We start from the raw sequence: 71656 nt of genomic DNA on the forward strand, positions 1-71656 counted from the left end.
AAATCAGACTACACTTGGTTGTGTTGTATGTTTTTGACTCACTACAAAGAACCAGTTTATTAGAATCTTTTGTTTGCGAACCGGACTCTGACAAAGATGACAATTTGCATTGCTTTTACCAACGAAGCAATCCGTTTTATGCATACATGCACCATGAAAAACAATCAGATAAGCACTTTTATCTATAAAGGTGATAATAGCTTTAACAAAATCCCTCTGCTGTCCTAGATTAAAAACATAGACATATTTACTATCTTCCCTTTATCTCAGTCACCTCACTGTGTCTCATGCCATCAGATTCTTCAGCGTCTCGGCCCCATCAGCTTCCACAGCCAATATTTTACAGCTGCACAAGGGGAAGTGTGGGCCATTGTCCCAAGTCGTTCTATCGCCGATTACTCTTTGCGGTATTGATCGAAATGCTGTCAGGTTGCTTGTCACCTTGGTGATAAATTATAAGTGTGTGTGTATTTGTGCTATGTGTGTATGTGCCCTTTATCTCTCTGAAAATTTGATAAAATGTGATTGATCTCTCTTGAGTCTGCCAGAAGCTAAAGAGGCCCTAGGTGCAATTGTTTTATCATCTTATAATCAGATGATTCCCAAAAAGCAAATCAGGGAATCTTTTATCGCTCAAGTACAAAAGTGGATTAGTTAGGGAGAACAAGAGAGGAAACCCATACATTTAGCAATGTAAGCCAGTCTAAACCAGTGAGCCTCAATGCAGGAAACCTTGACCCAACATACTTCTAAAGGGGCCAAAAGGTAGTTTAAAATGACTGAAAATAAGACAGCTTAAAATAAACTAGAACAGACACAAATCAAGATGTAAGCTGACTTTTTATTTTACTCCATTCTCTTAACAACTGTCATTTTTATTTAAGAACCGCGCTTCTCATGTACACTTTTCAAGTTACGTCAAGCTAAAATATTTTATAAGGTAGAGAATTAGGGCTAAGAAATAATGAAACCATCTTGAGATTCAAGTCTTTATAATACTTAAGATTATAAATTTGTAGCATATTTTACTTAATAAAAATATTGAGAATGAACTCATTGCATTTCTAGAACAGTTGCTGTGTTTCAGGAAAAGCTTATTCAAATTTTTTAGAATAAACTAAAAATTTGTAGAAAAAGTCATGTTTTGAGAAAAAACGTGAACTTTTTCTCATAATTTATTTTCAAATAGAGTTTATTTAGATGTTTTTATCTAAACTTACTGAGTTTAATCTTACATTATAAAGTTTTTAACATTGGGATGGTTTTAATTTGTATTATTGCTTGGAAGTAACATTCTTCAATATATTTGCAAAGTAAATTTAACTGACAAAAAAACCCAAAACAAAAATAAAACACATCAAATAAGCAAATGAACAGCCCATGAAAAAAGTAAATGCTAATTAACTTTTTTCATCAATACAATAGATTTGTCTACCAGCAGAAGTACCAGAAATACAATGAAGCACCATAAACTCAAAAGAATGAGAACCACCGGTCTACACACAATCAAAACGCCATTAAACACCATTATTCATCTGAACTAGCTACAATTAATACTTTGTAACACTGCAGACCATAGGCTACTTTAAACCAGTCAACTAAAACAGATTCAGAGTGGCTCGGTGAGGCTAGAAATCTTCACCGAAACACAAGTCGAGAGAAACTACACAAGTTTGAGGAGATGTCCTGAGCAGAAAACATTTTGTGATGCTTCTTAGACCACTGACTACCAAAAATAAAAATAGAGCCAATTACTGCAACATCCTCTCCGAGGGATGCCATGATAGGTTGTCAATAGGCAGGCTAAGTGAATGAGTTTGCATTGTCAGTGCAATGCATTCTAATTGACTCCATCTCCTCCTAGTGGCAGTCCGATACTGAAGTGGGCAGACTCGAGTTTCTCATTATAGCGCAAGTAATTGTGGTCTGAGTGGGTCTGTGGATTCAGTCCTACAGCAGTCTGACAACCTCTGTGCGCGAGAATAAGTGTGTGCGTGTTTTGTGGGACAGATTGGCTCTTCTGCGACTGATTGTGGAAGTAAATGAGTCTTCATCTACTCGAGAATGTCTGTCCCTCAGCCAGAGTGACAGAGAAACAAGAGTGGTTAACTTTCCTTTCTCCGTCTGTTAACTTTTAGGGCTCTGCAATGCAAATGGAAGCTTAAAATAAGCCACAGGAGATGTGCAGAGCAGTGTAAAAAGTTAACTTTTTCTATATTTTGTCACACTTTCTGTGTTTTAAGGTATAAGCATGCATCTGTGTGACAAACAAGAGCTCAAAATGTTTATAAATGAAGCAGACTTTAACCTAAACTGGCCACACAGCAATATTCCTTCTCCTAAGGAGACAAGACACATTTTTTTACAGTCCTAAATCATAAAAATCCAACTCAAATCCAGCTATATTTCAATAAGCCACAAGCCGGTTTCACAGAAACGCAGAAAAAGCCCTCCCATAAACTCACGGGATATAACAATGAAGAAATAAATCAGGTTCTCTCAAAAAGCGTGCAAATGGCATCACACCACGGCATAACAATAAAGCGTGGGCATAGATGTTGTTCAGATGGGAGATGCTTATGGGGAGCATCTCGCTGCTGCCTTACGGCTGTGACTGTCATTTGGCTATTATTATGAAGAGTGAGTGTAATGCCTGGCTGTATGAATAGGATTGTCGCGCTGATTGTGATGTATAGTTTTTCATTACCATTCCCTGGCCTTTGCCATCCAGCATGTAGGAAATCCTATTTATCCCCTAATTTGTAAGCCCCCCAACCTTGGCTGATAGCAATCAGAGCCTGTAATTGTGTGCGCCGCCGACGGACAACGTAAAGGGTGACAGCGCGAGAAGGCAGGGGAGGGGAGGTGAGAAAGAAATAGAAAAAGTGACAAAGAATGAGAAAAGAGAGGGAAAACATCTGACCTGAAAGCTCTTTTAAAAGAACACAAAACACATCGCACTCTTCAAAACGGGAAAACAGGTCTATTTGTAGCTCCTGCTGTCCACCAGAGAGCTGTTAGATGTGAAAGAAATATGACATCACTTCTGCAAACAAAAAAAAGGAATGTAAGGTTTAGGCATAAAATTAAAATACCGTTATGATTTACTCATTGTCATGTTAAAAACTTGGAACTGTTTTGCAATACACAAAGTCAATGGAGTCAAAAAAAAGAATGCTCTACAAAAAATTATTTATGTTTTGCAGAAGAAATATTGTAATACTGGGTGAGTAAATGATGACAGCGTTTCTATTTTTAGGTGAACTATCCTGAACACCAAGCTTTCGAAACTGTGCATTTAGGCACCTTTTTATTAGTAGCTTTTTAAACATTGCTATCTAGACAAACACTTCATGCAATTCACCCTGCACTTACAGTCTGTCTGTGCCACTAATGAATACATAATTGACTCATTTCTATGCACTGTGCCAAAAGGGATCTTTGCATTAAATGTGTGATTGCGCCCTCTATTAGACATCATTAAACCAATTCCAGATCTGTCTTAATAAGACTTTATGAGCCTTTCTTAAAACCCTAATTTTCTTCTCTGCCCTCATTCAATGCAAGTCAAATATTTAAAAATATGAAAATTGCAAATTATATCCTTATTTTGTGATCATTTTGTAATAGCTTAATAATGGACTGTGAATGGTAAAGTATAAAGATGAAGACTTGCTAATGAGGTTTCTATGGAAGCCCATTTATGCTACATGAAAAAAAAAATCATAAGTCAAAATATGAGACATCTCAAAATTATGACAAACTTAAAATATTAAGATTGACTTAAGATTGGCAAAATTTCCACAAATAAAATATAAACATAAACGCCATAATGTTGCCTTTAATTTAGTTGTTTTTATTTATTTCATAATTATGACTTAATATGCCATAATTCCAGCTCTTTTTAAAGGCATAATTTATGTAAGCATACATTCAGAAAAAAAAACAAAAACATGTATGCTTCGCCTTTTTAACTGTTATAAAGATGCTTTAAACACAACCTTATCCTAAATGAATCCCACCAATCTGGCATGCATTCCCAAAGCATCTCGTCTTTCTACAAGCACCCTGAGCTGTAATTAACCACTCTGCTCAGGATTCCAGCTGAACCTATTGATTTTCTCACATTGGGAAGGACTAAAGATTACACTTTAGTGCCTTTAGAGAATTGATAAGTCTGCCTCGTTCACCCGAGGCCATGTCAACAACAATCTGTTTATAGATAGAAAAGCAATTAATATCACTGGACGCAAAAGCGAAATTCAAACGATGGTTCAGAGATATGACAAAGTCTTAACAAGAGGTACCAAAAGTCTTGCAAATTTTATGGTCAAAGCTTTATTCTTGGGTTTAATCTCTTGCTGAAATTGACAGCAGAGGAAGAGGCCTGTCATCCGTGATAGCTCAACAGCATCTTGGGGTTGAATCCTCTAAATCTGCCACTTTCCCTGGGCTTAGCCCTGCGATAACCTCTCTGAGAGTATACACGCAAAGCCTGTTTCAACCGCCAACTAAATTTCCAAAGGCTTTGATAGCAAACGTAACCCTGGCTTAGGCATTTTGGGGATTTAACATAATGGTTCCTGAAATTAGCAGCCTAGGTTAGCAACTAGCACGAGTCGTTTTTACCTTCACTTCTTCTCACCACACTCCAGTGCTCCTCCACTGTGGCATCAGCTGCTGGAGCTAATGAAACGTCAGTCTGATAATTGAGGCAGTGCTGGTCAAAGGGATGGAGCAGAATAACTACTCTCTGTCTTGCTCACAGCCATCTGGTTCATTGGCTTGGCTGCTAGATAGGACAGAAACAGCTTTCTTTCAGTGCACTAAACAATGTTTTACTTAACAGTGCGAGTAAAAGCTTGTCAGTGTCACTTCAAAAGCATTTCCTGTTAATACTTTCTAAAGGATAAGGATCTTGTTAACATATGAATATTTAATTTTCAAAAACAGATGACTCATTTTTTAACAATTTTCAAAAATCATTTTCATTGTGCATCCCAATTCATCTGAATCAAAATGAAGCTGTTTTTTTATTTTTACAAATACAGCTAACACAAATTATAATGTACTTCATAAAAAACAACCAATTAATATTTTATATAAATAAAATACTGAATATAAATATGTAATAAAGCATGCATCTCTAAAATTCTGCAATATATAGTCATTGATACGTTTGGCATAAGCAAATATTTTTATGTTTTGAAAGGTCTCTGATGTCCAACGATGCTTCATCTATTTGAATTTTGTTGTTTAATATATTTTAAAGTGTAATGTATTCCTGTGATGACAAATTGAGGTATTACTCCAGTCCTGAACGTCACGTGATACTTCAGAAATTATTAATATACAGATTTTGTGTTCAAGAAACATTTATTGGAAACCTTATATAAATTTTATTTATCAATTTAATGCATCATTACTAAATTTAAAAAAGAAGAACCCTTATCATACACGACACTATAATACAATTAAAAAGTCAATAAATTGCATTCAGTAAATCACGAATGTAAATGTTTATGCAGTATATATTCTAGAAAAGTGCATTAATAGTCTGTCCCTAATTATATTTCCCACCTTTTACCAAGGTGTCTTACTGAGTGAACACTGAGTTTTCTCCAGAGAGACACAAAGTGTCCCCATTTAAGAACCTTTCTTAACCATCTTAAGGGCATGGATAACGAAACATTGTCCAAAGCAGTCTGGGGTGGTTAAAACTGGCCGTGAGCATAAGCACAAACGGGTGACTGGGACACTATCCTCATCTAATAGGTAAAAGGAAGTTGAAATGAGCTACACTGACCTTTCCCTGCAGATGTCCACTATTGATTCTCAAATTTGATGTCAGTAAAGTCCACGGTAACTCAAATAAAGAATTTCATTGTCTCTCTTGGACATGAATGAATTCACCTATATTGATATTCCAAAAAAGAAAAAAAAATGTCATCAGACAATAAGGTTTTTCTAGATTTTTAAATGAGTTTCACCCTTTCAGAACATTTACTGTGGAGTTCAATGAAATCTCATTATCATCATCTGACTGTGATGGAGATCTATGCATTTTGATAGAGTGATGAAAACTGTATGAAGCCTCGCTCCGTCGTTGACAGACCTCAAGTCGCTTTTTTCTTGACTAACTCTTCTCCATCACATCCCTACCACATCTGCTTCTAGGCGTGCTCTCAGACAATGACGTATAGCCACAATTAGCCCTGGAAAGACTTCAATTATGATAAAAACCCTTCACCCCTCTTAGGCCATGATTAAAAAGCTCTCCTCCACTCCAGTGCGTCTGATAAAGAGCTCTCGTTTCACACCATCACTTCTTTGTCGGGATAATAAACCACTCCGCCAGGGTTCTGCCCGATGCCTTTTACCTCTCCATCCCCTTACGTCTGGTGTCCCACTGAGGAGGAATGCTCAGCCATTTACATTTTCACATGGGTAGCAATGCAATGACCCTGTTTGGGCTCCCAAAGTCACATTAACATGAATGCAAGCCATTCGCCCTGCATTCGAGACAAAAATAAACAAGAAAAGCAGAGGAAAGACATGAGACTGCTCACATGACCTTCATCCTCATCTGAGAATAGCACAAATGCCCATTCAGAATTTGGCAATGAGATTTGCTTAGTAACATGTTTGATAAATGGATTTGCTGTAATGAGATGGAGCCATCACAAAGTCATGAAAAGAAACATAGAGGAAGAGAGAGAGGGGAAAAGAAGGATCGTCTTTCGGCTGTGTTCTGTCAAGGGAGAAATTACACACTTACTGATTTTTTTTTTTCCCAAGGATGGCCACCATAGATCATACATCGGGATTTACGAGCCAATTTCCAACATGAAATATAGACACCAAGAATCAATTTTACCACTGTTTTTCACTTTCTCTTTTCCCAACAGATCACAGCTGCTGGCTTCCCTCGGGTACCACGGAAGCCGCTTTATTATCTAAAGTCAGACAAGAAAGATAAAGAGGATTAATTATTTTCCAGTGGACACTATGACTTACTTCATATTTAACTCAACGTTAAGGCAGCTTGTAAAATAATCAAAACTTGCTGATAATAGTTACTTACTCTGTTTCTGTGCAATAGCAACCCGCAAAGCCTGATGCTGTGGTTTCTTTAGAAGCCAGTTTCTTCGGTGGAGAAAAATACACGTCTGAATTTTGCCCACGACTTCTTGTGTATAGAATTTACGTATTGAATAAAGCGAACTGCTAATATTGAGTAACAGACATTATAGTTTGTGTGGCACTGGGTAAATTAAACCCACATTTATAAAGTGTGTCTCAGAACAAGAACGTATAACGATAACGATATAGTTCATTTGGAATCACTTCGAGAAAACGATAAAACACTGCCAGCCAATCAGAAACCAGATTTTAAGGCGCCTGAACATTTAAAACGACAGAACTACATTTAACAGAACGTTACAGTCATTTGGTGCTGATGCTAATATTGTTGTCAAAGAGAGCTATGCTTATCATTGTTGGTAAGAAAGGGCCTTCTTAAAGGGAAAATCCAAAATCCATATATTCAATGAATTATAAAAAGCCCTTAAGCCTATTTGTCGTTACAGCGGTGTAAACTTTCAAATATTAAAGCTTCAGTTAGTGCCATCGGTGTTAATTGCCTTAAACTCAAGACATTTAAATAAAATACAATTTTCAACCGCAGAAAAACAAGGTGTTACGTTATAAATTAAAATAAACTCGCAAACATTTAGAAAGGTCTTGTTCTACGCCACTGTCTCAGCCGAGAGGCTCGCTACCGCTCTTTACCGTCTCGAATAAATTTATCACGGGTTATGCGGAGCTGACATGCAAATTATAAATGTTTCCTGTCATGTTCAATACTGTAATGAATTTACTGGCGATGTCTTTATCGCGGCGAATTCATGAAGTGGCGATGACGAGCGGCAGAGCTCGCGCCGTTCACGTTATTGATGCGCGCGCTTGACAGCTAATTTAAAACGCGCAGAGCGCTTCACAAATGCGAAGAGAAATGCACGGATGTCACGAAACAGATCAGCGCATGGGTGTGCTCAGTTAACGCTATCAGCTTCAATATCAAAGGACGGTGAAAATCTTACCTCGGCTTTTAGAGTTTTACACGTTTCTAAATCTAAACCAGAGCGTAACCGAAATAGTAACCATATAATAGCACCGGCTCATGATCACAGGATATTTATATTCATTCATCTCCTAAGTAATAACCAGTTATAGAATATATAGAAGTTAAAGAATAACACGTTATTTTTCCTGGCATTAAACTTAAATGAAAAGTGAAACGCTCTTGAATAAAAAACAAAAAAAAACATTTATTAAACACAAGGACATTTTACAGGTAACGAGTTTCAACGTCTATTTGAGATGGGTGACACTGGCTCTTCTGAGAAAACACAGGATTGCACATGAAAACAGGCAAATCAGAATTTGAAGACACCAGTTAAGGCAGCTAGGGACACCTCCAAAAAAATGAGACATTTTTTCCGGAGCCTGCCGTTTCTAGATGCAGCCAAAAAGCAAACACTTGCAGAAAATTCCCTAACGGGATCCAGACTCACTCATACCATCTGTCCGGCATACGCTCATGTCAGACAGACAAGCAAATCTCTCTTTTTTTCTGTCTACTTGCTTCTGTCTTGTCATGTGCCGATTAGCTCTCTTTGCCAATTTACAGTTCATCTGGGTTTGGGCTGCCCGGGTCGGACAGAAGAGGTGGTATAATGGAATAGGTTGTCAAGGGTGGTCTGTGTCATGGTAGAGGTTTGGTCTGGAGAATGGAGAAAGGAGTGAAGCAGGTGGGATTGAGAGGTGGTGGACAGAGAGGGTAGTCATTGTGTTGAATACATTAACACAGACAGCCACAGAGCGGTCATCACAAGAGATGACCTACAACCACAACCTCACACTCTGACCCTGAATCAGGCAATCACTTAAGAGAGCGCCACAAACCTCTCCATCCTCCTCCAAAAAATGTCCAATTGAGTTTACAAAGTCATTTATGTCACGGTTTCTTCACCTTCTTGATAGATGAGGAACTTGAGGCAGATTCTCTGCGTTTGCGCTGTGAAAAAGAGGAAAACATGTAGAAATAGAATAAGATTTTGGTTTCATTTTAAATCACATTTATTAATTCATCCAAAAAATGAATTTTGAAGAGTATACTTTAAATCAAAACATCAGTAGACAATGTACAATCAAAAACTAATGTGAAAATACATATAAATAATAATAAAACATAAATATAAATACAATTTAATTTGTATCTTAAATATACTTCTAATGCTTAAAAGGAGATCAAATTGCATGATTACGCCTGCTGAGGTCTATCTATATATAATTACAGATACACGTAAAAACCTCTGAAAACTCACAGAATTTGGAGTGAGTGGAGCTCCAACCACATCAATGATCTGCTCTTTGGCTTCGGTTTTGATGTCATCAGCGCTGAGCCAGGATTGACTGTCAGGGACTCCACTGCTCTCGCTCTGTGGTGTGATGGCGCCCCCTGCTTTTAGCAGAGCATCATAGCGGTGCCGCAACATCTGCTGTTCGTACTCACAGTTGCTGTAAGCCTGCTTCAACTCATACACCAGGACCAGGTCACTGCGGAGTTCATTAAACATCTGTACAATCTCCTCAGTGGGCATGGGGTTGAGGTCTGTCAAGGAAAGTACAAGGGGATATGCTAGGAGATGTTTTAAAGCAAATGATGTGCTTTTTTGTTCAAAGAAGTTGATTTTAAAAGGTTTAGATTCACAATACTGATTCAAAAAATTCCATGACCAATCTATTATTTTATTTTACGACAGTGTTTTCTGCACTGTCATATTTTGTGTTTAAAATCTGAACTGAATGTTATGAGATAAAAAGGCAGCATGCTGAATAGTTTAATAAAAATATAAATACAAACCTTTTAAAAATAAATATTTGTACAAACGTATGTTTCTATTGATGTGTTGCATATAGCGTGAGCAAGTAGTCTAAGTCATAAATGATTCTTTTAAACATTTAAGTGAAACAAAGCTCAAACTTTGCAATTAATTTCATGAGTAAATAACTACTATGCACCTTTCCATATAATGTTCATCATTCTTAAAAAAAAAATAAAAAAATTAATAATGCCCATTCAAAATATTCTCAATATCTATACTGTTTAATGTGTATCTTTATGCAATGTTATATTATACAAGAAATCCAGATGCAAGAAAATAAATGTATCACATGCAGGCAAAAATCAATATTTTAATTGAATTTCAATTTAATTATAATTGAAATCATTGAACCTCTTCATTACCGTTCAGGAGAACCATATGATAGTTTGCAAGTCAGAAGGTAGAAGGAAGGCTTAAAAACGCTACTCACCCACTCCTTGCTCCGTCAGAATCTGTTCAATTGCTTTTATTTTCTTCTGACCAACTGAGCTGGGCAACTTCATCTACGCACACAAATTAATGAATTAACAAAATGTACTTATAAACTTTCAGTAAACTTAAGTTGTGCTACTGTATTCATGTTTTAATCCATGAGGTGTTGGAACTCTAGCTGGAACATTAACACCTTTAATCTCACATGGCTACATGGTAGAAAAACGTAGGAGCAATGGAATAAAACTGGGGTCATCTTTCATTCATAATACCCCTGAAATGCACTTCTGAGAGGGCAGATCAAAACATGTTTATGCACCCAAGTCTGACTAACAGATGACCAGACACATCTGAGTCATACACTACCCCGGTACCATCCTTAATGCGTTTTATATAGAGCGCCCTTCCTTCATTACTCTTTAAGAGGAATGCCTTCCTGTGCGTAGATTACTCTACCTATGACCGTGTGAATCAATCAAGTCCTGGCTAATGAGAGAGAAGTTAAACGCCACAGGCCCCTGCAGCCGAGAGGGATGTATCATAATATTCTGAATAGATCGTACATTAAGAAACGGATCAGGGGTCAGTTTTGTCGAAGCGTGTAAGTTGATCTTACTCTCTGACTCCGTAGCGAAACACCAGCAGATTTGAAGTCTGGGAATTTGATGCCTGCGGTTTCAGGAACAGCCTGTCGTTGGACAGATGACAGGGAATTAGAGAAGCAAGTGTTAGAAGGTATTAAAGTTTACAATTTTTTTTTTTTAATTTTGCAAAGAAAAGGGCGAAATTAGAATAATTGCTATTGAATTTTTTTTTTCTCCATCAAACTGCTATTATTAATAAAAGACAAGTTAAAAATTGAATTTAGACAGTTTGAGGTATAAAGAGATAATTACAGGTTTTTCCATCTCTCGTTTCTGCGGCAGCTTCTTTTTGGTGGCTTTGCGTTCAGCTCTGCGCATCTCTGTTGTTGTGTCAGCCGCTGTAATGAGCTTCTGGAGGTCCTGGGCCTTCTTTTCACGCTCCTTCTTACGCGTCTCAATCTTCCTCAGCTCCTGGATCAGGTATTCCTCTTCTGCCACCTACAGGAAGTAAAAGGAAGCACATTGTCTAAATGAAATCAAGCTTGTTGCCCCCTCAGACATGACAAAATCAGTATCTCCACTAATTACAAACATTATTTACAGACATCAAATGCATAATAAATTGTCAAGCGAAGATATAATTTTCCTAATTAAAAGTAAAATAACATTTTATTTACATTTATTTTATTGTATTACAATACTAATATATGTGTTACAGGATAATAATAATAATAATAAAAACATTATTATATTCTAATTGACTGAATTGGTGCACGAGATTGATAACGCATTAATGTTTCATTGTCGAAATAATTGTTACATAGCATGAAAAAGAGCAGGCTTGTTCTAACCTGCTCTGGAGTGCGGTTGAAAAGTCTCTCAAGCTGCTCTTTCCTTCGTCTTTCATGACCAGCATCAAATATGTAGATCTTAGGCTCTGTCCCTGTTCCTGCCCGAACTTTTGTCAGTTTGCCACAAATGCTGTAATAACGCTCCTTAAGATCCTCCACAGAGCGCTTCTGCGATAATATCAATGAAATCAGTGAAAGTTATAACTTTATGCTCGGCACAAATCTGAATCGCGACGAGGAACTTACTCTGTACTGTTGGTGATCATAGCGATCATGTATAACAACAAACCGCAGGTCGAAACGTTTGCACAAGTCGAAGAGGTGATCCGTTTCAGCTTTTGTCCATCCATCATCATGAAGATACATCTGATACTCCTGCTCTGAGTACACAGGCACCTGCACAGTCTTAAAACAGGAATATTTTCAGTAACGTGCAATTAGAGGAATCAACACACAGTGACCCAACACACACTTCATCAATAAGGACGTGTCCAACAGCACAAGGTGTTTTTTTAACTCAGTAACATGCAATTAGATAAATTTTAATTTCAAAACAATAACACACAAATCTCTATTCTCCTTCTGTATTACCTTGTTGAAGCGAGCAAATGGGTAGTCCTTTCCCTCTTCTGCTGCACGTCTCCAGTGATGGAAGATGGCACCATCTTTTCTGGCTGGATTGGAAAAGGGCATCCACTTCCAGGGTCGCACCTTCTTACAGCCCAGTTTTGCTTTCACTGTTCGGTAGCCTTGCGTAGTATCACTTGGTAACAGGGGAGGGGCATCCCGACTGAAAGAAGCAAAAGCATACAGTAGTTGAATGTAACAGTATCAGCGTCAGGGCTCAACAACAGAAGTTTATTTTTTTTATGCTGGATTAGTCAAACCATAAGCTTAAATGTTTACTTCCACATCACCACATATTAACTAGTCACACAACAAAACAAACATCTTTTTTTTTAGCTATTTTTACGTGTAGGTCAATATAATTCAAAACCTTAATGATAGTTTAATGATAAAATGTAGGGTCTGCAAGTATTTTTTAAACAAATTAAAATCATTTGTAAGGATGCATTAAATTGTGACAGCAAATACACTTATGTTAAAAAAATTATATTTTAATCTTCTACTGAATACTGAAGAAATAAATTATTAAACAATAGCTGCTAAAAATGAAAATTTTCCATCACACTAATAACATTTTACATTATATTAGAAATTGAAAAGTTACTTTAAATTATGATAATATTTCACTATATTCCTGTAACGTTTTTTCTGATCAAACAAATGCAGTCTTAGCGAGCAAAACAGTATAACAAGCATAACTTTTGAATAATAGCATATATTAAGTGTATATGTACTTTACAAAAAAAAATTATTTGATTTTTCAGAGCTGAGAATTATACAGCTATAATAAAATCTAATGAGAGCTATGAAATGTTACTCTTTTGTCTAATCATTTTACTAATTTCAAAGAATCAACAAAGAGCAAAATTGCTATTAGTCAGAAGAAACCATTTTTAGAAGGCAACCCAAATGCTATATAATAACAACAAAGCAGTGTGGTAAGTAGGCTGAGCAGAGAAAGGTAACTCACTTTTTGTCTGAATATAGCAAGGCATAAACTTCTCTGTGCATTCCTTCTGGTCTCTTGAAGGTTAAAGTCTCTGTCACTTTCTTGGCTTTTTTCTACAACGAACAAAATGAAAATGGTCTCAATATTACAAACCAAAAACACAGTAAAACATAAAACCCATTTTTAAGCTCAATCTATATGACAGGTTACCTTGTCTGAGTTGATGATGTCCTTCTTGCTGATGGGACCTGAATCATCTCCTCCTGCCAGCTCCAGAATATCCCTCACATCAGCACCGGTCGCCATGGTGAGATACTACGTGTTTAGACAAAGAAGTGCATTATAATATATACTTACACAATTAATTGTTTGATTTGCTTTTGAAAAAAACTGTTGTTTAAACTGTTTGCTGAAAAACATCTGACGGTCGTTACCCCCCTAACACAGACAATGCTGAGTCTGTTTGATCAAATACAAGACACAAACATAAACTATAGCTAAAAAACGAAGCGCTAATGAACTCGAATGTCGGAATCAATGGCCTTTCATGCTACCTGACAGGCGGGAACCGTATTGACCGTATATCGTATTTCTAGATCTACATTTGTGAACTGTAAGGGTATTAAAAGTAACGTTTGATCTTACCTGAGCAAAAATACGGACAACTTGTGTATCTAAAATATATGCGCTTGTCTTTATTTACGGAACAGCGTTAGCTGAAATGCTATATTCAACGGCGGATGCAGGTCTCCTCTTCGACGGCCGGCTCTTCTGTGCACGTCGACGCGCTTGTACAAACGATCGCCGCCTGCCGGACAGGAGGAAGCGCATCTATCATACTGTCCGCAGCCAGCGTTCATAGAATGCCTTAATTTGGGATTTGTTATTTTAAAATAACATCAGTCACTGAATAGAGTACAAAACAACACGTTTTACTGTGTAATAATACATTTATTGTAAGTGCAGGTGGCAATTTGCAAACAAAAACATGCATGCACTGTCAAAACTATTATCGTCACAGCAGAGGCAACAGCAACCCATAAATTGACCTTACCACTCTTATAAAATCTACAATCCGAAACCAAAAAAAATCCGAAAAAATCCTTATACATTATTTAAGATACAATGAGAAAAATATAATTGATGAATAAAATACTGCATTTAACCATATCATGTAAATTATACAATAAAATTGTCCCTGATAGAGCAGTGCCACGTAAGTTTAACAACACAGGGCAAAATATAATTCAGCGATAACCTGTTCTATAGTGATACCGGTGAAAAGGAATAACCTCTTCTACATCTTACATTCACATAGATAGATAGATAGATAGATAGATAGATAGATAGATAGATAGATAGATAGATAGATAGATAGATAGATAGATAGATAGATAGATAGATAGATAATCATTCTTTGAATTATTACAAAGCAGTAACTGAAGCCATGTCATGCAGATTGCCTGATTACATGAGTTGAAACATCTAAAGAAATATATAATTGATTATCACTGCAGTTAAAGCTTTTCATTATAATCTAATTCCTCGTGGGAGAGCAGCACAGCTTTTTAAAAAGCTTTAAAAAAACTACAAAAAGCATTTCACAGTTTCACACATCACTTTCAGCCTCCAAATATTTACTGTCCTTCGATTTATGGGAAGGGCAGATTAACTTTTGTGCGGACGTGGTCTCGTTTGACCTCTCTTTCCCTGAGATAGGCCTGCAGCTTATCTGTTGAGAAGTAGACCACAGAGTCAGTTTGTTTAGAGGGAGGACGGTCTCCTTGTATCCAAGGGTTTTGGAGGCACTCTGCAGCTGTCGGTCTTGCCCTGGTGAAACATGAAGCCCAATCAAATACTGTCTACGTCCAATTATTAACCGATTCAGTCAACACATTAAGTTTAGAAGCAGCATTTGACTGTTGGTTTTCTTGGGACTTGATTGAATGACATTAATTTTGATTAAAGCATCATCCATTATGATGGCATGAAATATAGCTGTCTGTTGTTTGGATATTAACACTCAAAATAAGCAGACATCATCTGTGAATGTTACCAGGCTTTGTTGCTCAGGGTGTTCTTCATAAAGTTAATGGCTCCCTCTGAGAGTCCCGGGTAACAACGATTAAATTGAATCTTTCCTTTTTTGATGTTTCGGTCCCTTTCCCAATTTATGTCAGCATGGAAGGGACTGTCTGCACTCAACCTAAAAATGAAAATGAAAGAAAATTGAGGAAATGGTTGAACAATAAAATAGCCCTAATGGTGCTGTAACTGATCCTTATGGTTATGGATTTACTGAATGAAAGTACTTACATTATAAAAGCCAAAACACCAACAGCCCAGATATCAGTTTCAGGTCCAACTCCTTGTCCTTCTAAGATTTCAGGAGCTTTAGGAAGGACAATATAACCTAAAAAACAGAATAAACTAAATTGGTTTGTTGGTGATAAGATACTAGATACTTTTTTTAGATGCCAAGCAGCCCAGACAATCGAAGTAGTTCCATGTACATTTACCATTTGATAATTTGAGATTAAGGTTTTTCAAAAGACGTAGTTTTAATCATTTTATTCAGCAAGGATGCATTAAAGTCACCAAAAGTATTAGTAAAGATGTATGAATAAATGAGCAGCACAACTGTTTTCAAGATTGATAATACTACAAAAAAATGTAATAAAAAATGTAATCACAAGAATAAATTACAATTTAAAATAGATTAAAAGTGTTATTTTAATGCTGTTTCATAATAATTAAATAATATGTCACAATATTACTGGCTTGTGAATGTATAATGAAATAAATTTGGTAAGCATTCCAAAACATTAAATAAATTTGACTAAACTCACCCCAAAATTTCAAGATGTAATCTATTATGATTGAATCAATATCACAATACCATAGCATTGATATACCTTTATTATCTGTCATTTCTTTGATGTGTTCAATGTTTAGAGCCTGTCCTGGAGTGAAGGGCTGAGCAGAGCCCAAATCTACAATCTTCACTAAATTTCGGCCCGTCACAAGCATGTTGTCTGACTTCAGGTCCAAATGTACAATGCGTCTGCTGTGAAGGTAATCCACAGCGCTCAGGATCTGCTCTAGCAGGTCAGTCACCTGTGTTTCTGAATATAGATTCCTAAAGGCCATCAAGAATAAAGTGTAAGGTCATTTTTTCAGCACTTAATGATAATGATTTTCACCAGAATGAATGATTCTTTAATGAATATACATTTCATATAGTTATACATGATTGCTCGCACCTTTCTGCAAGGTTATAAAGAAGCTCTCGTCCTGAGCAGAGTTCTTCTATAAGCACCAGGCAGGTGGGGGTCAGGATGGCTGACTGCAGCTGGACGATTCGAGGGTGGTTTAGTCGGCGAAGCAGCTGATATTCCCTTAAAGCCAACTGCCTCTGCTCTGGTCTGTAGGGTGTCATCTTTGAGGCCAACATCTGAGAGCTGCGGCTGTCCTCACACTGCATTATCACACTGAAACGGCCTCTGTCAAAACAGACGCAAGATCATGTACTTTAATGTGGTTAATAAAAAATACCATACAGCAGCAACATAAAAGGGATTGTAAATAATGGTAATTCTACATTAAAAGTACCTGTTGATTTCAGATAAGAAGCTGTAGGATTTCTCAGTGCCAAAACCTCCGGGTACAGTGACCTTTGACCCAATAGATTCCATTTCAATGAGAGGATTGTGAGAGTCTGCAAAAATGAAATACACTCTTTTAATAACAGCAAATTTACTTTCTTAAACTAAACTCTTTCATATGACCATATTTTGAGAATATTCCATTTATTTTAGAATTGCATTATAGTTAAAGGTAACCTACACACTCAAAGGATACATTTCAGAGTAAAGCAACCCAGAAATAAAACAGTTACAGAGCTCTGATTAAGGGTGAGGTAATACATTTTAAGTCAATTTGGATGAAAATAAGTATTATTATTAAGTCTACCTTCGTAAGGTGTGGCCATAAAGGCTGGAGGTGAAGGTTCGCTGAAAGGTGCCAACCCTGTCTTGGTATTATAGGACACTCTGAACATATATCCTGGTCCTCTCGGAAGGGCATTTGCTGTAAAGCAGCTGTCTGTAACATTCTCTGACAATATTCTCCACTCCACACCTAATATAAAGAAAAACTTTCTTCATGAAGCACCATGAAAAACAATGCTCCCAATACAGGATATATATTCTCAGTATGTGTTCTTACCATTTACACTATACTGAATACAATATGTAACAAGTTCTTTGGATGGCATAGGTTTCCAGAACACAAGCGCTCCTCCACCAGCTAGGTGAATGACATCAGGCCTGGATGGTTTAACTGGACTTTCTGGTCAGAAATCAGAAAACAGTTTCATAACTGTTGTCGAAAGTTACCATTTTCAATATTTGGGTTAGGTTAGATTTAAATCTAAATGTCTTATTATTAGTAAGGATGCAATAAATTGAACAAAAATGACAGTAGAGACACTTATAATGTTACAAAAGATTTCAGTTTAAAATTCTTAAAAATTTTCGATTAATCTAAATATTCTGAAAAAAATGTATCATGGTTTCGATAATAATAAGATTGTTTCTTGAGCATAAGAAATGTGGCGAGTATAAAAGATTTATTTTAAAAACCTTTAAAAAAAACAATACAGTCCCCAAACATTTGAGTGGTAGTGTATCTATAAAAATCAGTTATATGGAACAGTTTAATGACTTTTTTCGTTTTTTAACCTTTTGATTTCTTAAATATTGGCACTTTTAGTGAGAACAATTTGGACTTTTTCTGTGGACTTTCAGATGAGCTGACAGCTTTCACTGTGGTCAATTTCTCTGGCATGACAGGGGAGGAGTTCTTCATAATTGGTCCTGTTAGAAAAAATGTTAGATATAATTATTATGCACAAGCAAATGTATTTTGAAAACTGAATGGTGTATTTCCAGCAGTGATAAATCAACAGCAGCCTACCGCTTTTCTTCTTCTCTTCATCCTCTTTACTGGACTGTCGGGTAAACAGTTTTGTAATGCTAGAGGCTGATGCTCGCATCTTCTTCCTCAGGGTTAGAAGAGGGGTCTTGGGTTGTGAGGATGCTCCATCAGTTTGTTTCTTTTCTGAGCCTTCTAGTTGAGGAGAAGAATGGCTAGCCCACGAATGTTTACGGAAGATCTTCATGAATCCAGGCTTGGGCGATTTCCCACTAGGTGGTTTGACTTCAAGAGCTGGGGCGGAGGCATGTCTTTGAAGCACCTCTTTGCTTTCTCGTCCCGCTACTCCAGCCTGGACAGGAACCGCAGAGGAGCTTCTTCTCAGATGGACTTCACTCTTATTGCGCATCTCATTTACTCCAGAGCTTGAACTGTTGGTGCGCCGTCTTGGTGGGGCTTGCGGGAGGTCTTGGCGAAGAGATCTCAGGACCCTCTCCATGTCTTCATCTTCAGAGTCTTGTAGTAAAGAGCATGGGGATATTTTTCCAGAAGATCCAGCGATCAAGGTCCCATCATGGTCGTGTCTGTGGGAGAGTTCTTCATGTGAGCCTATCCTGCTCGAAGCCTCTGAACCGTGATCAAGCGAACATGCTAGTGAAAGCTGTGAGCCGTCCACGCTCTCCTCACCTCCTAAATGTCTTGTCTCTGTTTCAACCAACTGGTTGTCATCCTCATAAGAACTTTGCGAGGCTGGCTGATGTCCTTCTTCAGACTTATGAACCTGTGCTTTGACCTTTCTCACAACGGCTGGGCCCTTCTTTGACAAAAACGCAGAGCGACGGCAAAGTTTCCTTCTCACTTGGACTTCTTCAGTTTTCTCCTCTTCTTCATCAGTGACATCTGGATTCTGGCTTTCTTCAGCATCATGCTCATCCTCTCTTTGCACTGTTGGCTCAGTTGAAGCTGGAGAGCGTTGTGTGTATACATCTAATGATCTGCTTCTTCTCTGGGTGTGTATGCTTGGATGAGCAGCACTCACTCCATTATCAAAAGAGCTTGACTTGAGGATAGAAGAATGCATTGATCCTCTTCTTTGGTTACGATTAGCTTCTAAGTCTGGGGAATCTTCTACATACTCTATGAGGGGCTCATTTAACCTGCCAGAGAGGCTGGCACGAAGGGGTTTACGACCACGCTCTTGCTTTTTAGCTTGGATTTTATCTCGAAGCGTCATGTGACGAGCAGACATGGGTGAGAGCTGCTCAGAGCTGCAATAAAAAGTGCTCTTGATGAGGCTACGGCGTGGTATGGGATCCAATCCTTCATCTCTCTCAGAAAGATAAAGATAGGGGCTACTGTCCCTCTTCTCCAAACTGACTGGCTCTGTTGATGGTGCAGTTGTGGGAATCACTAGCGGGCCGCTGTGAATGTGGTCCTCACCCATAAGCACATCATCTTCATCCCGTTTAAGAACTGTGGGCGTCTTTGATACGTGGACGTATGGGTTATAGTCCTCTTCCTCATCTTCTAGATCATCTTCATCCTCCTGGCTCACCTGTTGGAAGAAGTCCCAAGCATCTGCTTCATCAAACTCTGAGGAGGATCCACTACTTAGGGAGGTGCTGCTGGGCTCCTGGGTTTCTCTTGTAGCTGTAATTGAAACGTCACGCAGAGGAGCCTCCAACAACTCTGGGATTGGTCTCAAAGTCAGAACCGAACCGAGACAGGTCAAGGAACGCTGAAAGTAAAAGGAAGAAGCATGGAAAAGACATTAAAAAAGAAAGTTTCCCTGGATGATCATTGGCATCATCTCAAATCATTTCAAATCTTACCTGCCATTTTCTTCTTAAAATAAAAGATTTTAGATTTGTGGTATTTATGTTCTCAGGTTCTTCATCTTCATAATAACCCTGAAAATAATTAAATTTTTGATAAACCTATTAATAACTTTTTTGTGCACACATCTTTATGTTTGCTTGTTGGTATAAACACAGATGACTACCTACCTGAAACCACTCGTGACTTAAACACTCAGATGCAGAAGGTCTCCTTCTGTGAAGATGAAACAAAATAACTTTATCAACTGCTCATCATAAAAACTTAAATTAGATGCAAGTAAGCAGAGCTTACTCTGGGTCAGGCTGTAGAACCCTATGTAGGAAGTCCTGTGCTTCGACACTTCTGCTTGTGATCTCAGGTGTGTCCCAGTACAACAGGCCCTCAGCGACCTTCATCAGTGTGGCACGGTCATTCTCCCCGAAGAAAGGACAGTGGCATGTTAAGCTTCCCAGAAAAAAGCAATATTAAAGAAAATATTTCAGTTCAATTATTTCTAGAGATCATACAAAATTGCAGCATACAGAAAAAAACAATAAGAAAAACAGAAAATATTTGCTTGCTCCATTTTTTCAGTGTATTCACCATAGATAAGTAACCACACCAAGAGACCTGAATAAATGAATAATGAAAAAATTAATCAAGCAGTAAAAGAACAGAGTTGCATTTCTGAATATGTAAAATTCTGTCCACCACAATTTGGATCAAGCTACAAGAGTTTGTTTACCAGATATCAGTGGCTATTGTCACAGGTTCTTGGTGGACAATTTCTGGTGCAATAAATTCAGGTGTCCCAAACTTGCTGTACTGATGTCTGGAAGTGTCAATTTCCTGGCAGAAGCCAAAATCACAGATTTTGATGTCTTCTCTCACAATGGACACCATTATATTGTCTGTCTGCAGAGAAGAGGTTTAAAAATACGTTTGACAAAATGTTAAAGGACAGCCACAAGTCAGAAGATGTCTTTGCTAAAGACACCAATTTGTCCAATTTAAGAGAAGCATTTCAGTCTTTTAGTATCATGTGAGTGAAATTTCTTGTAATATATTGAAGCCTAAATTAATTGCCAGTCAAAATACTAATAATTATATATTATATAAGTTAGGTATAATCACTTACTTTGATATCGAGATGTAAGATGTTCATACTATGTATGTATCCAATGCCCTCCAGAACCTGCTGAATATATAACTTGACCTAAAAACAATAAATAACAATCACTTTTGTGTGAAAAGTGAAAAGTGTGAATGAAATTCAATGATTGCTCAATATTACCTCCCTCTCTGAAACCGATCCTTTTAAAAACAAATGATCTAGCAACCCCTGTGTAGAACATCTGTGGGAGATGAAAAAAGAAATGTGTATATTTGATACATTTGATTATACTTTTAAAAAGCTAAGGTTAATTGCTGAATAATTAAAAAATCAAGAAAAAAATTAATCCTACAATTCTACAACCAACACCAGAGTGCGTCTTGTGGCGAAAAAGTCCAAAAGGCATGCTATTCTGCGGTGAGCTAGACGGGACAGTAGGTCTCTCTCCTGGAATGCTCTGGTCCGCGTGCTGCTTCTGAGTGGAAGGAACTTAGCAGCAAAACATTCACCACTCGCCTTGTGTGTGACTTTTTTAACCACTCCAAAAGTGCCCCTGGTTATCCAGAAAAAAAGAGAAAAAAAAAATTATGTTCTATAAAGAAACAAATATCAAATCAGGTATTACATTAACCATTATGATGGTTAAAAGCGCTAATGCTAGATTACATAAATGTGACCCTGGAGCACTAAACCAGTTTTAAGATGCAGGGATATATTTGTAGCAATATCCAAAAATACATTGTATTGTATATATTGTAACTTAATTTTGACAACTTTAAATGGGATATGTATGTGTTGTATATCTGACAAATATTTTCCTATCCTGAAAAACCATACATCAATGCAAAGCTTATTTAATCAGTTTTCAGATGATGTATAAATCACAATTTTGAAAAATGTAATCTCTTATGCCTGATTTTATGGTTCAGGGTCAAAAATGTCAAAATTTATATGATGATAATACCTCCCTATCTCTTCATGAACATCATATACAGAATGTAATTTCCGTCTTTTTCCAAACTCCACTTCTCTCTCTTCCTCAATATCATCTGGACCTGAAAAATAAGACATTTAGGGTTTGTAAAGATAAAGTAGAAGGTAATGATAAAGCTTTTCAACTCACCTGTGTCGACACTGAGTTTGGCGAAACAAGATGCTTGTCCTGCACTGTTACTAGATATGCAGGTGTAGATGCCACAGTCCTCTACTTGAGTGTTTAGCAAAGTAAGAGAGCAACGTGCACTGCTTTGAAATATTTCTGTATAGTCATTGGATAAAATTTCTTTGTCATCCTGCAGAAAAATTAATTTCAATGTGGTAAATACAGGTAAAGATGACTTTATTTCCACCATAACAATATCAGTAAACATTGTTTTCATTTTGTCTTCATAATACCTTGAACCACTGAATATCTGGGGTGGGCTGGCCAGTAATAATAGCAGAGAACGTTGCAGGCTGGCCAGGTCGGACTGTCAGGTCTTCAATGGCCACATGCACAGCTGGAGGCTCTGAGTAAATAAATGACAGATTGACAATTCCTCTGGTGATAATTTTTCACACAAGTTGTTTATGAACCTCATATAGTCTGTACCTGTCAACAGCTCCTCTTCTGTGTCTGAGTAAAAGTGTTCCTCAGGCTCTACGGGGCCCTCTTCCTTTTCCGCGTGTACCTGCCTTTCATCGTCCTCCTGTTCTTTAAGCGTTTGTGTGTCTTCAATACCAGCGGCAGGTCTTCAGTACCACACGTTTGGGATTAAATAGTTTGACAGACATTGAAATGAAATAAGCAACTGTCCTGAATATGATTGCTTAAAGAACCACACAGCACAGAATGTATACGGTATGATTAAACTATTGATAATAAAGACTATGTTTACAGCCCACAGATCACATAGACTACATGTAAACTCACGGTTCAGGGTTTCCAGGCTGAAAGAGTATATGAAACAGGTTCTTCACAAAGGAACTGGACCAACCTTCAGACTGAAGCTCTACTTGAAAACAATTAGGTTGTCAAACTGATGCAATTTTTTTCATTTTACATACACTTACGTTTTAAAAGTTTGAGGTCAGTAAGGTTTTCCTTTTTTTTTTTAATACAGTTATTCAGCAAGGAAGTTATTCTTGAAAAAAATGTCTTTTTCAAACTAATTCTGTTCTTTCACACTTTCTATCTATCAAAGAATAGAGTTTTTTAGCTTTTAGTGTATTAAAAGGATTTTAAACTATGATAATATTTCACAACATTAATGCTTTTACAGTATTTTTAACCAAATAAATGCGGCCTTGGTGAGAGACTTCTTTCAAAAACATTTTTAAAAATCTTACCGACCCAAAACAGTGTATACTGTAAAAAAAATTTATGTAATCTATTAAAAATACATACTATTTATAAAATTTGATAGTAAATACTTAAACTACATAACAATAATAAACAACTGTACTTATATGCAATAAATAACTGTACTTAACTGTACATAAATAATGCAAATATAAAAATGTAAATAATACAAACACTTACCCGTATAAGGACAGGCATACAAAAAGAGCAAGAAGTGACATAGCCTTTCTCAAAAAGTGTTTTAAGTCACAGATCACATGTATACAGTCACATTGCCTCACAAGCAGCGCAAAGAGTCACTTGGCCCTATCTGCAGGCTTGACACTAAGCACATAACCAGCTTTGAAGATGGACGTGGCATGTTAGCAGAGCAAGCACTGACTGAGATAACATGAAAACATGTAAATTAACAGGTATGTCGAACAGACAAGGAGAAGAGACAGAAAGAAACAAAAAAGGGACAGTAGCATGCATGCAATATATGCTGAAGCATCTGTGTGAAGACACTTACATGATGATTTTGATCAGATCTTTAGTCTCCTGCTCTGTGACTATAAAGGAAATGGGATGGAAAAGGTGTTACACTGAAACATGATTGACAAGTGTTCAAAAGCTGTTTATGAGTCAATTAATGTATAAATGAATACATATAACCACAAAGGTATATTAATGAAAATGTATGATATGACATACTGTACACATGATATATGAAGTAGCATGGCATTTTATACCAAATGTATTAAAGACAAATAAAATGAAACCTTACACTACAGTTCCAAAAAATGGGATCAGAAAGATTTATTTTTTAATTAATACTTTCATTTAGCAAGGACACATTAAACTGAACAAAAACAGCATTATAGACATTTAACAAAATATTTATATTTTAAATAAATGTAATTTATTCACAGGAATAAATTACATTTTAAAATATTTTAAAAGTTATTTTAAACTGTAATTTTTCACAACTGTTTTACTGTATTTTATTTGAACTAAATATAGTTATGAATATATAAAAATATAAATATACATATACATAAACATAAAAAAAACATTTAGAAATTTTACTGATCCCAGATTTTCGAAAGTTATTGTGTATGTACATGAAAAATGTTATATTATAATTAAAGGAGATGTTTCCAGTGACATAATGCAATGCAGATGCCTCTATGAAGATGGCCGATGAAGTATTTGATAGTCTGAGTGATCCCATCAAAGGTTTCTTCCAGACCAAGAAGCTCTTGAAAATGGGAAACTGTTGGTGAAATTCAGCACAACATAAAAGTACATTTAATTAATACATATGATTTTAATTTGAAAATGGTCTCCAGACTACAGAGCTAGTTGTTAGAGGAGTGAAATGGATATTCAGAAGATCTGGAGTTCCAGTCACAGAACATGAGGAATGGGTGGGAAGTTGGAGTAGGAGATGACTGTGGTATGTGCTCCTTCAAAGCCTACTGGTGCCTGCCACCACATGGTGAGGCTTAGTGCCCAAATACACACCTTCTCTGCCTTAAACAGCACTTTCTGTTCACATTCCTCTTCATCCTACCTGGAGTTGGGGTAGTTTGTGATTGCTTTTGGGTCCTGATTGTCACAGGTAATGGTGCTGGAGGACATAGTTCAGCTTTACACTTGGCACTGCCTACTTCATTCTGTAGCTGTATCATAAACACAGAGAAAAAGTATATAAATGGGATCTATATATGATATAAAGTCATCAAAATGTAGCAGAAGACTCTGGTACCTCACACTGGTATTGGCCTAGATCTGCGTCTTCAGCTCTCTTTATAGTAAGAATGAGATTTCCTGTTTGGACATCAGAATGAATCTGGTGTTTCCTGTTATCCTCGAGCTGAATGCTATCCTTAAACCACCTGTGCATATAGATTGTCAGAGATTTTTATGACTTTTTTACATGCCATTAAATTAATAGGAGTGAATGGAACCAGCTGTACCTTACTGATGGTAAAGGAGCAGATTGTGTGGAGCACTTGAACTGTACATCTTGTCCCTTTACTAGCACTGAGTTCTGTAGTCTGGTTGTAAAACTTGGAGGCACTGTGGGAAACCAAAACCAATTGTTTACTGCATCAACTTTCTGCATCAAACTTTCAAAAGTTTGGGATCAAGATTTTTTTTCAAATATGCTTGCAGGATCAAAAATATGGGAAATAAGTAATGTTGTGAAATATCATTACAATTCCAAATAACATTTTTTATTTATTTTAATAAATTTTAAAATGAAATGTATATGACAAAACGTAGCATCATTTTAGCATTATTACAGTCTTCAGACTGAAGCAAAGATTTTTTTAAGTATGAAAAGAACGATTGTTGATCCATGTACATAATACATGCTTGTTGAATAAAGCTGTAAAAAATCTGACTAATCCAGTTTTTGAACAGTAGTGTAAATGCAAGACATGTGTTTAGAAATAAATTCAAATATTATAACAGACGTCCATAATAAAAATTTATCTGAAACATACCATCAATCATGATATTAGCCAGAGTGCTTGCGTTGCCTGCAGGATTGGTTGCATAACACATGTATTGACCTGAGTCCGCCTCTGTGACACTAGTCACTACAAGATAACAAGCACCTAACTGTCCTTCTGATGTAATGTGATGCTCGTCTTCTTTCACAGCATGACCATCTGAGGACAGCACATCAGCAGAACACATTTATACACTGTGTGAAATTCCTATATTTATATACACACATAGATAGTATTAATTACCTTTATACCACTTTATTACTGGTTTTGGTGTACCAGTGATTTTGCAGACCAGTTTTACAGTTTGTCCAAGCCTTGATGGATAGTCAGTAAGATGCTGCTCAAAGCATGGGGCAGCTGTAAATATAAAACAAAAATGTGTTGCAAAGATGCAATAATTTCAAGAAGTCAAAACAGATTTATTCTTAAATTTGCTCTTCTGTGTCCTAACTTACTCCAAGTGGGCTGTTTGCTGCGCTGCTGTAGGTCTCTCAGATCTTTGAGCCAGGAGAGGCGGAGGAGGATGGATCGAGCTTGTAGAATAATTTTTCTCACCATTCCCCGGTGCTCGTGCCAAAGACCAAATGACCTGTCATCTCCTTCCACTGTATCCTTTACATCAATATCACTCAGCTGTGAAGAAAGCAAATGCATTTGGAATGGATGTGAAATGGACTGCAGTGATTAGTGCTGCTATGATATACATGTGCAGTGTACTGTACACATATCTTTTCAAATGCAAGGTGAACTGCATTTAGACTAAATTTCATCAGTGACATTTAGCTACAGTATGTTTTCAGTAGGACAGCACGTAGAATAGACTGTAAAAGTTCTGCATTACTTAAAATGCTATGCATATCAGATTATACCTTCATCTTATTCTTGAATATGTAGGCCTCGGCGTATGTGCCAAGTTCTCTCTTCGGCTTGCAGAAGACAATACAGTCTTTGAAGAGGAAGATGTGGCGGTGATGTCCTCTTTGAGAGATTTTGACCTCAGGAATTTCCTCCCATACTGTAAAATGGCCCTGAAAAAAAAACAAAAAAACTGTGACATAATCATAAGCAGTATGCTACGTTCCAATCCTTACACAGTTGTCATCCTGTCGACCTGAAAACAAAGAGGTTCAGGGTATAACGATACACTACCTGTCTAATGGGTTCTCCAAGCCCCTTGAGAGGTGCAGGGTAATTCTCAATCATGGACAGATGATGCAAGTTCTCTGCACGCCAAGGCAAGCTGGAAACAATGGCAAAGGCGTCCTCTAGCAGGCAACAGTTCTGTCCGCTTTTGGCCTTGTTCCTGATCAGCTCCTAAAAAGACAAAAATGGAAGCTGCTCACATAATCTGAAAACAATAACTACAGCCTTTTAAAAATGGTTTTGTTTTTTGCTGCTTGATTGTGAATATATTTTAACAGACAGACCCCAACCTTTGAAGAATTGTTAAATCTAAATCATAATATATGTGTATGTATGTATAAGGAAAAATGATTAAAACGCCACACCTTAAGTACATTCTTGTATGTTTGAATTCTCTCCATGGGTCTTTGCAAATACGTGCTAACATTGAAGACCTGAGTATTCAAATGGGCCAATTCTGTGTTGGCATATTGCTGGAACAAAGCAGATAAATACATTTTGGTTAGATACTTCACATAATTTAAAAGAATGATCACTTTCTGCCAAACTTGAAACAGTATGTGCACTTGCCTTGAAGAAATGCTGTGTGTTTTTGTCTGAGATGCAAGCCTCGGCTTGGGACAGGCCTGTAATGAACTGGAGATACATCTCAAAGTCCAGTGCATAAGTGACAAAACACTGGGCTACATCATCATCTGAGAAACACATCTCCAGCTTAGGGAGAATACAACTGTGACGGAAGGACAGAGGCACAAAGAAGTTAAACCACAATGTGAACATTATAATATAATATACAACAAAATAGATGTGTTTACCATTCATGGAAACTTGCAATATCTCTGATATTGCGAAATATGTACTCTTTTTGACTTAGGATGGTGAGAGGAACTTGAGAGCTTGTCTCCAAGTATTGTAAATGGTGCTCCACAAAGAAGTTCATCTCGTGCACAAAATTGTTTTCACCATCAAGGAGTCCCTTAATCAAGCGACTGGAAATAAAAAAAATAATAATTAAGTTAGGTAATTTAGCATTTCACAAAGCCTGATAATAAAATAAAACATCAAGACATTGTTATATGTGATCTGTGCATACTTCAAGCTGCAGTCCGTATGTATCTATTTTTGAAAACTTGGTTTTGCAAATCCCTGCTGAATTATATCCCATGCATGGGTTGTGCTCCAGCAGGGATGAATTTAATGTTTTGAGATGAATGTGTAGCTGTCAGTCACCGCACCGGTGGGAATCCTGTACTTAGTAATCACAGATTCTAAATATGACCCAAATAAGAATTTTTACTGGATGTTGTCATCTGAACAAGTAAGTAATAGGTGTACCACATTTTGATCTTATCAACTGAGGAAAAAGGCATTACAATAAATCGTACTATCAATAGTGCTTGGCTCATATCACAGCAAACCCTATTGCATGACTATGACTATAGTGTGTATTAGTGTGTTTTGAAATTTGTACATTTTTGTACAGTCTAATCCCTATTTGTCACATTATTCAAATTTCATATTAAGAAAAGGCAAACTATGCTCCTTTCAAACTTGTTTTTTAAAAAAAATACAAATAAAAATATAATATAATTTAATTTGATTTGCATGTGTTTCATGTAATCCTTTTTGGTTTACAATCCACTGTCCAAATAATTTTTTGACATTTAATTATTCCAACTGCTGTGAGAGTAGGCTGTAATTACATTCGCCTCTCCAAGAATCCTCAACCGAATGAGGCCATAGCCTGTACTTGCCGGGGCAGCTTCTTTATAATGTCACAGCGCCATGCTTGAATTTCCTGTTAAAACCTACCCATACCACTCAAATTAGAAAACATTATTATAAGCTAAAAGTTGTGCATAGTGCTAAAGTAGAGCATTAGTTTTGAACACTGCCTGGTTTTGTACTTGCTCAAATATTGATTTTGGATCATTTTCAACCAAAAAAAGTTACAGGCTGCAGCTTTAAGTAAAGCTGAAGTAATGAAAAATACAAAAAATATATATATATGAAAAACCTATATTAAAAACCTTCTGGTAGACTGGTAGATTGATTTACCTTTGGATCAAACTGTGCTCATCCTTCGTGAAAACTGTTTTGCCTTTCTCAGAGGCCTCTTTTGTCTCTGCTTCATGGGTCAATGAAAATATTTCCTTTAAGGCATAAATTTAAATATTATTAAAATAACGTAATAACATTTTATATAGTTAATATACACACATCCATTCACCCTTGTCTTCTTTTCTAGGTACGCCGGGGATACCCAGCCTTGACGAGATTGTGTGTTCTTGGTTGGCTTTGTACGGACAAGCCATCTCACAGGATGGGCTGAGTCCAGGACCTCCACAAACTGTCCTTCCTTTAGTACGAAAGCCTCTTTGTTTCCTCCCATAGGTTGGCAATCACTTTTGGCTACATAAATATCGAAGGTCTGCAAAGTGCCAAACACATATTCAGTGTATACTTGTTCATATACCTTCTAAAGCACTATGAGCTACAATATGCATAATAAGTTACACTAATTGAAGTTTATTATAACTTTTATTTATTTATCATATAAAGTTGCTACCTCTCCTCTATCATCATCTCCATCTGACTCAGAGAACGACTCAGCATTTGCAGAGGACTTGTAGGAATGCATGCGTTTGGGTGAAGGGGTCTGGCTCTTTGAATCGCCACCTATGCCAAATACAGGCACAAATTACAGAACTATACAGACGTCCACAAGGAACAGCATATTAAGCTTGCTCTTAGGCATATATTATTTAATTATCTCTGAGCTTTAAAATTAAACTTGTAATACCAATAGAACTGACCTTTCACTTTTAGCTGGTCTGAATTTTTTGGGGATTGCACATTACTACTTTTTTCTTCTTTTTTCTTCTCTGCCTCTTTACCTCTGTTTGAGAACATATTCATTTAAAAAACATTGCACAGTATTATTCCAAAGTATAAATAAGTGAACAGTTCTCTTACAATGCCATGATTCTTTATAATTAAGAGCCCTTGAGAGGTCTTTACTATGTAAAACTTACCTAGATTGGTATTCTGTCTCAGCATCTGGGGCTGTGTCATAATCTGAGTAACACGATACTAGAGAGGATGCAGAATTACAAAAAAAAAAAAAAAAAAAAGTTCAGTTGCTACTGATGTGCAAAATTCTAAGAATACATAAAATGAATCTTTGAGAAAGAAATAATTTGTTGACTATTAACTAATTTAATATGACATTTTACAATTGTTACTTTTTATTAAATTATATTTCATTTTAGATTTTTTTTATGTTTTATTTTCCAATTAGCTGACATTAATCAGTCATAGAACATCACATAATACATGGAAAAATAATGCTCTTTATTGGCATCAGCCAGATCAATGCAGTGCTTCTATTATATAGCATAAAAGAATAATAAACACTTTGAAACAGACAGAATATTTAGACTACTCACTAGAGCTGACTGAAATTAGACTTCTCCTTTTCTCCTGGATCTTGCTGTAGGTATCATCTGCCGGTAGGTCATAGACAAGTCTTAATGACTCCTCTTCTGTGTTAATTGTTGGCAAAATCTCTTTCTCAGAGACCATTTTTGCACCTGGAGTTTGTACTGTCTCAATTGTTTGTGATGGCTTCTCTGGTTTACCCACCATCACATTGCCATTGTAACTAATTGCTCCAAATTTGTTTGCAACTTCACACGTGTATATTCCAGCATCTTTATTTGTAAAGCTGGAAATTTCTAAAAGACACCTACCATGGGCATTATGTGTGATTTTGTGCCTTTTCCCAGACTTGAGATCTACTCCATCTTTAAGCCAACGCACAGTGCTTATTTTACCTTCCACAACACACTCTAGGAACGCAGCATCACCAAGATCGATATTCTGGTTCTTGAACACTTCCTTAAAGATAAGACGCATGTCCTTTCTAGTTTTGTAGCCCTTGAAAGCAGCTTGTATTTTAATTGCAGCCTCAAGCATCTCTGGCTCATCTTCAAAATCTGTGTCTGTTCCAGGACAACGTTTTTCTGCTTTTAAACTCTTCTGTTTGTCAGTATCCATACTTGTGATCTCCTCTGGCATCACCTCCTCAGGTTGAGTGCTAGATCTTCTGGAAACATCTTCTTTAAGGACAACCTCCTTCACAATTTTCTGATCTTTCTGAACTTCCTGTGATGACTTCTGTACGTCCCTAAAAGATATTGCTATAGATTTCTCTGCAGGAATTATTTCTTCTCGTAACTGATGTCTTGCAATGCTTGTTGGCTTTTCCTTAACATGCTTTGGTACTTTTACATTATGTTCATCTATGACCTGCTTCGCATTTTTCTCATCTCTGCTATCAATGTGTAGTAAGTTTGATTCCACTTCCTGTGAATCCCTTTGCACATCCCTAATATACATTGTTGTACATTTCTCTGCAGGAATTATTTCTTCTTTGAATTGGCTTACAATTGCAATATTTGTTGCATTTCCTGTAACATGCTTTGGTACTTTGCTATGATGATCTTCTACATCCTGCCTGACGTGTTTCAGTTCACCACTATTAATGTGTAGTACAATCGGTTCATTTGCTTGTAATTCCTCCTGCACATCTCTAACAGGCATTGTTGTGTCTTTTGTTTGTTCTTTGGGTTTCTGTTGGGTAATTGAAATATTTGTTACTTTTCCTTTAACATGATGTGGTGCTTTAACCTTATCTTCATCCAGAGCTTGCTTCACATTTTTCATGTCTTCATTATCAGTGTGTAGTAAATTCAGTTCACCTTCCTCTGAATATTTCTGCACATCTTTAATTGCTGTTGTTTTCTCTGCAGCAATTACTTCTTCTTTGACTTTCTGGCTTGTAATGGCAATATGTGCTGCTTTACCTGTTACATGCTTTGGTAGTTTTTCATACTTTGGTACTTTTATATCCACAGCCTGCTTGACATGTTTAATTTCTCCACTATCAAAGTGTGGTAAATTCAGCTCACCTTCCTGTAATTCCTTTTGCACATCTCTAACAGGAATTGTGGTGTCTTGTGTACAATGGATTTGTTCTTTGAGATTCTGGTTTGTAATTGCAATACTTGGTGCTTTTTCTATAATATTCTTTGTTATTTGTCCATAATTTATATCCATGGATTGACTCTTTTCAGATTGGACATTTTGATTGTCATGTGCAGCATGCTTGTCCAATGATTTCTGTTTTAGTTCCTTCTTTTTATTTGTATGCAGTGGTTCCTTGTTTAGAGTTGATTCCAGTTTGATATATTGATTATTTTCTTCTAAATTACTTGGTTGTTCCTGACACGATTCAGTGTGTCTCGTTGTTATCTCTTTGAAGACTGGAGTATTTAAGCCATGTTCAGCTATCTTCAACGTGGTATCCACCACAGTTTGTTTTATGTCCATATCTCGGATTTTTGCTTCCAAAACATAGGGTTGTTCTTTGGTTTCAACATGTAGCTGGGAGATATTCTCTTTAGGGAGTGAAACTGTCAGGTCAACATGCTTTAATGCCTTTGTGGTCTCCACAGTAGCCTTAATGACAGCATCTTGTTCCTTGCCTCTCTTGTAAAGAGTTTGCTCGTTAACACTGTGCTGGTCTTGGAGTAAATCATCTGTATGTGTAGCCTTACCCTTTGACCGTGGTGGAGGCAGGGGAACATCTCTGGGTGGTTTCTTGCTCTGTTCATTTCTGTCTGTTCTGCTTGGAGTGTTTGTTAGAACTTGCCATGAGATCTCTTCATTGTGCTGGTCCACAGAAATCTTAGTAACCCATTTGGAAGATGTGTCCAGCCCCATTATATTTTGTTCTTTGGGTACATTGGTTGCAAGAGAATGAATTTCAGGTTCCCCCATGGTGCAACTAGGCTCATCGATAACCATTATGGGATCCACATCTTTTCCCCTTTGTCTCACCAATGATTTTATCTTGTCTTCCTGGTCGTCTGTCCTTTTTTTAGAGAGATCCTGGAAGTGAACCTCTGTTGGCTCTAAAATAGAAATGTCTGACTCCTCTATGACTGCATCTTGTTTCTTATGGACTAGACTACTAAGTGTTTCTTCCATAATGTTTTTTACTTTTATTCTTGGTGGGGCTTGAGGGATGTCTTTAATTTTAGGTTCAGATTCTGGTGTGAAATATGGGAAATGCAACAATACTTGGTTTAAATTATAATTAATGTTTTAAGCAAAAATAGAAATTTGGCAAAAATGGAAATGCACATAAATGTACCTTTTACAACAACAGAAGCAGTTGTCTCCAACATAGCAAAACAGCACTTGTAGACACCACTGTCCTGACATTTTAAATCATTGATTCGTAGGTGTAATTCAGAGCAATTCTGTTTCATCTCATACTTGTTTCCTGGTTTTAGCAACACTGACCCCTTCTTCCACTGTACAGCAACTCCAGGTTTTGAAAGCTCACATGTCAGGAATGCAGTTTCACCTTCTTCAGCCTCAATGTTTTGAAGTTTCTTGCAGAAGAACAGAGGTTGCTCTGTGCATGAGAAAAATTAATAAAAATAAAGATAGGTTTCTTCCATATATGGAAAAATGTTTTACATGGACAAAAAGTTGGAAACTGCATAAAATCTCTACTGCATAATATCTAAAATAATATCTGTACCTTTCACTTTAACAGAAACATTAGTTGCCAGGCTTCCAGCACAGCATTTGTAGGCCCCACTGTCCTGAACTCTTACTTCATGGATTTGGAGCTGTAGTTGGCAGCCATCCTGTTTAATCTCATATTTTTTACAAGGTTTAAGTATTACTGCTCCCTTCTTCCATTGCACAGAAACTCCAGGTTTAGAGAGCTCACAGTGCAATGTGACTGTCTTACCCTCCTCTGCTTCTTGGTTTTGGAGCTCCTTAGAGAAGAACAAAGGATGTTCTAGTGGGGGAAAACAAAATACATGTTTACATGACTAAGACTAATGAATAAAATTTTCTGTCACATCTATAAACCTTTTTGAAAAATAGCATCTAAGAATCACTTACCCTTTACCAGAAGAGAAGCTGTTGTCACAATACTACCAGTACAACATTTATAAGACCCACTATCATCACTTTTAAGATCACGTATCTGGAGCTGTAGCACATAGCCATCTTGTTTCATTCCATACTTGCTTCCAGGTTTTAGCAGCACTGTTCCCTTCTTCCACTGCACAGCAACTCCAGGTTTAGAGATCTCACAGGTCAGGGTGACAGTCTCACTTTCTTCTGCTTCAAGGCTTTGGAGGTTCTTACAGAAGAATATTGGTTGCTCTAGACATGGTGAAATAAAAATACATTTAAAGTTTCTATCATGTGTGGCTATAAGTGCAATGTTCCTAGAGTGCTCTACATGGAAAAAAGTACTTTTTTTCCAAATAAACATGTTTCTTACCTTTCACTGTAACAGAGCAAGTAGTGACAAGGCTTCCAGCACAACATTTGTAGGCCCCACTGTCTTGAGCTGTTAGCTCATGGATACGAAGCTGTAGCTGACAGCCATCCTGTTTTATCTCATATTTTTCACTAGGTTTCAAAAGCACTGTCCCCTTCTTCCACTGCACTGAAACTCCAGGTTTAGAAAGCTCACAGCACAATATGGCTGTCTTACCCTCCTGCGCTTCTTGATTTTGGAGTTCATCAGAAAAGAACAATGGCTTTTCTTGAGAGGGAAAACAAAAACATTTCTTGTCACATGTTCAACAAAAACAAATAAACACATAAACAATAAATTCTAATAAATTCTTATTTCAAAAGTCAAATTGTGAAAAAAAAAAATTATATTTACATAATTCACTTACCTTTCACCAAAAAAGAAGCAGTTGTGACCAGGTTTCCAGCACAACATTTGTAATCCCCAGTGTCCTGAGCTGTTAGCCCATGGATCTGAAGCTGTAGTTGGCAGCCATCCTGTTTTATCTCATATTTTTTACTAGGTTTTAAAAGCATTGTCCCCTTCTTCCATTCCACTAAAACTCCAGGTTTAGAGAGTGCACAGCATAATGTGACTGTCTTACCCTCTTCTGCTTCTTGGTTTTGGAGCTCATCAGAGAAGAACAAGGGATGTTCTGGTGAGGGAAAATAAAAAATATGTCAATTTTTATATGCTCAACAGAAAAAAAAATGTCAGAAAAAAAAGTTAGACCAAACACTAACACATTTGAACAACTTCACTCACCTTTCACCACAAGAGATGCTGTTGTGACAAGGCTCCCAACACAGCATTTGTAGGCCCCACTGTCCTGAGTTGTAACTTCAGTGATCTGAAGCTGTATCTGCTGGCCATTCTGACTAATTTCATATTTTTTACTAGGCTTTAAAAGCACTGTTCCTTTTTTCCACTGCACTGAAATTCCTGGTTTAGAGAGCTTACAGTGCAATGTAACTGTCTTACCCTCTTCTGCATCTTGGTTTTGGAGCTCCTCTGAGAAGAACAATGGCTTTTCTGTAGAGGGAAAACAAAAGCATCTGTTAGTGTGCCTATTTGTTAATCATGTTCATGGGTCATTCTTTAATTTTTTAATGTGCCTATTTGTTTTCTATTAAACATGTATTTATTAATTTAAGTCAAAAATCTGCATTTGAATAATCAATTTACCTATTATTACAAGAGAAGCAGCTGTGGCCAAGTTTCCAGCACAACATTTGTAATCCCCGCTGTCCTGAGCTGTTAGATTGTGGATCTGAAGCTGTTGTTTGCAGCCAACCTCTTTAATCTCATATTTGTTGCTAGGCTTTAAAAGCACTGTTCCCTTCTTCCACTGCACTGAAACTCCAGGTTTAGAAAGCTCACAGCACAATATGGCTGTCTTACCCTCCTGTGCTTCTTGGTTTTGGAGCTCATCAGAGAAAAACAATGGCTTTTCTTGAGAGAAAAAACAAAAACATATGCTGTCACAAAAAAAAAATAATGACCAGACTAATAAATTAATTCTTGTTTCAAAAGTCAGACTGTGAAAAAATTATGTTTACATAATTCACTTACCTTTTACCACAAATGAAGCAGTTGTGACCAGGTTTCCAGCACAACATTTATATTCCCCACTGTCCTGAGCTGTAAGCTCATGGATCTGAAGCTGTAGTTGGCAGCCATCCTGTTTTATCTCATATTTTTTACTAGGCTTCAGCAACACAGTTCCCTTCTTCCACTGCACTAAAACTCCAGGTTTAGAGAGCTCAGAGCAAAATATTGCTGTCCTACCCTCTTCTGCTTCTTGGTTTTTGAGTTCCTTGGAAAAGAACAAAGGATGTTCTGTAGAAGATAAATAAGATATATGCATTCATGCTTTATTGAAAGACAACTGAAAAGATAAAAAAAAATATTGAGTGATTTTTATGTCTGAATATTTTTATGTCGCTTACCCTTTACCACAAGTGAAGCAGTTGTCATGAGAGTGCCAGCACAGCATTTATATGAGCCACTATCTTCACGTTTTAGGTCATATATTTGAAGCTGATGTAGACAACCATCTTGTTTCATCTCATACTTGTTACCTTGCTTTAGTAACACTGTTCCCTTTCTCCACTGCACAGCAACTCCAGGTTTAGAAAGCTCACAGGTAAGAGTGGCCGTCTCTCCTTCCTTTGCTTCGAGGCTTTGGAGCCCCTCTTGGAAGACAACTGGTGATTCTTGATAACACCAAACAAATTGTAACAATTCTGCTACCTGATTACTTGTCTTCCTATCCAGTACATAGATTGTTGCATCTCTACATTTTTATATTTCATTCATTTTATTTATTTAACAATTTATTGAACAAATTTACAGAAATACACATACCTTTCACATCGATAGATGCTGTGGTCACCAAGCTACCAGCACAACACTTGTAGACGCCACTGTCCTGACTGTTGAGCTCATGTATCAGAAGCTGTAATTTACAGCCATCCTGCTTCATTTCATATTTGTTTCCTGGTCGAAGCAACATAGTTCCTTTCCTCCACTGCACTTCCACTAAAGGTTTAGAGAGCTCACAGCTCAGTTTGACAGTCTCACCCTCTTCCACTTCTTGCCTTTGGAGCTCCTCACAGAAGTACAGAGGTTGTTCTGCATGCAGCAAGTAAGGTAATTAAGGTGTGTTTTAACAACTCATCTTAGATGCTAAATTAAATATACCATACCTTTCACTTCCAGAGATGCTGAGGTCACAAGGCTACCAACACAGCATGTGTAGACACCACTGTCTTGGCTTGATAGTTCATGGATCTGTAGCTGCAGTTCACTACCATTTTGCTTTATTTCATATTTCCTTCCAGGCTTTAGCAGCACAGATCCCTTCTTCCACTGTACGGCAGCCCCAGGTTTGGAAAGCTCACAGCAAAGATGGGCAGTTTCGCCCTCTTCTGCTTCTTGACACTCAAGCATCTTGATGAAGTACAAAGGATGTTCTGAAAAATAAATTGTAATCTTTCAGTCTTTAATCATATTGATTTTATTTTTAAATATGTATTGTAATATTGTACAGTAAATCAAATACTTTTTCACAACATCAAAGTATGGCTCTCTAATTTCACGATTCTGACCTTTGACTACAATCGTTGCTGTGGTAACCAGGCTTCCAGAGCAGCACTTATATGTGCCGCTATCCTGACGTGTCAAGTCATGGATCTGTAGCTGTACTTTGCAGCCATCTTGTTTCATCTCATATTTGTCTCCTGGTCTTAATCGTACTGCCCCCTTCTTCCACTGCATATCCACTCCAGGTTTAGAGAGCTCACAGCAAAGGAACGCTGTCTCGCCCTCTTCTGCTTCCTGGTTATGGAGTTCCTCACAGAAGAAAAGGGGTTGCTCTAAAAAGGAAACACTTATTAGCGTTAACTAGATTTGAGGAAAATAAAAAATCACCATAGTGATTCATGATTATTCATGCCTTAATTAAAAACCTATATTATCATTATACAGACATTCTGTTGCAAACATTTAAGGATGCATTGATAGTAAAATTGTTGTATTATTCTCATTATATGGTTAATAATTGATATATGATCAGTATTAAAATTCTATATTATTTTTGTAAATTAAAAATGTAATATTACAAAACCAAAATAGTTTTACATTCTACAAATTTATGTGTCACAGCATTATAATGTACATTACAAAATTGACATTTCCTAAATATTACACTTAATAATGTTATATAACTGTTAGTGTTTTAATTGATTTACAGTGAATGTAAAAATAGGGGAAATGAGCATGAACGATTAAATATCCAATAACAACTAATACAACTAATACTACAACAAATCTAAATATATATCATAACCATAATGATATATTGTGCATTCCTACCTTTAACAATTATATTAGCTCGTGTCTCTATGTTGCCAGCACAACATCTGTAGGTACCACTATCTTGACTTGTGAGGTCATGGATCTGAAGTTGTACTTCATTGCCCTCTTGCGTCATCTCATACTTCTGTCCATTCTTCAGCAGCATTGCCCCTTTTTTCCACTGTACTGCTACTCCAGGTTTAGAGAGCTCACAGCACAGGAACGCTGATTCACCTTCTTCTGCTTCTTGGTTTTGGAGCTCTTCATGGAAAAACAAAGGACGCTCTGTGGCACAAGGGGAGAAGAACAGTGGTAAAACACATTTTCATACTGCCAAAAACATATTATTTAATAAATACATCTTCAGCGAAATAATATTTCCACTTACTCACTGACATTTGGTTCATGCTTAGATCAAAATCTCACCATCAAATAAAATATATACAGACAAGCTATAATTTTGGTATTACCTTTTACAGTAATACTAGCTCTTGTCTCAATTCCATCAGCACAACACCTGTAGGCCCCACTGTCTTGACTTGTGAGGTCATTGATCTGTAGCTGCAGCTCACATCCATCCTGTTTTATCTCGTATTTGTTACCAGGCCTAAGAAGAACTGCTCCTCTTTTCCATTCAACTGCAACTCCAGGTTGAGACAATTCACAGCACAAGAAACTAGTCTCACCCTCTTCTGCTTCTTGGTTTTGGAGCTCCCGGCAGAAAAACAAGGGACGTTCTGAGAGTAAGCAAAAAGACCCTTAAGTATGTTCCATGACTGAAATATGAAGTACTAGGAGTACCCATTAAAAATAAAAGATTTCAAAACAAATCATGTTTCAAACAAAGACGTACTTTAGCTGATCATTTATTTCATTTATAAATAGTTAAATATATTAAATTGTGATTTATTTTATTAAACAGTTGGAGCAAACGTGTTTTAGGCTGTTCCTACCTTTGACTGTAAGAGTAGCGCTACTCTGCATGTCTCCTGTATCGCACATGTAAATCCCAGCATCCTCTTTTCTGACTTTATGAATCAGAAGAACATTACGTTTCCCATGTTTCAGAGGTTCATACTTTTCCCCAGAGAGCAGGGTTACATTATTTCGTTTCCAGGTGACAGGTGTGCAGCTGTCAGAAGTCACACAGGATAGGGTGGCAGAATCGCCCTCAAAAATCGTAATGTCCTTCAGTCTTTCCTCTATGAAAACTACAATGAGAGTATACAGTTTAGAGTATGCAGTTAAAGGACACATATAAAACAATTCATTTTATATATCAGTTCATCTGCTGGTTAATAGTAAATAATTGAAAGAAATTATTTGCAATAAGGATCCCTATACGCACCTGTAGGTTTGCTGTTCACACAAAGACGAGCAGAGGTCTTTTCGTTTCCCACCACAAAAGACAATACACCTGACTCTTCAGTTGTAGTCATAGTGAGCACCAAGTGATGTTCTCGACCACAGATACTCATCTGGTTCATCTCATTCTCCTGAAGTTCATTGGAACCAAGCCACCAAACCCCATCTAGAACATTCTCATGTGAAAGCTCGCACACAAAATGTGCGCTCTCGCCTGCAGTAACTGTCAGGTCACGCAGTCCTTTCACAATTCTCACACGCTCTGGAAAGGAACGAACAAAGGAGCACCTCTGTTGTGAATTCACAGGAGACCTTGGAGTTTGTTCATGTCTGAAGGCATGCTAAACTTTATTGTATATATTTTATGTAGGTTTGTTATGATTTACCTATCACTCTGAGGGTTGCAGAGGTCTTCTTGCCTCTGACGTTGCATGAGTACATGCCAGCATCCTGCACTCTCAGTTTCCTGATTTCAAGCTCCTGAGTTGAACCTTTACGGTGAAGGGTATAACGGCCACCCTGTGTGATCTGATTTGCATCTTTTCTCCAAGTCACTGGGGCATTATCACTAGAGAGCAAACAACGGAACAGGACAGAATCCCCCTCTATTGCTTCTTGACTCTCAAGCTCTTTCTCAAAGTAAACAGAGGCAGCAGCTGGGAGAGGTGTAAGAAGTATGATCTCAACAACGGCTCAATAATATTATATTAAACTGCAAACTAGAAATAATGTCAAAATGTTAATTAGTAGAGTTTATGATATGATATGTGTATGTATGACCCTGTGATTCATGAAGGGTATCATACAAGGTTCATGAAAGGATCATGAGGGTATCAATAATGGTAGAAATGGCTGAGATTCAGTTGAGGGACCCTAGCTGAGGAGTTGAGAGATTTTTTTCATTATTCCAGGGTAATTGTAAGATGACCAGATCCTATTCAAATAAAAATATACCTATAAGACCAAACAGAGGTTTGGAGTCAGTAAGATTTTTAATGTCTTTAAAAGATGCATTATGAAGCTTATGATCAGCAGTGATGCATTTATTTGACAGAAAATAGAGTAATATAAATAAATAGAATACAAAAATAAGTAATATTGTGAAATACTATTGCAATTTGAAATATTAAAACATTTTAAAATGTAATTTATTCCTCTAATGGCAAAGAAGGTTCTGCTGTTTAAGAAACATTTCTTATTATGAATAATGAAAATAGTAATGCTGCTTAAAATTTTTGTGGATTTTTTTTAATGAAAAAAGTTAGTTTGAAATAGATATCTTCTGTAAAGTTATAAATTAAGAATTCAAAAAGAGCAACAACCATTCGCAAAACTTAATTCTTGTTAACTTTTGGCTATTTTGTGACAATCCTCTTCATTTTACTTAAGAATTTAATTCATTTGAATCATAATGTCATCCCCACCTTTAAAATCACTATCTGGTCCCCAACATTCTCTCATTCTCTCATTCTCTCGTATAACTGAGGGTTTACAGCACTGTGAAAATGTTGTCAATGTAATGGGTGTAGTGTAGTTAATTTGCAAAGATAAAATCTGATTATTAAAAAGAACTGTATGATCTTGTGTGTATCCAATGAGAGTATGTACCCAGTAAATTGACATTGCACCTACCCCTAACATTAACTTCAGCTGTAGTCTTCTGGTCTCCAACAATACAGCTGTATTCCCCAACATCCACAGGAAGAACGTTTTTAATCTTTAATTCTGCAACCAGTCCCTCCTGCTTGATCTTGTGTCTAGTTCCATTGCAGAGCTCCTCGTCCCCTTTTAACCATGTTACTGGTACCCCAGCTTTGGACAGCTCACAATGCAGAATAACAACACCTCCTTCAGGGGCGTCTTGGTTCTTCAGGTTTTGTTTGAACGTTACTGGTGTGGCTGAAGATTTGCACAGTAACACATTAGCTCATAATGAGCTCAAGCGACAATAAAAGCTCAATTTTCTGTAAAACTTTCATCCATACCGAATACTCGGATCGTGGCTTTGGTCTTCTGCTCCCCACAAATGCAGCTGTAGACTCCACTATCTTCAGGCATAGCCTTTATAATGATCAGCTCCCTTGTAACATCATGTTCTCGGATTTGATATTTATACCCTGATCTAAGAAGCTCTTCCCCCTTCCTCCATTCAACAGGACATCCAGCTTTTGAGAGCTCACAGTGCAACACAAGTTTATTTTCTTCTTCAACTTCCTGATTTTTCAACTTGACTTTAAAAGTGATAGGTGGAACTAGAAACGTTAACAAAAAGGTACGCCCGATTATTCTACAACAAAGCCATGCAGACCCTCAAAGCACAGCGAAGCTGAAAACTATAGCAGAAGGAGCAATACAATGTAATATCAAGCCACAAGTCACTACAAGCTGCCAAGCTGCCACTACTACAAAGCCATGCCTTACCCTTCACGGTTAGCTCAGCAGTTGACTCAGAATCCTTGGTTTTACATGAATAGTTCCCAGCATCACTTGCTTCAACATTACGTATGACCAATTTGGTGAATGTGCCCTCTTGCTTCATTTCATATTTGTCACTAGGCTTGAGAATAACTCTTCCTTTTCTCCAGTCGATTTGAGCACCAGGTTTAGAGAGCTCACAGCTAAAAACAGCTTGTCCACCTTCTTTGGTTACTTCGTTTTGAAGTTCTCGTTTAAAAGTGACAGGTAAAGCTATAAAACCATATAAAATTTATCAAGTTTGAGAATGATTTGTAAAAGGAAAGTTACTACGTAACTGCAAAATGAAAAAAAATCAAGATCAGATCTTGCAGTATTTAAGCATACCCCTAACTTTGACCTCCGCTGTTGTTTTTTCCTTTCCAGTAGTGCAGCTGTAGAAGTCAACGTCTTCAGAGTTGATATTTTTGATGAGAAGTTCAGCAATCCGTCCCTCAGTTCTCATCTGGTACTTTTCTCCAACTTGTAGCACCTCTTCACCCCTCCACCATTTTACCATGGCTCCTGGTTTGGAAAGCTCACAACGGAAAGCGACTGTGTTGCCTTCTACCGCCTCTTGATTTCTCAAGTTTTGTTTGAAAGTGATCGGGAGAGCTAAGAAACCGCAAATAATATTTGGGTCATTTAAGCTGAATATTTATTAAAATTCTGCATTTATTTAGTAAATTGCTTAAGTTTTGTACCATTGATTTTAACTGTAGCTTTGGATGTCTGATCAGGGCATACGCAAAAGTAGACCCCACTGTCTTCAGGTATGACTTTTCTGATAACAAGCTCCATTTTAGTTGCTATCTGTCTCAACTGGTACTTTTCTCCATGCTTTAGGACCTCCTCTCCTTTCAACCATTTCACATCAGCACTGGCCTTAGAGAGTTCACAGCGCAATGTGATATTGTTCCCTTCTTCACCTTCTTGATTCTTAAGTTCTTGTTTGAAAGTGATGGGTAGAGCTACAAAGAGCAGGAGAACGATGCAGATGTTGCATGATCTGCTAAGCTTTTTAATTATTTTAGAATTTCTAACAATTTGGGAAATGCTTAAATACAAGAACCTGCTTATGAAAATGTCTTGGATCATACCAATAACTTTGATGGTGGCTTCAGTGTTTTGATCTCCACATACGCAGCGATACACTCCACTGTCTTCTGGCTGTGCCTTCCTTATTAACAACTCTACTGTTGCTTCTTTCTGTCTCAACTGATATTTTTCTCCAGTCTTAAGCAGTTCTTCTCCTTTCCACCACTCTACTCGAACTCCAGCCTTAGAAAGTTCACAGTGCACAGTGACACTGTTCCCCTCCTGAGTTTCTTGGTTCTTCAAAGTTGTTTTAAAGGTAGCTGGGAGTCCTTTGGAAAGCCAAGCATTGAGTAAGCCTGTATTCATAAACGTTATAGACTAGCCAAAAGGGTGAACGTCATGTCTTTCCATCAGCAAATTGCATCAGTGTATATTTTTTGTGCTTGAGAGCAATCACCTTTAATAATTATATCAGGTAAAGTCATCAAAGAAGTGTTGTCTGCCAAGATTCATTTTATTGATGTATTATGTACACCAACACAAAATAAAGGCTACTTTTCTACTGCAGTTGTAATAACCTAATAACAAATATAAATTTCCAATAGCAAGATTCAACAGATGTCAAATAGTGAGTGTAATTTGAGCATATGACTTTGAAATGAGGATATGTGTTTTGAAATTGTATATGAAAATCCAACAGTAATTTTATCACTGTTGAGAGATTAATGTCATGACAGAGTGCTTTTGTAGCTGTGGAAGAAATGGACAATTTTAATGAAATGGAAGAACTTGATCACTCAACGCTAGACAAAAATTAAATGGTGATGAAAATGAAATGCATATGAAATCAATAATGTAAGAAAATTCAGCAGTACTTTGTTTATATTTATAACTGATTGGATCTTACCTTGAACTGTCAATTCAGCTGTCGACTGTGAATCTTTGGTTTTGCAGGTGTAATTTCCGGCATCACCCTCAACAAGATTATTTATCAGCAGTTTGGTTAATCGCCCCTCAAGCATCATCTGATATTTGGCTCCGCTTTTCAGCATGACTCTACCTTTCCTCCACTCGACTGTAGCGCCAGGCTTTGAAAGTTCACAGGTAAATACTGCACTCTCACCCTCTGTAGAGATCTGATTCTGAAGTTCTCGCTTGAAAGTAATTGGAAGGGCTGAGAAAACATTGACAGGTCTTTTAATATGAACAAATTATATATATATATTTTTTTATGGATTCTTTGATAAGTAGAAGTATTTATTTGAGAAATATTTAGAAACATTACAAATGCTTTTACTTCCACTTTCTATCAATTTAAAGCAGCTTTATAAAACATCTACTGACTGAACTTTTGAAAACTGCTGTACAGTATACAGTATGTATATATATATATATATATATATATATATATATATATATATATATATATATATATATATATATATTATTAATAATTATTATTTATTAATTTTAGTTTTTAACATTACATTTGACTTTCACTTCAGCTGTGGTCTTTTGGCCTCCAGTCACACAGCTGTATATCCCAGCATCATCAGGAAAAACATTAGTTATTTCCAGCTCTGCAGTCTTTCCATCCAGCCTCATCTGGTACCGTGGCACTGGAAGGAGGAGTTTATCTCCTCTCCACCATTCCACAGGTACTCCAGCTTTGGAAAGCTCACAGTGAAGGGTTATAGATTCGCCTTCCAGAGCTTCTTTATTCTTAAGATTTTGCTTAAAAGTAGCAGGAGCACCTGTGAAACAACCATATGATTTTCAATAATAACATATATTTTACAATAATGAAAACAAATCAACAAAAAAAGCCTTACCAACAATTTTGACTGTAGCTTTGGTCTTTTGATCTCCACAGACACATCTGTAGACTCCACTGTCCTCAGGCATAGCTTCACAAATGATCAGCTCAACTGATGTGTCTCGTTCTCTCATCTTATACTTCTCTCCAGGCTGGAGCAAATCCTCTCCATTCCACCACTCTACTGGGATACCGGTTTTGGAAAGCTCACAGTGCAGTGTTATCATCTTTCCTTCCTCAGCTACCAGGTTTTTCAGCTTCTCTTTAAAAGTGACAGGTTGAGCTACAGAACAAAAATAAGCAATTATAAGCAATTAATAACATACTTATTTTTAATGTTCTTTTAACTTTGGCATATGCACAGGTGAACAGATGACTGTATGTGCTCACTTTACATTTGTATACATATTTGTGTATACAAACGTAAAATGAGCACATACATACACACGCTTAAATTCATTTGCCACCTGTCATAAAGCAGTCTGTCATATTTTAGCCATCTGTCAAAACTTCAAACCTAAAAGTTGTACTGTCACTTATTAGACAAACTGAAACGAATTATTTACAAATTATAATCAAAGGACTTTTATTTTGTATGGCCTCCTTTGGCCTTGATAGCTTGTATTCTTGTGGCATTGTACTTGCTAGACTTGCTTTTGATGAAACTTTTCTACGATCTATCTTTGAATCCATTAAATCCCAACAATAATTATATTTTAGCATTACTGAATTACTGGTCTGACTAAGCAAGCACAAAAAATTCTTACTCCTTATTCCTTTTTCCTTATTGTTAACTCTTACTAGTGAAATAAACAAACTTACCGCTAACTGTGACGTTGGCTGATGTCTCAGTTGTTTCACTCATACAGCTATAAACTCCATTATCCTCTTGCGTCAAGTTAAAAATCTTCAGCTCTAGCATGCAGCCCCTCTGCCTGATTTTGTACTTCTCCCCAGACCTGAGAAGGTTGCTTCCTTTTCTCCACTGGACAGGGGTGTCTGGTTTGGATATCTCGCAGTGTAAGATTATACTATTTCCCTCTTCACCCATCTGATTTCTTAACTTCTGTTTGAATGTGATAGGCTGAGCTAAAGAAATATTAAAGGATGTATAAGCTCCATTTTCATCATTCATTGTACTTATTACGATCGTACTATATTATCTTCACTTACATCGTATTTTGACAATGGCTTTTGTCCTTTGATCCTCACACACACAGATGTACGTTCCACTGTCCTCAGAAACTGGACTTCTGATTACCAGCTCTAATATGGTGACTATGTGCCTCATTTGATACTTTTCCCCAGGCAAGAGAGTTTGTTCACCTTTCAACCATTCCACTGGGATTCCAGCTTTAGAAAGCTCACAGCGTAATGTCACAGTTTTACCTTCATCTGTCTCTTGGTTCTTGAGCTCTTTAATAAATGATATAGGAACCGCTGGAAGGGATGAAATGGCATAAGTAAAGCTGCAAGATCAAATGTTGAATATAATAATTAAATTTTCATAGCAACAAATATCAATACCATTGACTGTAAGAGTAGCCATAGTTCTTTGGTCTCTGCAAATGCATATGTAATTGCCCGAGTCCTCTGGCTTCAGATTGTGTATTGTTAGTGAAATGCAAGATTTTTTCTGCCTCATGTGGTACTTCTCGCTAGATTTTAGAGTCTCGGGTCCTTTGCGCCACACAAACTGGACACCAGGTATAGAGAATTCACATATCAGCATTGAACTCTCTCCTTCTTTGACCTCCTGGTTCTGAAGCGCTTTTGTAAACTCAGCAGGAATAACTAATGTGAAACATGAAGATTTTAAATTTCAAACAAATAAAAACAAACTTAGAAAAACTTTATGTGGTAAATTGAAAAAATTGATGTTTTGAAATACCTTTAACAGTCACAGTGGCTTTGGTGATGACAGATCCTGCATCGCATTCATACACCCCTGCATCACTGTCTTTCACATCACGGATGGCCAGTCTGGCCTCGTTTCCTGATCGACTCGCTAAGTACTTTGAGGAATTCCAGATTAAACAACCATCTTTGTACCAAACAATATGACATGGCTTTGAAGTCTTGCACAACAGCACCAAACTTCCTCCTTCAATTGCTTCTGTGTCCTCCAATGCTTTAGTTATTGTGGGGCGTCTCTCTGTAATTCAAATACATTGTGTTACGAAGACAGTCATTTTTCAATCATTCAATCATTTTTTTGAATATAGTATACTATGATTGTATACTATATTGTATATTATTTCACATTTTGTATTTTGTAATAGTCAATACAAAGATTAAAAATTTGTTTAAACATTAGCCTCTTTACAATTAATTAATATTAATAAAACATTAGTCTTTTTCTGCATGTTTTTTTTTACTTTGTATTGCTACTAAACGACAACCATGTATAAACTGTTTGCACATTCTTTTCTTAATATTTAAGTCTACAGTATAATGTCATACACATTTTATTTTACATTTCATTCCTTACTTTTTTTCATTTTCCATACCTATATTTATGTATATTTCCTCTATGTCTGTATTCTGTCCATGCAGCACTGTCCATGCAGCGGACCTGACTCACATTTTACTGCAGGTTATGTAAATATTCTATTTAATTGTGTATTTAACAAATAAAAATGTCTATTTTGAGGTTTTTAAATCATCAAAAAGTTTTAATACCAAAGCAGAAAGAAGAAATTAACAGTGTGATCTCAAAGTATCTTAAGTGTCTTATGAGAACTTTTAATAGTTATGCACTATATTCTTGTCAAGTTTAAGGACTTATTACAGTTACCTCTAACTAATAGTGATGCATATGATCTTTTGTCCCCAGCCTCAAAAGAAATGGTGCCTGTGTCTTTACGCGCCAGCTGTTTGAAGATAAGAGTGTGGTATCCACCGGGTATCATCTTGATCTCGTTAAGATCATTAGTGTAGAGCAAGGTCTCATCCAGGTACCACTTAACATCAGTGTAGTCACTTGGGCAGATCCGACACTGAAAGATGATGGTATCGCCTTCTAGACACTCTTTATCTTCTAGTTCATCCACAATGACTACTTTTTGACCTACGGGCCAGATTCATATAAAAAACTGAAAATGTCTTATAATTCATCTCCAATCTCCATCTATTTTTTTATGACGTTTATTATATCAATATAGATAAATCTAATTTGTCTACCTTGAATTGTAAGTAAAGCCCTGCTCTGCATTGTCCCAACGTCACAGGTGTAAACAGCACTGTCACTTTTCTCCAGATTGAAAATGGTCAGCGTGAGGACAACATCTTTTTTCTTCATCATGTACTTCTGTCCAGAGCTGAGCACCATTAGGCCTTTTAACCAGGTCACGGTAGCGGCAGGCCTCCTGGTTTCACACTCCATGGTAACCATACTCTTTTCCTCTGCACGCATATCCTTCAGTTCCTTTGCAAATGTATGTTGCAAGTCTGAATTAACAACGAGAAAAGATTAAGACAGTTAATGACACTCAGCAAAATGAACTAAGCCTTTACACTGGAAGAAATTAAAAGTGTATAAAATGTATTTACCTCTGACATCTAATCTCGCCCTCGTAGCAGTCCCATCTGCCTCACAGCAGTACTCTCCTGAGTCCATTATAGCTGCATTATGGATGATGAGCTTCACCAGATAATTATTTTGGGTAATTTCATATTTTGGGCTGACTCTAATTAGCCGCCCATTTTTCAGCCATTTGACTGTTGCATCAGGTTTTGTGATCTCACAGCTGAGCTCTGGATCTTCACCAGGTGTTGCTTTAACATTTAGCATATCCCTAAAAACTCTCACAGGCTTCTCTGAGAACAAAAGAGAGAGTAAGTGATCATTGCTTGCAAAATGTGCAACATTTAAAAAAAAAAAGACGTCTGACCTTTCACAAACAGCATAGTCCTGCAGCTGAGCTCTTTAATGGTAAAGACCACTTCGCCGGCATCAGATATCGTAACTTCTTGAATGCTCATTGTGTACTTGCACCCTTTGTTAGCGACTATAATCCGTCCATTGCTCACAATCAGTCGGCCATTCAAAATCCATGATGCTTCGTCAATGATTTCATGAGACAGGACACACTCAAACCTGCAGCTTTCCCCTTCCAGGACAGTTGTTGTCCGTATGCGTTTAACAATGGTAATGCGCAGGTCTGAAATTTTTTTTTGTTAAATTAATTACATGTCATTTTAATTAGATTTACATCTAATAATAATAATAATAATAATATAATTTTAAAACATACCGCAAACTATGACCTTGGCTTTAGTTTGGCTGCAGCCAATATCACAGCTGTACTCCCCTCCGTCGTCCTTTCTCAGCATGCAAATTTTAAGAGTTAATGACTTTCCCACATGGAGAATATCGTACTTCTCATTGGCGGTCAAAATTTCACCATCTTTCCTCCAAACAGGTGTCACTGATGGCTTGGAAACGTCACAATGCAAAAGGATTTCACCACGTTCCTCACCTGCTACATCCTCCAGTGACCTGAGAAACACTGCTGGCTTCTCTAAGAGACATATAGAGCAAATTTCACATAGCAACAAAATTCCATCCAATAACTGATGAATGGATGAGAAATCTTTACTAAATTAACACCATAAAAATGTATACAATTTGCATACTAAAGTGAATTTAGGCACCACAACATTATACCATGTATGTATGTGTATGTGACAAATAAAATTTGAATTTGAATTTATAATGAACAATAGTAAAATATCTTTAGATATCCCTTTAAGAAGTGCCGGACATTTCAACATCTCTTGTTGATTCTTGAATATGTGCCTCTGATTTAAATGCAGACAGAGTAGTTGGAAAGCAGATTTTCCTAGTCACACGGCAACTGAAAACTCACCTCTGACCCTGAGGAACGCAGACTCGCTGATATCAAATGTTTTGAATGTTACACGGCTCTCTTGAGGAGCTAATCGTTTTAGAATCAGACTGTAGACTTTCCCAGAATTCTGGATTTTGTTGATGTAGTTGGTGTATAGGACTCGATCATTGAGCAGCCACTGGACACTGGGTGACTCGTGATTCAGTTCACAGCTGAACACTGCAGTTCCATCCTCCTCGACCTCTACTTGCTCTAAATGTCTTATGATCTTTAACCTTTTCACTGCAGAAAAAGAACAATTATTTTAAAATGTACTGTATGTGTCTTATTTGTGCTCTAAAGGTGCGACTCCAAGACAATTCTGACACATGAACAGCCCAAAGCAGGTACCTTCCACACTGACCCTTCCGCTTGTCTCTGAACCACCAGCCAGACAGCGATACTCTCCTGAATCTGCTGCTTTCACACCCATGATGGTGATCTCAACCCGGTTCTTTTCCCGCTTCATCGCGTACTTATTGGAAGCAATCAGGGGATTTCTACCTTTGAACCAGCGCACCACTCTGGGGGATGGACAGAACTCACAGCTGAGAGTAACTGACTCATTCTCCTTCACCTCCACATCAGAAATGGGTTGTCTGACAATCAAAGGGCGTTCTTTTAGGAACAAAAGCAAGAATACATTTAATGCACATCGTTACAATCCATATAAAACAAATGCTTTGCCCAAAGTTCTGATATTAAAATTCTGGTCAATAATATATGCCAAAAAATCCTTAATATTAAAATGAAATACTAGTTTAAAACACACACACACAAACAACTAAAATTAACCATGTAAAATGCTATAAGTGAATGCATTACAATATTATTACAGGCAGTATGAAAAAAAAACATTAATCTTCTAAGATTTTATTATTAAAACGGGTAAATGAACGAAATCTAATACCAAACTTTTTGTTACCTGGAAAAAAAAAAAAAAAAAAATGTATGTATTAAAATAAAATATTTTTTTAAAATCCTTATTTCAGCTTATTTCAGCCTAGCTGCCAAAGCAACATTTTTTACAGTTCATACTGATGTACTAAAACTGAAATTAAATTTATGAAAACTATATAAAAAATTTAAATGGCACAAAACACTAAAATGAAAACAAGTAATCAAAAATCTCAGTAATAATACTAAAATAACCTTAACGCTTAGTTTATTTGAGCATTACATGACTGAAAGGTAATCTTAATGCCAAAATAGTGGAAATGACCATGAACAATTAAATAAATAAAATGCTGACCTATTAAAACCTGCAATAATTGCAACTAATATGCCACCAATTGGCTGTATCACATGAATATGTCTGAATATGTGAGAAGATAATTACCTGTAATTGTGAGTTGAGCTTCTGACTTGCTCTTCCCTGAGGTGAACTGCACAGTGCCACACATACTACTGTCAGTTTGAGTGAAAATTAGTCTGTTTGAAGTTCCTTGCCTCTCAATCCTAACTTCTGGACATGGATATAGTATCTGCCCATTTAGGGTCCATTTCGGTGCTCTCTCTAACTTAATACTGGTTTCCACTTTAAAGCGAGCCTCTTTAGGCTCCATGACCTCCACAGAACTGAGTCCTTTCAGAATGCTGATGGCCTGCTCTGTAAAGATTAATCCAATATTCACTGCATAAAACTCTTAGCATTCCAAAAATATAGACTAATAGACTGAATTTAAAACAGATGGAAAATAATTCTGTTAAATGAATGCTTATATTGAAACTGGATAGCAAATTGTTGCATATAAAATATGATTACATTTAACTTCTCACCCTCTACAAACAGTTGGCAGGAAGTCCTATCATCAACAGCATCACAAATAAAAGTGTCTTCATCTGAGGATCCCACATCATCTATGATAAGCTGTCGGTACACGCCTTCACTAATAGTTTGGTACTTCCTGTTTGGCACAATTTCATGATTTCTTCTGTACCATTTAACCACAGCATTGGGACGAGAGACCAGGCACTCGAGCAAGGCACGGTGTTTGTACATGGCAATCTTCACTCTCAGGGGCTTTACAATATGAACTGGAAGCTCTGCAACGATCATCATTTTTAACTTGTAACAAAATTGGGGGAAAAAAAGGATAAAATGTGATTTGCTGTTTTTTTTTACCTTTCACTTGTAGTGTTGCTGTTGAAGAGACCCTCTCAGCAGTGAATCTTATCTCACCAGCATCTTCTGGTTTGACTGATTTGTAGGTTAGTGAATGTATTTTACCTGTGTTTATGAGATTTGACTGAATTTAAAAGAGCTGAGGAAAATTAGAATCTAAAAAAAAATTTGATCTTTTTGTTGGGATCGCAGAGAGAAATATATATATATATATATATATATATATATATATATATATATATATATATATATATATATATATATATATTAATGAGCAATATAGCATGAAACTAAACTTTAATAAACTTCAGGCTAGATTATAGTATAATAATTTTCATATGGAGTTCAAAGCCTTCAATGTTTTTACATGAGTAAAAAAATTGGGGGTCACCATAACGTGCGAATGACCCTTTAATAATGAGCCACCAGTCAATGTCTTACTCAAACTCTCAAACATACCTTCACATCTTATTTTAACATTGTCCCCAGCTCTCAACCGGTTGTCGTCCTTGTACCACTTCCCATCCACGTCTTCCCAGTTAACCTCACAGATAAATGTCACATCCTCCCTCTCAGTCACATTGACATTCTGAAGAGCCTTCGCAATCTTTATATCCCTGGCTGAGAGAAAGGAAAGAGCTATTACAAGCAACTCTAAGAAACTTCTGGGATCTGAGACATCGCACCCATTATCCCACAAATAAATGACTTCATACAGGTTGCATATTGATGGTACCTGTGACTGTCAACACAGCAGAGCTTTCAATCCCTTCAGCCTTGAAGCTGATGACACCCATGTCAGCAACCGTGACTCGCGTGAGTGTGAGTGTGTGTTTTTTGCCCTGCATGGCAATTCGACACACAGGCCTGGATTTAAGTGGGACTCCATCTCTGCTCCATTGACCCTGGACGTAAGCATGACTGAGAACCACTTCAAAAGTACTGGCTTCTTTCTCACACAGCGTCACATCTTCTAGCCCTTTCACCAATTGAATTCTATTCACTTCAGACAAAAATAGAAAAACGATCAGTATTTCTTTCTTGTAACAAAAACTGCCCTTTACGAAGCCCCCAAAGTGACATTTGAAGGGAAATTGTCGCGTGCTCATGTGTTCTAGCTTTAACTTGCGCACCCGATGCTGTCATGTGACACATACTCGCGCCAAATTCTTGAATAGTGTGCACGCAAATGTCATTTCAGGGATTCCTTAATGGCAGCAATAATGTAAAATGAAATATGATATCGTGTAATACAATTGAGAATGCTTAATAAATGAGTCTTACATGCCATTTTAGTAGCTTGTCTTCTCACAAGCCTTCAGGAATGGCCAGCAACTTCAACATTACTGCTCTAGTTGAATAAATTGTAAATGTTATTTTTAGACTACCTACATAAACATAATTTCTGTCAAGTTTATTGAACTATTAGTTTCGTGTATCATATAACAGATTGTATTGGTGAATACATGTGGCTGCTCTTATAATATGAAATATGATTCTGACAGAAATAATACTCCCTACAGTTTACACTCCCTCTATGTAATTAGTTAATAATTTGGAATGCACCGATGCCTCTGTCACTCTAGCTTACTTTAGGTTGGATCATTAATTTTTGTCCTTATGTGCAGATGCAATTGATGTTTGTCTAGTTCAAACAAAAAGACAAAGACACTCCCTACACACTTCTTTCTCACATTACAAACAAACACTTTTCCCAGTTGTCCCATTGTAATGTCACCAGTGTTGAATTAATAGGCTAGTTGGTCTCAAATTGGTTTCATAATGCTTTGAAACATGACACCATCCTTGAGATTAAAACAGAATAAGTTATGAATATTGTTTGTTTGTTTGTTTGTTTTTTGTAGTAATCATACTACATAACCGGGAATATAAATGGTCTAAATTTATATTTTTGTGAATCATGCACCTGAACAACAACTTAAGATCAAGCATAAGGAAAAAAATCTAAAGGATAATCATATGTTCTACTCACCATTAGCCATTAGATATTTTCCTCACATAAAAGTCCAAAAGAGACACATCTTATCATCATTTTTGAAGCTAGCAACAAAAATACTCAAAGACATCAAGGTCCACCCATAATTTTCTGTAGTTCAAGTAAATTCCTCCAATATTATCCCAAACTTTTTCCAAAGATACCCAGGTCAGTGTGCTATCCCGTTTCCTTTGGCAGACAAGCAGCTGAAAGCGTTTTTCTTTTTTTCAGCTTTCCCAAAGGCTAATACCAAACAGCTGACATATCTCCAAAATAACTGTGCGTCATTATACATAAAGATAGAAACATCTTGGCTACATGAAGCAAGTCCTGCCTGCTAGCATTGTTTTCATCCACCGCAAATGAATGACCACCCATCTTTCTCAAAAGATGGTTTATAACAGCTAGTCTGTTTATAACATCTCACAAATGACTATACATCCCTTAACAAATGAACCCAAAAAAACAGTTTCATAGGCTTCATTCCCAAAGATTTAATTGATTAATGTTGCGTTGACCAAAGGCTATTCACAGTAGCACAGGTTCGTGAATCATATTTCTCAGATAGTTGCCAAAATAACTAAGTTGGAAAGGTCATGAGAGATTAAAAGATCCTAACTGCAATTCAGCTGTGAAATAACTTGTCAGATAAAATTCTGAATGCCCATACTGCAGGACTAGACTAGTGTCTAATCAAGCTGTTCTGCAAAACGAGCATCATTTTGACAACCAAAGATACAGTGTCTGCAAGTCTAACTGAAATTTCGAGTCACTGTTGTTTGTTCAGTTGGGACTTTGTTAGAGAACATCTCACAAAAAAAACTTAATAAAAAATAAGAAAATTAGGATTTTGGATTTTTAACATCACTGACATAAGCTTTATAGATTTTTCATGGTTTGTCTTGATGCATAATGCTTACTGTTCATTGTGAAACGTTTCCTTTCAGCGACAAACACTATTTATTTGATTTGACAGTCTAACAGAGCTAGACATAATAATTTGGTTCAACCAATAGCATGAGTTTGGGGGCGGAACTACCTTTTTTTGCTAACTTGAAGGGAGCATCATCAAAAACTGCCATTATTCTGTTTGTTGACAAAATACTGTATGCACTACTTCTCCTTTCAAACTTTTTAAATTTTCACTGAATAAATCTGCAGAACTATTGCATTTAGCAGGAGTAAAATCTGTCCGACGAGTTACAGACATCCATCAAGCATGTACAGAATCTCTACCGAGAGTGACATGGACGCAATATTACAGATGGCCCCGAAGACACCATATAAATAGCAATTTGTTAAGAAACCAGGGCCATGTGAGGATGTGTTAGGTGAAATTAGAACTTGATGAAACAGCTGAACACTTCACCTAAGCTCACAGGTCCTTGTTTGGATCCCATCTCTGCGAGTTTCACATGTCCTTTGGTACCGTCTCTCTCTATCCCGCTGTCAACAGATTTACAAAGTTCCATAAATCAGCTCGAAGTCACCTTGTTGCTCATCGCATAATTGTTATGATTCTTATGAATATTATTATTAGCAGTTCAACTTGTACATGCCATTTGAATCAATATAAACAGATTCAAACTACTCTAAATATGCACATTGAATCATGCTTTAGAAATAATAAATTAATTAATGTAAAGCAATTTGGCTGAATTCACTGTATAGTACCCATGACACGGTTAGAATGTAAGTGTAATTAAAGGGAGTGGAAAAATCGCATGTCCTTCTGGACATCAGTGGTGTTGATGCTGTGCAGCTTGTTCCTGCATCATATATGAAATGAGGCGCCAAAACCTTACATTTACCTTTGTGAAATCAGAGTGCACTGCACAAAAGTTCTGATTTTATAAAATACGCAGATCTACATGTTTACCAGGACTGAGTTGCACTGCTTTGAGTGGTTGTCCATTTGTTGATCTGAGATAATCCCTTAAACCCTAGTCTGGGGGGCTGTCTCAGTTTCAGCCCAGACCAATCACAACTCCACATGTCTAACTGGGGCTACAAAATCCCCTTCTCCCATTAGTTGTCCTTGATCTGAAGCACATACTGTCTTTTCACCTCTATGTATGGACCCCAACAACCCACAGCAGAGCCAGGAAGAATTCTTATGCAGGGACACTTGTTAGCTCAAAAAAACTCCCATTTTTGTTTCAGGTTCAGCTACTTTAGCAAAAAAAAAATATATAAATATATATATATTTTAAGTAAACAGAATTCTGAATGAATATATTTTCCACAAAATGATTAAGTGGCACAGCAGTGTTCGGCACTAATACAGATAGGAAATGTTTCTTGAGCATCAAATCAGCATATTAGAAAAAAAACCCAATGTAACACCAAACACTGAATTAATGGCTGCTTTTCATCTAAGAATAAATTACATTTTAAAATATATTAAAATAGAAAGTAATATTTAACAATTTTTCCCTGCTTTTGATCAAACAGCCTTGTTTACATTACATCTGCCATTTTTAACCCACCACAATAAAAATATAAGGGTTAAAAAAATGCAGTCAAATTTAATATTAGATTCACATTTTAGCAGCCATTGTATCTCTGACTGTTATATCACTCAGAGTAATGTATCTCTGTCATGTTTTGAGGTGTAGGCATGTTAGTACTGACACTTTCCTGTCAGTTGCAAAAATATTCAGGCTTTGACAGTTTATTGAGGGAAAGTACAGAATGTTAGATACGATAAGCCCTGTGATCATGTTTTTCACGCTGGGGTTTACACTAGGAGATACGCCTTGCCTGTTTAATGGAGATAGTATGTGTGTATTTATAGACCGACAAGATCTTTTCCACCAATCAATTTGGATTTTAATCTACTGAAAAAAAAACATGCATACTGTCATAAGATAATTATCTCATAAGCAAACTAATACATTTATTGGTAAAGGCAGGGAAATGTGGTACTTTGATTGCTCATGTTAACACTTATATTGTTACTTTTTTCCTTTCTTCTTTCCTTTGCTCCCTGTTTTTGAGGACACTTCATCGCCCTCTTTCCCTAAGGCAGCTTTAATTCTCTTCTTTCCAAGGGGAGTCTTTGCATACCAGTTCTATGGAAAAAAATTCAAAAGATACAAGATAAAACTAGAAATTATTGTCAAGATAGAAATTAACTTTAATGCAATGCAATGTGTAAATGTGCATAGCCATGGTATCAGATATTTGAGAGATTTTACTTACTTTTAATGCCTCTTCTTCCTCCTGAAACACAGGGTCGATTCTTGCAAGTGGAGACACAAACTCTAAGGCAGTCAGTGGACGTTTAGGAAATTGCTGAATGCGTCGTTCGGTCAAGATGCTACGCACCACCTGTACCATGTGACCTTGTGTGTAGCCATCAGAGATCTTTGCCAGAGAGCTGAGATCCAGGTCACTTGTCACTTCTCCTCCATTCTTTTTTATCAGCTCTTTCCACATTACTGTGACAATACGCATAAACACTGTGATTTTGCTCACTTAAAAAAAAATATTATATATAATATTTGTAGGCTCAGTAAGTTTTTTGTAATATTGTAATTATTATTCAAAACATTACCGTTTTTATTGTATTTTTGATCAAATAATTGCAGCCTGGGTAAGCACTTAGCTTACCATATCTTGATGCGTAATCCGGCCGAGGTATGAGAATGATCTTATTGTAGAATTTGCACAAGGATTTCAGATCTGCACTGTGTGGATCACTTGTCGTTCCTACTATTAAAACGCAATCTTCTCCTTTGATGGACTTAAGGATCTTGGGTAAATCTTTCTTCAGACGTTTCGGATCTAACTGTGTATCAGAACGAAAACCAAGGATACAGCTCATTGCATATCATTTCACCACTAGACAGATCACAAGTGGGTTACACTTTTTACCTCCTTCTCCTCTTTTGGTACTTTTTTGTAAAACATCTTTTCAGCTTCTCCAATCCATATTACAGAAGGCTGCATCAATTTCGCAACCTTAAAGGAATATAGATTACCAAATATTTCAAAAATATCCAAAATTAACAGGCCAGTATCACAAATTCCAGCCAATTTCACATTAAGCTTTACCTTAAACACCACATGCAGCATCATCTGCAATCCACTCTTGCCTGGGTATTTTCCAGTCACGTTTAAAGATGAAAGGTCAAACAGATTGGCTCCAGTCTCTTGGCAGATGGCATGGACCAACATTTTCTTACCCACACCTGATGGACCTACTAGCAGCATGGTCTTCACTAGAGGAGCCTTCTCGTGCACTGCTTGGGAACCTATAGGACAAAGAAAATGTTTCATTTAGCTTGCCGCCTTAACATATAAAGTTGACATTTCTAAGGTAGCAATTAAATTACTCACCTAATGGTAAGACAGCATAGAGTGCTACAAGTTGCCGAACATCAGATAAGGATGGCATGGGCTCAATGTCAGACTGTCGCAGAGTTGTGCCCAGATAGCTATAGTCCCCTTTAACAACAAGTGTTTGATTACCAAAATATGTACATTTTTAAGAGAATTATATATCAAATACCTATAGATTAATACCTAGATAATCTTTTAGTTTAACATTATCTGCCTTTTTAACCAATTCCTGTTCAACCAGCTCTTCAAACAGTGACTCGATGGTCCTAAAATGAGAGAGAGAGAGATATGTGTAAAACATAATGTCACTGTAAGTAATTAAAGATATGAACAATCCATGTAACCATTCCAATTTTTTAAAGGTAGAATAAAAAATAGATAAATTAAAAAACCTATCCGCTGTAAGGTCTTTGTCCTTCTTCTTCTTCTTTCCACTTTTTGATGCCTTCTTTTTCTATTTAGTAAGAAAAACTAAATATGCAATTTCTTCATATACATTGTGCAAAAAAATACATACTGTATATTAAGTCAATGTCTCTGATGTTATCCAAAAATCTATGTAAAGAGAAGTGATTTACTGTACTTTTGCAGCACCCTTGACCTTTCCACTTTTTTCTTTATCCACAGCCAGTTTCCAATTAGCCAGTTCCTGTCTCATCAGTTCATCCACCTGAACAAGCAACAAAAACCTATGTCTCTGAAGGCTAGGATTACCGTTAATAAAATGGCAACAATTGTGAGAGACGTGTGGCCTTAAATCTTTGATCTCACAGAGAAAAAAAACAGCGCATACACACAGCAATAACTGTAGTTTCCCAACAAGCTAAAAAACATACAGTGAACCATCACCTGTTTTCTTATTTCGACCTCAATCTCCTTTCTTTTTTCCTCCTTGATCAGCTCCAGCTCGTGCCTTTGGCTAAAATTCGTGGTCTCGTTTCTATTTCTCCAAACCTCTGCAGATCAGACGAAACAATTACACTCACACTCAATTGAGAATAATATGTTGTTATTGTAACACAGAAATGTTTAAATATTCAATTTCCCTTGCCAGAAAATGTCTTGTCTCCCCTCTCAAGATCTTCCAGATAGGCAGATGGCAGCATCTTCAGTCCAGGCTCTTCCTCCTGTGACAATACAATTATGTAACATATTAGAAGAACTACAATCAGTATGATATACATTAGAGAAATACTCAGTAATCATATTCACTAACGTTCTTTGCTGTGTTTTCTTATTTACTATTTCGTCACTGTGGGTTTTACAAAATGTTGCTTTAAGTTGCACGTCAAGTTCTTGTCTCAGTTCTTACCTCGTCATCGACTTTTTCTTTCTTTCCTTTTTCTTTTGTCTCCTCCTTGCCCTTTGGCTTTTTGTTGGCATCTTCCTCTTCCTTTGCTGCCAGTTCGTCTGCCAGCTTCAAAAGAAGACACAATTGTGTCAACGAAAACATGACAAACATGACAGTTTTGTTTAATCATGATTATACTGAACGGGTAAAGAACATACCAAACAAATGGAATTACACTAAGCCTTTATATACATAGGTTTTGGTCAAAGATGAAAATATATTTACCTCCTCAGGAGTTTTCTCTGCAAATATAAGAGTTGAACCTCCATCCTCCTCCTCTGGGTAGTCAGGAAATGAGCCTGTTGCATCACTATTCACAAGTACTCATTTTAACTGTTGTTAACACATGCTCAGTAAAACACTCAGTAATTGTGTGGATCCGTCTGAGAGAGATCTCACTCACCGACACTCAATGAACCACTGTCGGATCTGATCTTTCATGTTCTCCTTCATTTCGGGGCCCTCCACTTCCCTGAGCTGATAAATAACGGATCCGATGGACTTCTGATAGTCATCTTCATGTTCATCTTGTCTGGTTCTCCTGTTGGCCTCATTGTTTAGGGAATCCAGCTTTGTTTGGGATGGATAGGACAGTTTTGGATCCATGGCCTGTAGATGGCAGAGACAGAGAATGAAATTAAGTGTTAGATTGCCACCTACTGGTGGCAACATGGTGGGCGTACACTCAATGTGTAGTCAAACTGTGGAAGCACAATAAACTCCATTTGACTATTAAAATATGTATGATTTATGAGTGGGTACTTTCTTAATGTACATTGCATGTATTATAAAGCACCTAAAAAGTACCTCTTTATTCAGCAGGGATTGATTAAGTGACAGTAAAAAAAAAACCTTTTACATTGAATTACAAAAAAAATCTATATTAAATAAATGCTTTGTTTTGTTGTTGTTGGTTTTTTACATTCAACACTGATCATGCAAATTAATATTTCTTAAGCAAAAATGTTTCACAATATTTAATTGCTGTTTTATTGTATTTTCAATCAAATAAAGGCAGTCTTGGTCAGCATAAGACACTTCTTTTAAACACATAAAAATTATTTATCAACCCTAAACTTTTGAAAGGTAGAGGTACATTAATCATCTTACCATTCCAAGAAATATCATTTCCTCTTCACGTAGCCTTTTAGTCATTTTTCTTTGCATGAAACCTCTCCAAACCTAAATAGAAATTAGAATAAGTTTAAGAAATGTACTATATTTCTAAACCTATGTGTGTGTAAACGAATAGTTATAAATTGGAACTATGCTCTGTGAACATAATAGTATATTTTACCTTTTGGATACAAACTGCGGCCTGGTCAGTGCTAACTGCCTCTTGCTCCTTGGCTCTCCTCTGCCTCTCAGAGTCTCTGTGGATCTCTCTCATGAACTTTGCCCTCAGTCGACCTTGCCGTGCTCTTTCAGCCACTTGGATGATTTTACTGGCTCTCTCCAGAGTCAACATGCGCATTACAGGAGGCTTTGAGAGGCAAGAGACGTCATGTAAGCGCAAAAACCAATCCAGTTATTGTTGTTTATGATGAAACATCAATGACATGAACTCACTCCTGCCTTTTCTGTCACGTCCATTTGGTTTAATATAGAAGCAAAAATTCTTTCTCGAGCCTGCAGCACTTTGATCCGCTCCCGAACGAAATACCTGGGAACTGGAATCTCAAGGTCCTCCTTTTGCAAACACGATTGAAATAATGATTTACGGGTTAAATACATTTATTAAGCCCATTACAGCATTAAAGACACTCACAGGGGTTAATTTTAGGTCTTGGATGACGTCATCCATGTAGTGGTACTCAGAAAATTCCTTTTCCACCATTTCATTCTTGAGCTCCAGAACACGGCCTATCACGCTGTCCAGCACCTGCCTAATCACGCGCCTCTTTTGGGGGTGGACACTTTGGTCATAGGCCTCTTCCAGCTGCCTGAAGATCTGCACATAGCGGACATAGAAGGTGGCGAGCCTTTGGAAGAACACCACTCTGTCTCTCTCAGGACGGAGAGGTTCTTCAGGGAGTTCTTCATCCAGCAAACAGCTGAGCTCCTCATGAGCTTCAGTCCAGAGTGTGTTGTAAGTGCTGCCAGAGACAAACTGGTTTTACATGTTGGATTGATGCAAGAAATGAATATGAAAATAAAATTAAATCACATTTTAACCTTAAATTAAACAGAAGAGGCAAAACGTTGTAATTTTTAGAATACTTATTAACACAGACAATTTACAATTTAATTATATTCCTGAGGCAATAATTTCTCGCAAGCACATTTATTGTCATTGTACCCTACAAACCTGTGCGACATCGTTTGATCAAATCTCTAAACGTTTCCTTGATATAGCAGGAGTTACAGCATTTCTTCTGCACGTCTATCACAGATAAGAGTCTGTAGCGGTAGTTGAAACTATTTACGTTAAAGATAACGTTATCAACAGTTAGAACGACACTTCAGACAACAAATAATGCGACTCTTGAATTCAGCTAATTTCTAAAGCAGAAGGAAGTTAGATACATGGCTGACTAAACTTGCCTGAAATTTGTTGTCAACTTGTTTCTACGGTAACGGTTACGTAGAACGGTAGAAGATCAGATGTCGAACGGAAATGAGCGGTGATAGAATTACATTACGTTTAGCACGACGGAGTCATTAATGTACACATATATGGTTTTGTTGGCATGTACACTCGTTAAGCTAAATATAAAATTAGTGGAAATGCCATTTATTACCGCTGACAGTTGATAAAGTTCAGCGCACAGCTATTAAATATTGTATGACATGCTTTTGTTTATACATCTACGGCTTATTCTTTCAGCAAGTTTAGTCAAGAGAGTTTACTGGCTATGGCTTCAAGTGGAAGTGGTGTGGCCAAATTAGTAGTATAACTGAATTGAATATTAACTTTATTGTTAGTTCATTGTGAATTATTCAGCTCCTGGTATGAACGTAACATTTCTTAACAGATAAGCGAAAATTCTTAATTAAATACGGCATTTACTGCAGATAAAAGTTAGCAGAGCTTAAATAATTAACAACAATAAACATTTTTATGCGCTTACAGTCTACCGTGGATGTGTGGGGATAAGGCGACATTACTTGTAGTTTGAAAACAAACCGCTTGATGTCGCCAAGAACAGCATTTTTATTGCCTGTCCGTAACTGTTAGGAGTTCACATGAGGCTTTAAAACATCCTATGGTGGTAAGCAGACTACAGCATTCCAATAATCATTTGTCTTAGCGGTTAAAGGCCAAATTAGGGCAGCGATCAGTGTAGCTTTTCAGTGTAAGCGATCGGTGCAAGCTTTACAATGTAGAAAATGCAGCATTCCATATTCAGTTAAAAAGTTACTTCAAAAGTTCCAAAAAATGTCCTCGTGCAAATTTGACATTTAAGTATCTGAAGATTATTTTTCCTAATGTCAGTATGGACCCAGCGTTCATCTTGAAGTCAGGAGGGAGGGCAAAGCAGTTTCCTTCAAATTCCCATATGAGGAGCAGGTTCAGTGACATCCCTGTAAGAGTAACAAGAGCTGTGTGAAACTTCACATTTCTTTATGTGTTTTCACAGTGTACATGGTTTCAATAGAAAAGGGTTTACAACTTTTTAAAACCAGGGATCTCCTGTATAAATCATTAACGTCATCAGTCTAGGGTTGAGGGGTAAGTCACAGCTTTAAACTAATTTCACTTTAATTGTAATCACTATTATTTCACTATTCTAGTTCAGTCAACCACACAGATTTTTTATTTATCTTATTATTTATATCATTTGCAATTAATTATCCAGGATTATGTATTTATTTGTTGTTTGTTTTATGCATTCATTTATTTTTGTAATGTACATTTGTTTGGTATTTATGTACAGGCTACATTTTATTTAGGTTTTAATAGTAAATATATATAAATATCACTATCAATGCCATCATTATTTAAAGAATTCGTATTTTTGATTCAGAATTTAAATTTCTTACGATTTCTAATCATTTTTGCACTTTGCAGTTAATATAAGTCACGTTTAATTCAGATCCTCCCACAAAAAAATGTGACTACCATCACATTTTTAGTCACATACAAACTCAGTTTCAAACTTGCAGGCCGGATTTCCAGGACATGACCCCTGCAGGACCTTCACAGACCCCGGAAGAGGGGAGAAACTCCGGCTACAGAGAAATATTAAGAAGCTTAAAGAAATAATCAAGGTTGGAGTGCTTTACATAATGCGCGAGAACAGGTTGTAATAATGTGGCGATTCATAAAATATTTAAATGCTCAGAATCGTTCCAATCAGTCCACTGATCTGTGTTTGCTTGTTATGACACAGAAGAGTAAAGAACCCTGGAATTCATGCGTTAAGCGTGTAATACCAGCACAAAGCCAAGCGCAAACTTCAGTTGGGAGGTGGAAACAAGCGGGGCTTACCAGGATAGCGCGCTTAGTGCAGTCACAAGACCCGACCATCCGTGAACAAAAACATCCACGCGTTATTTTCACAGCTCGGCTACGTTTAAGCAAGTATATATTCGGATATATGGATGCTTGAGGTTCCCCATCGTTTCCCTGGGGTGGGGGGGGGGGGCATGGCGCGATGGATATCTCCGAGAACATTTACGCGTCCAGCCCTCTGCCAGCAATGAATCTTTTAATAAACCGCAGAGAGGAGTTTTGAGACACTTTTTTTTATAGTTATCTGAACTTCTGTGATGAATTTGAAACGAAAGGAGGGGCGAATGTCAAAGGAACTGACCACGAGTTGAGAAAAAAAAAACCTAAGGGAAAGATGTCTACATTTGCCACCCACCCGAAATCGATTGTATTACATTCAAGAAGCTTCGCACTTGACGTATAAAAACAAGACGCATGTTCTCAAGAAAGACACGCGACAACAGGAACTGTTGGACGATATATTTTTCTCTGACAACTTTGCGTGCACATCATTAGAGGTAGAAGCACCTACCGATATTTATTCGCGTAAGTTTCCATTTATGTTTGTTTATGTGAGTACATGATTTAAAATTGTAGCATGTAGTGAATTGATTAATTCTCAGTTGTCCAAAAGTTTAGACGTGTAGCCTCTACAATGAAGAATAGTTGGATTTGGGTAATTTCGTGTACATTTAGGTGCCGTTGTATTATTGATTTAGTTAGTTTTGCCTTTGTTTGCTAAAGAGACAGGGTGTAAAAAGGTCGAGAATTTTAAGTAAGGCTCGAATATGTATTTAATATTTACTGCGTAAACACAGGACCACTGCGCCACCGTTCTAGCATCTGCGTATTTTACGCGCGGGCAGAACTTTTAGTGCAAGGATGTAATGACTATATTTGTTTGTTTTATTCGTTTATCAGGCTGGAAAGCCATGCGGGCTGAGAAGAGATGGCACATATTGTTGAGTATGATTCTTTTGCTCATCACCTCCAGCCAATGCACGGACAGCAAGGAGGTAAAGGAGTCGGAAAGGAAAACTCTGCTCAATCTAATCCTGCAAGTGATCGAGGACAAGCCCGCGTCCAGACGCGTCACCAGTGGCCTCTACTCTGTATCTCAAGATGTGAAGTTTTCCTCTCGTGAAAAGACTGCACATTTGTCCAAGCCGGACAACAACAGACCAATAGGTAAGCTGATTTGAGATCAGGTGATGATACAAATGTAATCCTGGGCATTAACTCCTTCCTGTTTGTGGGAGTTTTTTTTCCTGCATATCAAGTGCACAAGTGCACTTTAGTCACTTAATGCATGGACAGCTGTTCATATTTTTTTTACAATGCTCTCGACTGAATTGCAAAGACAATAGCATAACCTGTATTCTTAGAGTAATTTTGAAAAGTTCAGTAAAAAAAAAAAAAGTGAAATTGGATTAAGACACACTCTTTTGATCTGCAGAGTGTAGTAAAATGAATGCTCATGGTCTTGTTAGACAGATCACATAATGCTGAAATCATCGGTGTAGATCTAAGAACTGCTCAGAGAAGTTTAAAAGCTTGAGAAATCACAATGCTGGTTGTCATGTAATGGTGTGTGCTAATGATCTGCACAGTGTGTGTAACAATTTGGTTAACACATTTATGAAGCCCAAAAGGATTTAATATGATTAATCAGCCTGACCTCACTTTAAAAAAATAGCATCAACTGAACAGCAAGACATTATTCCCAATTGCACGGTTAGACACAGACATTTCCAATTGTCTCGCTAATATAACATTTGAAATATGCCTTTTTAGAACTTTTTGATGTTGTGTGGTCTTTGCCAACCTCCTACGTGCTGCTTAACAAATGAGTTGTTCATTCACATTATACCTCTGTATACCAACAAGAATGGATTGTAAAGAAAAGCAAGGTGTATGTTAAGCCCCCCATTATAGATAAGATCCCCATGGTCATTGTCACAAGATCCTCCAGGATGGTCACTTATGAAAGGGTTTGAAAGTAAACACTTCAGTCTCTTAATTGTGTGTGAGTATGTGTTTTATCTATATTTATATATATATATATATAAATATACATAAAAGCCATTAGGATATCAAGTCAAGATAATGTTCAATAACATATTTTTTTTACATTTTCTACCGTAAATATATCAAAACTTATTTTTTTTATTAGTAAAATGCATTACTAAGGACTTTATAGGTGATTTTCTGACTTTTTTGCACCCTCAGATTCCAGGTTTTCAAATAGTTGTATCTCAGCCAAACTTTATCCTGTCCCTGAACTATACACATGGAAAGCTCATTTATTCAGCTTTCAGATGATCTTAATCTTAATTAAACAAAGTAACACTTATGACTGGTTTTGTGGTCTAGAGTCTAGATTATTGAACATTACTTGTGCTTTTAAACTGTATGTTCCTGAGATTTTTAAGTTGAAAGAATAATATGTGCATATTGGTGTCACTTTCTGAACTAAATGTCTATGACTAAACTAAATGTCATTTAACAGCAACTACCGAATGTTCCATGTCACATCTAGAAGCTGTTCAGTGTTTTGATGTGTTTAGAGGCATTTCTGTTATTCTTGGGAATAGATTATTATACTCAAATACAGACAAAGCTTGTTGTGCTATTGTGTGGTTTCTTTAATTCCATCATTTGATTAACTATAAAAAAAAAAATCATGAAAATGTGACAGTGCCAGTGCCAGTATTCAGGTTGGGCTGATTCTATTTAATGCCTTAGCCATAAGAAAATAAAAAACTGATTGACGTGTTGTTACACAGAATTAAAACGTACACCCTTAAACATCTGCTATTGCTGATCTAGATGACCTCTGAAAAAGTTTATTGCCTTTAAAGTTTTGTAACGAGAACGATTTGAATCCAGTGAAAACATGCTAGTTTTGAAAACTTTGATCATGGACATATTACGTAACATACACAGTCAACACATTGCACTGTACTGTACCCTTCTGAATAGAACAGCCCATTAGTATAGGCATTTAGTCATCTTATATAAGACTCAGGTGCGACAACACGCGGATAGACCAAGAATTATCTTGATAGGTGTTTGATAGTGCATCATCTCTAGAATTCCCTTATTAAAAATGAAAAGAATGGCCCACGGTAGCAGGATCTGTGTAGACATCAAAAGGGTGGAAAGTCACTGTATTTTGAATGAAAGAGGAGCTCATTCATAACACAGTGTTGGGTATCCTACATTCTGAGGCAGGTTAAAATTAGCTGCTGCATGGATTTGTGGACCTGACATTGATAGGCATTACAACTTTGCATGCAGTAATCTCCTTACTCCGATAGGCTGGAACTGATATGGTCTACATGTGGGGACGGTGTCCCAGGGTCGGACGGGCCACAGATTGTACATAATTAGCAAGGACCCCAAGCCTCTAGCAGATTTACTGAGCACTGGATTATCAATCTGGGATTGCATTTTACATCTTTAAATGGCTGTCTGTCTTACATCAAGCATGTAGTCACCACAGTAAAACGCATGGCGTATATTACTGTAATCGGTTATATCAAAACAATGGGACGTTGACGTTTCCGAGAGGTTGTTGCATGTTTGTACACTGCAGGCATTTATGAGTTTGAGATCTGACAGACCGTTATGTTAGCAGTATTTACAAGACAAAGACAAACGTTCTGTAAATGCATTATTAATTGTGGGCTGATGCAAACTGGAGTCATGTTTTGAGTTTTGCAAAACCTTCGGGGAGGTTGTCAACAAAATAAATGGTTAATGAAGAATGTCTTTATTAAATAACAATAGAAGTCAACGGTATGTCTCTATATGGAGAGCTAAGTAAGCAGACTTACAGATCACTTCATGCCATGTGCTAGACAGTGTATTCAGTGACTAAGCTGGATGCAAGCTGATGACATAATGGCTAAATCACATTCATTAATATACAATAAATTACACAGTAAACTGCACAAAGTTATCTCTTTTTAATGTTTCTTACAATTAACGTAAAACAGAAATCTCAGTGTTTCAGCAATATATTTCTGTTGTGATGAACATCAAACATAGTTTATAGCTGCCACTTGGCAGAGACTTTGCTTTTGTTTTTCAACTCATTACCCAAGGGGGTACTTTTCAGTTTCAGTTTTGTTTTGTTGTACAATTAAAATAGCAATAGGCTGTCATAAATTACATTAAAGAACACACAACTATTATTTTTTAAATTTTGATTTGGAGGACACAAATTATAGTGGAATATCTGAAAATATATCCAGAGACAGATTTCTCCACAAAAATACAACGCTCTCCCACTTTCATCCATCCAGCCAACCTCAAGCTAAACTCTTTAACAGCTTCTATATTTCTTTCACAGACCTGATGGCTTATTTCAGTTTATTTAAAAATTGTAATTAATATTCAGTATTATATAAGTTAAAAAGAGCACACTTCTGGTTTGGTATCGACGAACGTTTACTAGCTTTGAGTCTTATTGATTAGGCTGGGGTGGTGGCCAAAACATTAACACTGTCTTTTTGTCTTTTTGTTTCAGAGGTTGTCCCAAGAGACATAATGAAAGACAGATTTATAGAACATTTTACAGGTAAACAAAAACCCAAAATAAATGAGGTCATTTGCTACATGTTTACTTTGTCGAACGTTGTATTCTACAATGTAGCGTGTACTATGTAGTGGCTATGTATTCTACACTGAACAAAATGATAAATGCAACACTTTTTTTGCCCCCATTTTTCATGAGCTCAACTCAAAGATCTAAGACTTGTTCTATATATACAATAGGACTATTTCTCTCAAATATTGTTCACAAATCTGTCTAAATCTGTGTTGGTGAGCACTTCTCCTTGCCAAGATAATCCCATCCACCATCCACATCAGTATGCTGATTAGTCAGAGTGATTATTGCACAGGGATGCCTTAGGCTGACCACAATAAAAGGTGCCTCTAAAATGTGCAGTTTTATCAAACAGCACAACCCCACAGATGTTGCAAGTTTTGAGGGAGCATGCAATCGGTGTGCTGACTGCAGGAATGTCTACCAGAGCTGTTCATTTCTATAACATAAGCTGTCCCTAAAAGCGTTTCAGTTTGGCATTACATCCAACCGGCCTCACAACTGCAGACCACTTGTAACCAAACCAGCCCAGAATCTCCACATCCAGCATCTTCATCTCCAAGATCATCTGAGACCAGACACCCGGACAGCTGCTGCAACAATCGGCTTGCATAACCAAAGAATTTCTGTCGGAAACCGTCTCGGGGAAGCTCATCTGCATGCTTATCGTTCTCATTGGGGTCTCAACCTGACTGCAGTTCGTTATCATAACCATCTTGAGTGGGCAAATGCTCACATTTGATGATGTCTGGCACTTTGGAGAGGTGTTCTCTTCATGGATAGATCCCGGTTTTGGACAACGAACACAGATGCATTTTACTTATGCCATTTTGAATGCAGAGATAACATGACGAGATCCTGAGGCCCATTCATCCACGACCATCACCTCATGTTGCAACATGATAATGCACGGCCCCATGTTGCCCCACAGAGTGGCCTTATATTGTAGCCAACCTAAGACACACCTGTGCAAAAATCATGCCGTCTAATTAGCATCTTATTATGTCACACTTGTGAGGTGTCACTAACACAGATTTAAACATATTTGTGAACAATATTTAAAAGAAATTGGCCTTTTGTGTTCACAGAAAAAAGTCTTAGATCTTTGAGTTCAGCTTGTGAAAAATGAAGATAAAAAGAAAAGTGTTGTTGTGTTTGTTCGGTGTATGTTCAGAATAGTGTACTAACATGTTCTTACTGTTGCTGCAGTGTATATACTGTACAGTATACAGTGCATGCACAGTGTGTGGAATTTCTTCTTTCAGTGACCTGCTACATTTGCCATTTGCTACGTGTTCACTTTGTCTACAATGTAGTGTGTTAAACCCAACCTTCTATTTCTAGGGTCAGGGGTAAAACAGAACATGCATATTTCTCGATTCATTGAATTTGACTGCTATTAATAAAAGCCATTCTTATACAAAACTGGGTAACGAAAAAGATAATAACCAGACACCATTCACTGACTTGCATGCAACATGTAACTTGATGACGTCATATGACAAAAGTAGACAGGTCATGTGACAAAAATACAGCATTCTGTTTAAAATGATGATAGTGGAATAACACTGTTTCACTTGCTGTTTTTAAAAAGTAGCATGCACTATGTATGGGCAGTATTCAGCCATTCTGAATGTATTCTTTCTTTCTCATTATAGACAAAATTTGGAAACTGTCATTAGAAATGAGCAGTTTTCATCCTGCAAAACATATAAAAGCCAGTCAAATAAGTTAAGCCTGCAGTAGATTCATTTAAATTGTTAAATTGTTTTACAGCCTCTGGGTTGTGAAATACACTTTGTACTCCAGCCAAATGTTGTCTCGGAAAAGAGCTTTTAGGATGATTATTTACTGCAGAATCTTTGTTCACCTACAATAATTAGCGTGATTATTTGTTATCCGGAAGTTTCATTGTAAGAGCTTTGCCAGAATCAAAATCACTAAGTCTCTGCCCTTGTGATAGCCAGTCGAGCGTTAGCATGCGCTAATTCTTCTTCTGGGTTTCTGCACAAGTGAAAAAGTTACAGCAAATTTTCTTTGTTTGTGAGATTAGACGTAATGCTTAAGCAGACATTTTGAAACGAAAAGCTAAATGATTTCATTCAGTAGAGTAATTAATCTATAAAACGCTAATATTGTTGAAACCTTTTTTTGTTTTAAGCAGGACCAGTCAAGTTTCCATCTGAATGCAGGACACATTTCCATAGAATTTATCACAATACAAGGGATTGTTCCAGACCATCATGTACGTATACCTATATAATCAACTAAGAAATAATTCACCCAAAAATTACATCATTTCCTGCTGTGGAAGATATTTTAAAAAATGTTTCCATGTTTCTTTTTCCAATATAATTTATACAGTGTTGCTTGTACCCCAGCGTTCTTTTATATTTTTTTGTTTTTATATATCTTGTGAATAAATGATGACAGAATTTTCATTTTGGGGTGAACTAGCAGTTTTAAAGACAGGAAATTGTCCCTGTAGTTTAAAAAAAAAATTGGTTATGCTCTCAATTGATTTTTGTATTATGCTGCTTACATGTTTGCACTTGCATATTTTGTAGAGACTTTAGAAATGCTGCCTATGTTTCTAAAAAAAAAAAGGTTTTGACAGGGCGTTACACCGCAGTGAAAATGCTCCTCCGCCCTTAGTCCTCATGGACTTCATACTGTTCAGGAGAGGTTGAGAGTTTTCCATTAAATAACACTTATCTAAT

The 71656-nt window shown here is 36.9% G+C and overlaps 4 protein-coding genes across 6 annotated transcripts in view; 1 reads left to right on the top strand and 3 right to left on the bottom strand.

Annotated features, from left to right (window-relative positions):
- Positions 1-8305: 8305 nt before the first annotated feature.
- Positions 8306-14192, bottom strand: dmap1 (DNA methyltransferase 1 associated protein 1). Its single transcript, XM_043248002.1, has 11 exons — positions 14039-14192; positions 13604-13708; positions 13415-13506; positions 12409-12607; positions 12064-12222; positions 11818-11985; positions 11279-11464; positions 10999-11070; positions 10381-10453; positions 9390-9676; positions 8306-9079 (listed from the first exon to the last, which is right to left on the bottom strand). The coding sequence occupies exons 2-11, from the start codon at positions 13697-13699 to the stop codon at positions 9020-9022; spliced, it is 1392 nt and encodes a 463-aa protein (XP_043103937.1). The 5' UTR covers positions 13700-13708; positions 14039-14192; the 3' UTR covers positions 8306-9019.
- Positions 14193-14336: 144 nt separating this feature from the next.
- obscna (obscurin, cytoskeletal calmodulin and titin-interacting RhoGEF a) lies at positions 14337-54378 on the bottom strand. Its single transcript, XM_043247073.1, has 84 exons — positions 54186-54378; positions 53477-53543; positions 52929-53195; positions 52652-52813; positions 52193-52297; positions 51847-52113; positions 51407-51676; positions 50419-50685; positions 50047-50310; positions 49432-49698; positions 49069-49338; positions 48728-48994; positions 48359-48625; positions 47973-48245; positions 47067-47330; positions 46703-46969; positions 46349-46615; positions 45998-46264; positions 45192-45458; positions 44847-45113; positions 44267-44533; positions 43422-43688; positions 43026-43292; positions 42670-42936; positions 42289-42555; positions 41853-42119; positions 41500-41766; positions 40254-40523; positions 39851-40129; positions 39456-39713; positions 38973-39239; positions 38521-38787; positions 37755-38021; positions 37353-37619; positions 37012-37278; positions 36594-36860; positions 36217-36483; positions 35830-36096; positions 35410-35676; positions 35033-35299; positions 34627-34893; positions 34239-34505; positions 33865-34131; positions 33469-33735; positions 30698-33364; positions 30284-30341; positions 30065-30147; positions 29818-29927; positions 29479-29679; positions 29307-29401; positions 28064-28237; positions 27819-27978; positions 27614-27721; positions 27255-27419; positions 26975-27133; positions 26561-26738; positions 26349-26462; positions 26097-26264; positions 25563-25665; positions 25352-25481; positions 25157-25265; positions 23173-23251; positions 22852-22991; positions 22656-22768; positions 22384-22552; positions 22225-22315; positions 21613-21813; positions 21441-21501; positions 21285-21362; positions 20892-21061; positions 20750-20776; positions 20459-20611; positions 20335-20380; positions 20161-20238; positions 18371-20066; positions 18136-18270; positions 17621-17743; positions 17366-17533; positions 17006-17111; positions 16657-16896; positions 16309-16532; positions 15710-15806; positions 15450-15599; positions 14337-15223 (listed from the first exon to the last, which is right to left on the bottom strand). The coding sequence occupies exons 2-84, from the start codon at positions 53481-53483 to the stop codon at positions 15046-15048; spliced, it is 20271 nt and encodes a 6756-aa protein (XP_043103008.1). The 5' UTR covers positions 53484-53543; positions 54186-54378; the 3' UTR covers positions 14337-15045.
- Positions 54379-56997: 2619 nt separating this feature from the next.
- Positions 56998-62336, bottom strand: zgc:153738 (uncharacterized protein LOC558115 homolog). The gene is made up of 19 exons (XM_043246002.1): positions 62195-62336; positions 61655-61982; positions 61456-61575; positions 61184-61369; positions 60997-61068; positions 60290-60495; positions 60112-60196; positions 59848-59952; positions 59587-59662; positions 59385-59491; positions 59119-59205; positions 58928-58989; positions 58719-58801; positions 58533-58640; positions 58248-58447; positions 58068-58154; positions 57804-57981; positions 57393-57631; positions 56998-57262 (listed from the first exon to the last, which is right to left on the bottom strand). Exons 1-19 carry the CDS (start codon positions 62203-62205, stop codon positions 57146-57148), a joined length of 2457 nt encoding a protein of 818 aa, XP_043101937.1. The 5' UTR covers positions 62206-62336; the 3' UTR covers positions 56998-57145.
- A 1070-nt stretch (positions 62337-63406) lies between these two features.
- Positions 63407-71656, top strand: part of alkal1 (ALK and LTK ligand 1) — an 11392-nt gene continuing 3142 nt past the window's right edge. The window contains exons 1-4 of one of the 3 annotated variants that reach the window (XM_043246004.1): positions 63407-63559; positions 65243-65509; positions 68856-68906; positions 71098-71181. In XM_043246004.1, the coding sequence (XP_043101939.1) occupies positions 65254-65509; positions 68856-68906; positions 71098-71181 (391 nt within the window). In that variant the 5' untranslated portion in view covers positions 63407-63559; positions 65243-65253. Of the gene's footprint in view, positions 63560-64487; positions 64868-65242; positions 65510-68855; positions 68907-71097; positions 71182-71656 lie in introns of those variants that run through there. The other 2 variants (XM_043246003.1, XM_043246006.1) reach the window with 2 other exon arrangements.

Source organism: Puntigrus tetrazona, chromosome 8 (genome assembly GCF_018831695.1).
Source record: "Puntigrus tetrazona isolate hp1 chromosome 8, ASM1883169v1, whole genome shotgun sequence".
NCBI classification, from domain to species: domain Eukaryota; kingdom Metazoa; phylum Chordata; class Actinopteri; order Cypriniformes; family Cyprinidae; genus Puntigrus; species Puntigrus tetrazona.

Excerpts from the sequence above, each read along its gene's own strand:
- dmap1 (XM_043248002.1), bottom strand. The coding sequence starts at position 13,699 with ATGGCGACCGGTGCTGATGTGAGGGATATTCTGGAGCTGGCAGGAGGA. Across the intron at positions 12,223-12,408 it reads CATTTGCTCGCTTCAACAAG|ACTGTGCAGGTGCCTGTGTA; the intron begins GTAATACAGAAG and ends TCCTGTTTTAAG. Across the intron at positions 11,071-11,278 it reads AACGAGAGATGGAAAAACCT|GCTGTTCCTGAAACCGCAGG; the intron begins GTAATTATCTCT and ends GTCCAACGACAG.
- obscna (XM_043247073.1), bottom strand. Across the intron at positions 36,861-37,011 it reads AGCATCTATCGATGTGAAAG|AATCACCAGTTGTCTTCCAA; the intron begins GTATGTGTATTT and ends GGTGTTATCAAG. Across the intron at positions 20,612-20,749 it reads GGTGTGGTTACTTATCTATG|CTTAACATGCCACTGTCCTT; the intron begins GTGAATACACTG and ends TTTTCTGGGAAG.
- zgc:153738 (XM_043246002.1), bottom strand. Across the intron at positions 58,990-59,118 it reads AGGTCAAGGGTGCTGCAAAA|AAAAAGAAGGCATCAAAAAG; the intron begins GTACAGTAAATC and ends CTTACTAAATAG. Across the intron at positions 57,632-57,803 it reads GGATTACGCATCAAGATATG|TAATGTGGAAAGAGCTGATA; the intron begins GTAAGCTAAGTG and ends GTATTGTCACAG.